Raw genomic sequence first — 72,089 nt, 5'->3', positions numbered from 1 at the left:
ACTCATAGCGTGTGTGTGTGTGTGTGTGTGTATCAGATGATGAGCTTTGACCTGTGTTTCAGGTCAGTCACTGCCAGCTTTGTGCCAGCTGTTCTAGATGAGCAGACACTGGTCCCAGTAAGCTGACCCTCTGTCCCACATGGCCAATGAAACAGTAGCATCTAGGTCAGCTCCAGAAGGATTTATAATTATTCACATCTGGCCTGTGCTTTAAAGCAGAATTCTCAGAGCCCTAACTAACCATTACCCCAGAGCCAAACTGTCTAAGGAGCCTTTGATTCCTGATTCCTAGATGCTCCCTGGCCTCACCCCAATCCTTACTGGAACTAAAGCCCTCCTGATTCCCTTTTGAATCCCTCATCTGGTTCATAGAAGACTCTTTTCAAGGAGAAATACATCTGCTCCAGAATTTGGAAAGGCCTCCTTGATCTAATATTTGCACACCACTTATTGTCTTAAGATGCTAATATCTAGAAACTTTCTCCTATACATCACGCCAGGTGCCCCGGTATAGACCCTTTGCATGCAGACACTCCAAAGTGATCTAACATTAACCTTGTCCCTAAGACTTGAAGATTTTGACCGCTGACCTCTCCCGGATGGAGGCTAGCTCATCTGCTTTAATTCACCTCCACTGCTTTCTCACTCAGCTGGTAAAGAATCCACTTGCAATGTGAGAGACCTGGGTTCAATTCCTGGGTCGGAAAGATCCCCTGGAGAAGAGAAAGGCTACCCACTCCAGTATTCTTGCCTGGAGAATTCCATGGACTGTATCCATGTATCGTTCATGGGATTGCAAAGAGTCAGACACTACTGAGCGCCTTTCACACTTCACCGCTCTCTTAGCCCCAATTTCGCCCTTCTAACAGCTTGAGCCTGCTTCTGCACCAGGAGATGTTAAGTACTTGAGCCTCTGGGAAAGTGCCAAATATGATAACTAAAAAAAATGTGACACTGAGGGTGTGGTCACAAAATGGAGTTTCTTCTCTGACCCAAAGAAGAGAAGGCACCTTGTGTCAGGACTAGATAACAGCTGCCCTTTCATCCTGTCTCTTGTAATGCATGCATTCAAGACCCAACGCAGTCACCCTTAAAGAAGAAGGTCTGAGGTCTCAGACTCTCACTACAGTGTAGGACCCACACTAAAGACATTTGAAGGGCCTACCTGTTTGCTGGGATTTATTTCCGTTTTCCCACAGGTGTCTATAATAGCTCATTGTCAGATTGTATCAACAGCAATAAAGAGAAGATATATTTGTGCTTCTGGCTCACATATTCTGTGTCCCTGAAGAAGAAATGCTGGCTTGAAGAGCAATGGTAAAGCAAAACCATCAGTGATGCTCTCATCACCTTTCTAAACTTGTTTTGTGTGATGCCTTTGTCGTATTATTTTTAGAAGGGGAACCAGATGTTTTCCTAAGGGGAAGTTTTTAACACCTTTCTGAAAAATAAGGCCCTGGAATTGAGGGACCATACACTCAGGATTTTCCAGGTTATGACCACACTAAAGTACTAATGGATGACATCATCTACAGGAGAGAGGTTTTCATCAATCAGCGCAGTAAATAGTGTAGAAGCAGTAATTACTAAAGCTAACAGGAAATTTTCTAATTCCTAGATACTGAAACAATCTTCCTTACCAATCCAAAATTAGTAGATCACAAAATTAAAATATTTTTTCTTTAGATTTGCTAGCCAGTCTAAGATGAGACTGAAAAAACAGAAAAACCAAGCTCTGATGTGTGGGACTTTTTCAGGATGAAGTAGAAAGTACCTGGAAGAGAATCCAAACAGAATCATTTAACAAGAAGTAGCACTGACATATCTGCTGAGGAACTCTTCACCAGAAACTCGACCAGATCCAAGAATGTCAGTCCCCCGGCTCCTATGCTGATTATCTTGGGACAGAACACAAGTTTCAGAAGAAAAAAGTAAAACACGAGATAGCATTCAGAGAAACTCTGCCAACCCTGAGTTTGAAGATATTAGCAAAAGTAGTCAGTATTTTTTTCACCAAAGTACAGCTTTGTGTTTAATACAGACTGTTTAAAGGATTTAAGAGAAATATCATTTATTTCAGAGTAAAAACAATTGAGAATGACAGAGAGTAAGGTCTTGGATGAGGGAAGAAGGGAATAAAATCAAGAATTCATGGGAAAGGATGTAGACTGGCTCTCTTCCTGAGAGAGGAGGGAAGGTAAAAAAGACTTGACTAAGAGGCAGAGAGAGAGAGCACAGAGAAGGGGAAGGTGAGAGGGTTAATGGTTCCCTCAAGGCCTGGATGTTTGCAGTAGAGCAAGGAGGGCGGGAAGCTACCTTTTCCCCTCCCTAGACTAAAATCTGCTCTGCTCCCTCCTGTATTGCCTGCTGCTTAGCACAGTGAATGGCACATTACTGAGTCTCAGTTAGCTTTCGTTGAATAAAATGAATAAAAGAGTGTGGACATTAGGCAGTTAGAAGAGTGGGGCATGCTGGGAAAAGTTATGTTAGGAATCAACCAAAAATGAATAAAGGGGTTGCTAATCTGAGGTTGGGTGGTATGCATTTGAATCGAATCTGCATTTCTCTGAAGTTCAGAAGCAAGAACAGAAAAGCAGACAGGAACTGGTGTGACCAAGAGAGTGAAATGGAGAGAGGATAAGAGGACCCAGTGTGTGTGTGAAGGCTCTGAAGGCCAGGCTGGAAATGGGGTCAAAGGCTGACAGAGAGACCGAAAGCAGCAATAGATTGCCAAGGTCATGAGATTACAAATACTTCTGCATTCTTTAGGCAAAGAGACTCTTCATAACATATAGCTTTGTAACAGGTTAAGGGTCCAACTCAAACTTTTACTTTAAATCCTGTGAATATTCAGAGAAGAATTGTGTCATATAGCCCAAATTCTTGTAGCCCAGTTTGTTAAAGTAAATGAATAAAAAAGGGAGGTGAGAAAGGAGGGCATCATTGGCATCTGTTATGCCTATTAAAATTATGAGCTATTCATATTTCATGTGTCTATCAATGTACATAAAATTTGGATGTGTGTTTAATAATACAAATATTAAACAATATTTTATAGAATATTGTATTTAATAATACAAACAATACAAACAGTAGGGAAGGGGGCAGGGCACCTTTGAAAGAATGACATAGCTTGAGGACATGACATAAACTGATTTAGGATCAAATGAGTCCAAGATGGCAGACAAGTCAACTTATACCAGACCTTGAGCCTCAGTAACACATCAGCAAGCTAAACGACACACCCACAGGCACCATGACAGTTCCAAGGCTAACCATCAAAGACAAAAAAGTGGGCGGTGGCCCAATTCCTGGACATCTCCACCCCTCCCCCAAAATAGTTGGAATAATTCTCTCACTCATCAGCCTATGAAGTTACCCAGCCCATAAAAGCTAACTATACCACATTTCGAGGCCACTCTCATCTTCTGAGATGGTCTACATCCTGTCGGTGGAGTGTGTTTCTCTCTAAATAAATCCACTTCTTACCTGTCACTTTGTCTCTCACTGAATTCTTTCTGAGACAAGACATCAAGAACCTGAGCTTCATTAAGTCCTGAAAGGAGGTGTGTGATCTCAGTTAGAAGGCTGTGGGTTTTGACTGGATTTGAGTCTGGCACGTGGGTTCAAGTCCCACTCTGAGGTGACTGGTTCCACATATAAACATTCCATCATAAACCTTCTGAGATATTTTCTGCAATATTGTGGTTGACAGCTGTAATTGGAAAATCTGTCAGTTCACTGAGTTCTGTTCTATCTTCTGTGTGGTAGGATGGGACCAAGAGCAAGTAAATACTGAAGTTGAAGACCCAAGGGACAGGCTGGATGTGTGAAGCTACTGAGGGCAGAGTACCGGAACAAAATTTCTAGGTATAGGCATTTTGTTCAGAGCCCACTTACTAAAAGGAAAAGGCTTAGAAATGATACTATTTCACCAGGATCAAAGACTGATCAGAGGGACAAATTGTCAGGTACCATATAGAAAGTAAAAATCCAAAATTACTGTGTATTTGCCTCTTTGGAAGGCCCCAGAATCAAACCCTTTGCTCAAACCCATCAGCTGTTTAATTTCTCTGCCTTCAGTATCAAACATATTTTCCTTTCTAGGACTTTCTATTTAAAAGATGAATCTTTGGAATTAATTTTATCATCTCTTCCTTGAAATGTTATGTTTCTTTTAATTTTGTTTGTTTTCAATTTTGTTCATGTCTCTCTCTTTTTTTTTTTTTCAAATATATATACTCATATACTTAGGAATCTCAGGTTGAAAATTCTTCACTTATGGAATATCAATGCAAAGGTACATTAGAAGCCTAATTAAAAGAAACAATGACTCATTGTTAGATAGGAGTGAGGTGGGAGAAGAGAATGAAAGGAACTTCCATTCTCCTCCAGATTTCCTAAGTCTTAAAAATGTAATGTTTCAAGGGAATCCATTGTTCATTTAAAAGGAAAACAAAAACTCTACACTTGTTTTTCTGTTGGGTCTATAAATCAGTAAATATTAAGATGGAGACAAAATAAATACCTCTTTGCAATTGATCATCTACTTTAGTCATACAAGTCCTTAAATTTGATGGTACTGCAAATTTATACTTCCAAAAATAGTATGTCTCGAGTATTCTTTCTAAATTCCAAAGTGCTTGCTATGAAATTATTTCTCTTCTAGTCAATGCTGAATCACAGAGAAGATCATTTAAAAGAGCTTGTGTGAAGTGTGGAACCAACATTGTACAAAATCTGTATTGGGCTCCCTCATGTTCTTGGTAAAAAGCAAATTATAATACAACTTTAGTGTGTGACAATTTTTATTTGAACAAAGCCATCTCAAAATCACAGCACTGTAGCAATTGTTTTCCCTTCACGTCCTTGAGATATATTGTTTAAAATTTTTGCTTTTATCACAGGATATAAAACCCCTTAGAAACAGTTTGAAATTGAATACAGATCTCTGGCCCTGAGACTACAGATATTTTTCTCCCTTGCTTAGTTATCCAACTAGTTTAAAATCTTATTCTCTTTGATCATTGACAGGAATGCTGGCTTGGCACAGTCTCTTTAGCTCCAAACTTGTGATTATTATTTTATTTTTTTGCAAACTCCCAAGTATGAATTTCAGCAAGTTAACAAAGTTTAATTCTCCCCTTTAGCCCTAAATATCAGTTGATGCCTTCAAGGTATGACATGTCATCTCTTTTCCATCTTTTTACATCACATAGATTTTCAATTAGCCATTTTGGAGTCTAGCCACATTTGCTAGGAAATAACTGTTTAAATATGTCCTCTGCTAACATATTTCTGATGGGATTCCCCTGGCAAAGGTGGATGGGATTTTTAAAATTGGAACCATACCAGAAGCAGAATTGTTTTTGGTAATTGCTGACGAGTTTCCTGGCGAGCATACGTGGAGCTGCAGTGACAATCCCACTGAGCAGCATGGATGGCAGAAAAGGGTGCGAGACGGCACCTGCAAAACAGCTGTCCACTCCCAGCGAAGCTGAGTTCAGCCTTGGTTTCCTCTCCCCGGTGCTTTCTCCCTGCATAAATGTTTGGTATCTTCTTACTTTCTGCCAAAAATACTAAGCCCAATTTGAAAGGAAAAGAAAAACTTAAAACTTCCCCAAATGGTGTTACAGGGAGGAATAAAATTTTCTTTCTTCCTTACAAATCTACTTGACTGTGACAAAGACTATCTTCAAATAAAAGCCACTGAATCCAATATCCACTCATCTTAAAATAATTAATAATACTATAAAGACTATAAATAAGACTATAAAGAAAGCTGAGCGCCAAAGAATTGATGCTTTTGAACTGTGGTGTTGAAGAAGACCCTTGGACTACAAGGAAATCTAACCAGTCCATCCTTAAGGAAATCAGTCCTGAATATTCATTGGAAGGACTCATGCTGAAGCTGAAACTCCAATACTTTGGCCACCTGATGCGAAGAACTGACTCACTGGAAAAAACCCTGATGCTGGGAAAGATTGAAGGTGGGAGGAGAAGGGGACGACAGATGATGGGATGGTTGGATGGCATCACCGACTAAATGGACCTGAGTTTGAGTAAGCTCCAGGAGTTGGTGATGGACAGGGAGGCCTGGTGTGCTGCAGTCCATGGGATCGCAAAGAGTCGGACATGACTGAGTGACTGAACTGAATATTTACTGAGCTATTAGTAAGTGCCAGGCACAGTGCTAAATACTCTATATTTATTATTTCATTTAATGCTCCCAGAAACTCTAAGGAGATATTCATTGCCCTGTTTATGAAATGAGGAAACAGATATAATGGAACCTTGATCATGAGCATTTATCTGCCTGTACTAGTAATTTTAGACCTTTTGCTGGAAGGACTCTGAGAATCCAAGTGCACATGTGTATTTTTTCACCCATTAATACCAACAAGTATAATCAAAATGGAGGCGGGGGCCACAAGATGAGTTACAGTACTTTCAAACTTTTAAAAAAGCATCTTCAGTAATTCTGCTTATACTTAATATACCCCAGAGAAACTCTTGCACACATGCAAAAAGAGATATGTATTAGAATGCTCATTTATATAGCAGTTAAAATGAATAAACCAGATTTTCATGTATTAACATGGATAGATCTTAAAAACAATGTTGTTTAGGAAAAGAAAGGCTATAGAATGATATGAATTTACATACCATTTATGTTAAAAATCTGTTTAGTAAAACTGACATTTGGAAGAAAAAACCAAAATAGGTTATTTGGAAGTAAGCATTTTTGTAGTAAAAGGATAAAGAATGTGAACCAGAAAAGTAGAACTTTCAGGATAACAGTTACCTTGGGTGAGGGTTTGGTACAAAGTAGAGTTCAACTCTATAGTGTCTCATTCCTTTTGCTTTAGAAAATGATACAAATGTGAGGAAATGGTAACATTTGTTCTATCAGGAGCTACATGAGTTTGTTACCTTATTTTCTGAAAATTCTTTGTATTTTAAAAATAATTCCAGCAGATAGATAGCTAGTGTGATGCTGCTGTATGACACAGGGAGCTCAGCTCAGTGCTCTGTCATTACCTAGATGGGTAGGTTAGGGGCAGGAGGAACACTCAAGAGGGAGGGGATATATGTATACATATAGCTGTTGTTGCGCAGCAGAAACTAACACAACCCTGTAAGGCAATTATACTCCAATTTTTAAAAATTCAAAAATCTCATCTTAAAAAACATAAATAGGTATATTCACGCTGGAAAAAGGCAGGGATCACCATATAGAACACTACCTCCGTAACACATTTTTCAGAAGCAGATTTAACTAGATGCCCAGTTTATTCAAAAGTGACTCAGTATACCATCCATAGAACAGCTAGCTTTGAGTCATATCAATTCAGCGCAACCTCTAAACTAAACTAGTTATAAAACACATTCTTCAGTCATTTCATTAAGGTGAATTTCTTTATGTGGTTTTATATTAGCTGCAAACCACAAAGAGCCAGCCCCCAAGACCCCTGCAATATTATCAAGGCCAACAAAAAGAACAGTTGTCTGGGGCCTGTTATAAGCCACATGCTTCTGATCACAGACTCCTCCTTATGGTCGTCATTATTACCTGGACTGTACATCCCCAGATCTGATTTCCTGAGCTCCCCTCTTCCTCTGCCTTTCTTCATCTCTCAGAGCGCAGGGTTTCACTGTGCAGGTAAACACTCCTGATTGCTGTCTAATTAGGCCACATGGTTTCCTCAGTGAGAGTTCTTCATTACATTATTTGGTATAAGGTTCTGGGTCATAGCTAAAAATATTTCAGCTTGAAAACTAATCTAGTCTCTTGTTTGCTTTTGTTTGGTATCTTTTCACTTTCTAGATAATAATGTAGTTGAAGAATGCTATACTCAACATTACTTAAAGTGCCATTCACTTGTTAACATTATATTTTGTAAGTGAGAAAAACATTCTTGGTGTACATTTGCAAATAATTCCTTCCAGTTATATAACTAGCAATCAGTACCAGTTTGTGGGCATATGTTCATACACATTTTTTCTTTTTATACCTGCCTTGTTTCAAAAAGGATAAAAGCTGGGTTACAGGTACACATAACACCAGAAAAATTAGATCCAAATTCAGTGAAGAAGTGGAAACAGAGGATTTAAATCAGAAGTGAGTTAAGTATGTAAAGTGTATCCTGTTCAAACACAGACTGGAAGGATGCCACATACATGGCTCCAAGCTTCCTCACAGCCAAGCAAAATACTTTCAGTTCCACAACTGGATATCCAGAAGACATAACAAATGGGTATAATAAACAAGGGAAACATGACTATACCAGGTGCTAAAACTAAAGAAAAACATTTTCCAGAGATTGTCAGTAAGTGTAAATACAGCAACAAATTTCATGGTGCTTTCTTATAAATCCCTTAATGTAGGCCCAAAGCATGATACCAAAGTAAGCTCATTAAGTAATTGGAGGGAAGAAAAGGAACTATGGCATGGGACTGGAGGATGGGAAGGTAGGAAGCTGGTAGTCTAGGCACAATTCAGGGGCTATAGCAATGCAACCGATGGTCTTGACATGAGGCTTATCACCAAGATGACCGTATAATTCATTGCCTAACCCAGAACCCTTTAAGAGTGAAAGGTGGTGCTATTAATTAAGCTCACACACAGGTAGCAGCCAGGAGTGTCCTGAGCCAACTGGGATATACAGTTACACTAAGTCCTCGTCTATCATCCACTGACATCCTGCTCCCATTGCAGCCCACCACTATGGACCTAGTCAGCCAAACTAATTCTGTCCAATAAGAAGTCTAACCAGCTCGAGTCATAGAGGACTCAGGGATTATGGTCCAGGTCACCAGCACGCAGTCAGCTTGCTTAGGAGTCAGCCAAAAGGGGAAGATAATCAAGAAAGACTGAAGTAAGCAATGGTTGATGGTGACCTGAGAATTTAGTCTCCAACAAGTAAAGGTTAAAGGAAATGGCATATTTGGATAATGGGTAGGAGGGAGAATGAATCAGGTTTCAGGTAACTGAATAGATACCACGAAAAGGAAAGAGATACAGTCCTTTCTGAAGGGCCCAACAAGAGATCTAACAGAAGAAAACTGCTTGAAGTTGGAAGGTTGTCATGATGGCTGAAGCATGTAAGCTACAGTTCTCAAACATGTGATATGAATTATCTGGGGAGCTTGTTAAGAAGTAGATTCCAGGACCCCCCAGGAATCTAGCTTAGTAAGCATCCCAGATGATTCTAGCAATGATGGTTCTGACCATCAGAGACTTTGAGAAATACCACCACAGAAACACTGAACAGTCCTTTGGGGAGTCTAGCCTTCCCACAAGGAAGGGTATCTTGGGTGGGATCTGGGGACAATACAGTGCCAGTTCCCCTGTGCAAGGTCAGGCGTAAGAGGCAGAGCAGTGGGACAGGTGGATCACAACCACTCAGCCTTCAGCCACCTGAAGGACTTTCCCAGTGAGAGGCCTAGGTTCTCAGCTTGGAAGAGAAAAGGCCCTCTCTTTCTGGATTCTCTATATGGTCCTAACAATTAAGAGAACCACCCAACCTGGGACACAGATGACCTCAGTTTTAAAATCGTAACTGGAATATCTCCCACTCTAGTGAGTTTCCCCTTACCTGGTAATAGAAGCTAACACTTACTGATGATTTACGTGTGCCAAGCCCAAGTACTGTATCTGCATTTACTCATTTAATCCTGAGAACAACACAGTGGGGTTCAGTTCAGTTCAGTTCGGTTCAGTCACTCAGTCATGTCTGACTCTTTGTGATCCCATGGACTGCAACACGCCAGGCCTCCCTGTCCGTCACCAACTCCCGGAGTTTACTCAAACTCATGTCCATCAAGTTGGTGATGCCATCCAACCATCTCATCCTCTGTCGTCCCCTTCTCCTCCCGCCTTCAATCTTTCCCAGCATCAGGGTGCTTTCCAAGGAGTCAGTTCTTCACATCAGGTGGCTAAAGTATTGGAGTTTCAGCTTCAGCATGAGTCCTTCCAATGAATATTCAGGACTGATTTCCTTTAGGATGGACTGGCTGGATCTCCTTGCAGTCCAAGGGACTCTTAGAGAACAGCATAGTGGAGTAGGTACTATTTTCACCGTTTGATGGTGGGTACGTTAGCAGGGCCGCTGTGAAGCACATCTACAGGGCAGTGTGCACAGTGTGGTCTATGTTCCTGGCACTCTCTTCACAGCCTTAGACACTGGGCCCCACATGGTGGGTCACAGACGTTCGGTAAGCAGCTAGAACCAAGGTTCTAAAACCTCATTGATGAATAAAAGAAGGGAACTGTCTAAGAAGACATTTCTGTGACCCTACCAGGAAGAAACTGAACCAATTTGGGAATCAATATATGTATTCACAAAAGGACAGGCGAGAGTGAGGAGGCAGGAAGTGGCACATTCCAGTGAATCAACTGTGTCAACTAAGACTCTCCAAGTCTTCCTGGGTGAGGTCCCAAGACTGCCTCCCCAAGCCATATTAAATGACGATGGGGAATAAAGCGCCCAGGATCCCCTTCCTGGTTGCATTTTTTTCCCCAGGAAAACGATGCTAAAGCTGAGCTTCTTCCCTCCAATGTCCTGTCCAGTGCTCCTACATACTTTTATCACTCTTTGGGTCCTTGTATTAAGAGCGATTTTCTATGTGTCTGTTTCCTTACCAAGTTTACAAGCTTCCCGAAAGCAGGGACAATGCTTTAACCGTGTTTGTATCTTCCACTGCCCAGGGAAGGCATGCCATGTGTGCATGGCTAGGCATCCTTGATTGCTTCCTTCCTCTCTTCCTTATGTGTCAGGAAATAAGCTACTTCCTGACTTCAGAGTTCAGTGGAAAAGACCTGACTTCAGAGTTTAGTGGAAAAGACCTACAAATAATAATGAGTGCTTTACACAGAAAGTTATAGATGTAAGGGTTGCTGTGGAGCCAGAGAAGATGTGCTTAGCTTAGCCTGTAAGGACCAGTGATGGTTGATATCTTGTGCCAGATGGAGAGAAGGGAGGGGGTGTTCTAGGCAGAATAGATAGCAAGTGCAGAGAAAAGTAGATGCTCAAGTGTCAGAGAGACAGAGAAGGAGCCAAGGGAGAAAGGAGAAAGGTTTTGTACGAGCAGCTTTGTGTGGCTAAAGAAATTTTCACTTTGTGTCACCAATGGAGGGGGCTGGCATAGAGGTTGGGGAAGGTTAGGAGCTCTGGAGCTGGACAGCCTGCATGGTCCAAATTTCAGCTCCGCCATTTATCAGCTATGTAACTTTGTGCTAATGACTTAACCTCTTAAGCCTTAGATCCTCATTTGTTAATGGTATATTAATAGCACCTACCTTTTGGGACTCTTGTAATTAAATGGCCTAATACTTATAAAACACTTAAAACAGTGCCTGTCATGTAATATGTATTCAATATAGAGTAGTTGTTATTGTTACCTCACTGCTCTCTCTCATACCCTACTTTTACTCCATTCCAAGCAAGTCTTACCAATTCTTCCTCTAAAACAAATACCAAAACCATCCTTTTTTGTCTCCACCTTGGTCCAAAGAACTATGACTTCTTTCCTAAATTCTAGTAGTAGCTTCCTAAGAGCTCTCCCTGTTTCCACTCTAGCTCTGTTATAATCTGATCCACAAAAACAAGGACAGTGATCTTTTCCAAAGGTAAATTGGGGGTCACTCCACTTAATCTATTGTTTTTCATCACACACTGCCCCAACTATTTAGAATTCTTATAATGACCTTAAAAGGTCTTAATAATCTGACTCCTTCTTGCTTCTCTAAACCTACATCCTATTCCCTCTCACTATACTTTAGCCTCTGTGTGTGGGTATGTTAGTCTCTTAGTTGTGTCCGACTCTTTGCGACCCCATGGTCCATAGCCCGCCAGGCTCCTGTGTCCATGGGATTCTCCAGGCAAGAATACTGGAGTTGGTAGCCAGTCATTCCCTTCTGTAGGGGATCTTCCTGACCCAGGGATCGAACCCACATCTCCTGCATTGCGGGAGGATTCTATATTGTCTGAGTCACCAGGGAAGCCTGCTTAAGCCTCTAGTTGCCTTGAACTTGGCAAGTTTGTCTTGCTAGAAGCTTTGCATCTGCTGTTCTGCCTTCCCCACCCCTTGTTTTCCTCCTTATCTTGTAGAAACCAGCTCAAATGTCGGAGGAGTGGACTTTAGTTTGATATCCCAAACTGAAGTAACAAGCTCCCTGGTTTCTACATTAGGTAAATTTATTTCCTTTTATGTCTTTTTTGTTATTTATTCTACCTTCCCCAAATCTGCCCCCAGAATATGTGTTCCATGAGAACAGATACAAGACCTTTTTCATTGCTATAGTCCTACTTTCTATAATAGCAAAACCCTCTGCATGATATACTAGGCACCCAGGAAGTATTTACTGAATTAATACTGAATGAATTGGAAGAGAGTAGGTAAAGAAGGGAGAATGCCAAAAATTAATTATTACACTTCTTTAGTAATCCAGTGAGAAATTATGAAGCCCTAGCACTGGATTTCAATCTTGGTTCCTCATTGGAATCACCTGGAGAGTTTTAAAAACTACTGACATCCTCAGTACTCCCGATTTAATTGGTAGATGCATCCTGGACATCAGGATTTTTAAAAACTCTGCAGGAGATTCTAACATGCAGCCAAAGTTGAAACCACTGCTCCAAATGCAGAAAGGGGATATAGAAGAGAGTGTGAGTTCAGGGCTGTTTAGAACACACAATAAGCAGGACTTGGTGGTTAATTATGAATTGCAACTGATCAAAAAGAGGGTGCCTAGAAGAATCCTAGATTTCTGGCACGGTCCTGGGTAAAAGATAGAGGCAAGTTTTGAGAAAAAGATAACAAATTATGTCTTGCACAGGCTAAATTTGAACTGCTTCGGGGGATTTGAGTGGAGCTTTTCAATAGATTGTTTAAAACATTTACACTTTCCTAGTGAAGAAAAGGGCTTCCCTGGTGGCTCAGCAATAAAGAATCCACCTGCAGTGCAGAAGATGCAGGAGACACGGGTTTGCTCCCTGGGTTGGGAAGATCCCCAGAGGAAGAAATGGCAACCCACTCTAATAATCTTGCCCAGCAAATCCCATGGACAGAGGAGCCTGGCAGGCTACAGTCCATGATATCGTAAAAGTCGGAGACTGAGCAACTAAACAGCAAGAAATGTAGGAAAAGGCATCTCCGGAAACTATGACAATTAGAACACAAGACCATTCCCACTCTGCAGAACCTCTATACTCAAAACTCCCTTCCAAGCCAATGCCCCATCTGTTCTGAAATGTTGTTCAATATGTTGACATAACTACAAGAATTATATAATGTGTGGGTACCATTCTGACAGGGACAGAGTAAAAGGACAAAGTAGGTGATTAAATGGTTAATCCCACTTAGGGGACTATAAGTAGAAAAAATATGGGAAACCCTTGTAAGTTAATGATTACTCAAGAAAGCAGGTTTGCTGAACCACAAAACCAAGCAGGCTTGCTTAGCAACAAAACCATGCAGCAGAAACACTAGATAGGCATCCAAACAACCAAACAATGGTGGCATGAGACCCACATACTGCCCAGTGAGCACAGTAAGTTAATGATTCCCGGGACATGTTCTCTATAAACATAAAAACAGTAATTGTGGACCTAGCTTGATCATGTAGGGATAAGAAAACTCTCCCGAATAACAAGGAGGAGTTGATGATGATGGAAGCACAGCATCTACTCAAGAAAGACAAAGAAGCTCTTCTCCTCCCCAGTTTTCCTTTGATTATGAAAAGTAGCCCAGTAAGTTCTCAGGGCACAGCATTTCTCATGTGCCACTTCTAAACCTCATTGGTTTTCTATTCTAATAAATCACTTGTCTATCACTTTGCCTCTCAATTCTTTTCTGCGCTGAGACATAAAGAACTATACAGCACCAGAGCGCTTCGGAGACCCTGAGACACCGCGGTTTCAATTCTATAAATCCATTTAACTTACTTTTCTTGTACTACCTATAGGCTTAAAGTACTCCACTTAATAAATTGCTGGCAGCCTTCAAATAGCACTGAAAGGAATATATAACAGCTTTAAAACATCGGATAAATGAAAACGAACATACCCATGATTACTTCAAGATCTGTGGTCAAAGATACTTAGACCTAAACTGCCTAGATTGCTTAGTTTTGTAATTGGTAAACATTTACTGGGTTACCAAAGATACCAAGTACGCTCTGAAAGACGACTGCTCCTTTGTGTCTAATTAGGCACACTGAAACAAAGATTGATAGGGTGATATATTTAGTTAAGTAACAGATGGCAAAAAGACACACTGTCCAGCATGAACCACATCCCTATTTCTCAGTATTCCAAAGAGTGACTGAATCTTGAAATCAGCTAGGAAGGAAAGGCCTGAATGTTTATTCAACTAAGAAGAACTGATAACCAGTCATGTGGAGGTTAAAAAATTCAAAGAGGGTATGACTGGCTTTTAGGACGGGATGGACAGAAAAAGTGGATTAAAGTCACTTAGAAGGTATCAAACAGGACTGAAATATGGATTCTGAATACTTAAGCGACTTCGTGAGTACAAAGAGGTGGGAAAAAAAAAAAAAAAAGAGGCAAGTGGTATATATTCTCCGAACTCTCACACAGGGTGTTAAATTGTGGCTAAAAAGCGCTGCTTTTAGCAGTGCCTGCGCTCTATTAAAAGAAGGTGATGGGGGGGGGGGGGGGGGCCGGACTCTGAGAAGACGTTTCCTCCAGCAGAGCGAAGCAGCTCGCTGCAGCACCCCCTCCCTGCTCTCCCTGGGATTTGCCACTCTAGCAGGTGAACCGCGAGAAAACAAAAGGACTGAATAACGGCGTGCGGAACCCCGAAAACCGGGAGGTCTCCAAGCCCATCACCTCCCTACACCTCGAGAGCGGCTTCTAGGCACCTCCCACCCCCTCGTCCTGAGACACCTGCCCCACAGCCCGGGAGAAGTCCTACAGGCTGAGGGGCAGGAAGGGCCGCTGACGGCCTCGGGCGGAGGTCAAGCAGGAGGTGGCGGGGGCGCCACACTCCCGGCCACCCTAGCCGCAGCGGGACGCTCCCGTGAGATTAACCGGGAGAACGTGCGACAGCGAACGCCCGCGTCCCCGCGCGTCCAGCGACGGGCCGGGGTGGGCGTGACGCCATGACGCAAGGCACGCGGGCGGCGCTCCGGGGCGGGGCGAGGCGCGGCTGGGCGGGGAGGGGGCGGGAGGAAGGAGTGGGAGGAGGGGGCGGAGACAGCGGGGGCTGAGGGAAACGGGGCCGGGGGGAGAGAATGGCAGTTGCGGCGCTGATTCCCGGGAACCGCCGTCAAGACAGAACTGCGGAGGAGGAGTTCGGGAAAGCGGCCGTCGGGACCCCTCCTCTGCGTTCCCCCCGCCCCAGCTGAGAGGCGCCTGGGCGGCTCTGAGGAACCCTCCTCCGTGTTTCCTCTGGCCGCCGCCGCCGCCGGGAGATGGGCCTGCTCGCCCGCAGCCCTGCGCCCTACCGAGGAGTTGAAGGTACGGGCGGGTCCGGGGTGGGGTGAAGGGGGGAAGGCTGCACCCGGGAGCCGGAGGGCAGGGGCGCGGCTCCCGTTTCCGACGCCGGGCTCTCCGGCCGCTCCCCGGGACGGAAATGGACTCGGAAATCCCACGGGAGAGGCGCCCCTTCTCGCGCTCTGCGCGGCGGGGCTCGGGCGGCGCCGGGGGAGGGTGACGAGCTGGTGGGGGCTCAGGCCTCGCGTTGGATCTTGCGTCCCCCCGGCTCGGCCCCGGCTCTGGCGGCCGCGCCGGGCGGGAGGCGAGGCTTGGGATCCGCCCCGCGAGCCCTGTCCTCCTGGCCCGGGCAGTCTGGGGCGACGGCGGCCGACCCGGCGGTGTTGTGACGGGGGCGGAGGCGGCGCTCCCCTCAGGCACTTCCCCGGCCCCCCGGAGCAGGCGACGCGGAGGGCGGCAGCGGCGGGGGCGGAGCGCATTCCTGATGGGTGAAATCGGCTCTTAACGGGACCGATTTCCGGGCCTCGCTGCAAAATTCGGAGCCGGGGCCAACGCCCCCCACCCCACCCCCCACACCCGGTGCAGCTGGAGGCCTCCCCGGGGAATAGAGAGAGGCATGCCCCGGGGAACGTTCATCCGGGGGACGGCCACCCCCTGCAAAAGCAGAAATTAAACCGACGAAAACTGGTGTGGCCTTGGGGTAAAGTATTTCTTACGAGGGGGTCTTCCAGGATTGTCTCCTTCATGCTAAACCTTGAGAGACTTCTCCGTCTTCATCCAGCAAGTAATGCCACTGTTTTTAATTTCCAGTTTTTCCTATCATTTGAATTCCCCTCTGTCGTTCCCCACCCCCTGTCATTAATAGGGAGGAAAATAAGGGCAGTAAATAAAAGAGTGAAAAGAATGGCTATATATGGGAGAAAAAAAGATCTTATTTTTTTCCCCCCATTAGCTCTTGAAGATAGAAATATACGAACGATGCTTTATTCTGGTTAATATTTACTATTCAAAATGTTGCTGAAAGTCCTGTTGGGTGGACGTTAGAAAGGACAGCGTTTAAATGCTGCTGCAGTTTTCAAACCCAGGTGTTGGCTGCAAATGCTCGTGTTAAATGTTAGTAAACAGTGGAGGAATAAAGCAGTTATTTCCTCTGATCGGTTGCCTTAAAATGTTCCTGATTTTTCCTTTCCATTCCTTTTTTTGGGGGGTCGGGTGGGGTAAGTACATGACTGTGTTTTTATTTATACATATGAATTTTTTATTTTAACTGAATTCCTTGACCCATTTTGTTATGTGAAGTCTGATAGTATGCCTAAGTTTCATTTTCAGTTTTGCCATTAACCATCTTAATAAGCATCTTTCCACTTCGGTTTATAAGTCAAGCCATTTTTACCGTATTTGCCAGTTTATGCTTCCTTAACACCCAGCTGTCAGAACTGAATCAAAATGTAAATATTTCTATTTAGAAAATGGCGATGATCTATTGTTAACATTTCTTTTCAGACGTTCGTTGCCTGCTACTTACAATTCCATAGTAAAGATTTAGAGTCTTGGGACTTAATAAATAAACCAAATTATGCAACAGCAATAACAACAACAACAAAACCCCTTTTTGTTAGCTTTATTTCTCTTTTTATTATTGTATACAATGTAAATGAAATTTAAATTTCATATATCCTCAGGAACTGTTTTAATATCTTAACAAAGGGTCTTTCTGAGGAAAAATTACATTTGGCCAGCTAATGTTAGTGTGTGTGCTTAGTCCCTCAGTCCTGTCGGACTCTTTGTGACCCCATGGACTGTAGCCCACCAGGCACCTCTGTCCATGGGGATTCTCCAGGCAAGAATACGGGAGTGGGTTAGTAGTTTTTCAGTATCTGTGACTTCCAGGAGGATTCCAGTAAGGTTATATTTTAAAACTGTAAGATTATCTTAGGAGTTGAAACACAAATCAATTTTTAGTTTTCGGATAGTAGCTATTTGAAATATTGGTGTTTCTTTTGGATGGTGCTTCACCTGATCATTAGAGTTTATATAAAGAACAGCCCAATTTTACTGTCTTTAGACCAGTATTGGAATTTTTAAAAGTTTAATGGTATTTATAGAATTTTGGGTGCCTTTTTACTATATTAAATGAAACAATGTTTTTCTCCTACTTAGAAAGATGCTAGGTGTCTTTTTATAAAGCTACTTCAGCATTTTAGTGGAAAATAAATGCACATTACAAATTTGAAATAGAGGAAGTTGTAAGGTAATATTTTTGTAGTAGTTGATTAAGACACGTGGGGTCGCCTCTCTTTAGTGGGATCAGATTGAAAGATATTTGCATGGGGTTGTTAGATGGAATTAAATATAGGTAATTTGAGACAAACTTAACATTTGAAAGAATCTCTTGTATATTATGGCAGGTTCTGATTTTAAAGCACTTACACTTATCACAGAAATTCTTTGGTTTCCTCATCATCCCTGCCCACCCCTCCCCCACCCCTCCCCAGTTTGGAGGGCACTGAGGATTGAAAATGTAGTTTCCTGAATTTTCCAAGGAGGAGAAGGAACAAATATTGTGATAACATGTAAAAATCCTTAGTCAGGTGCTAGGCAGAAAGTAAGCTGGGGATAAATTTTGTCGCATTTATATCTGAATTGCCTTCTTCCGTTTCTTCTCTACTCCCGTTATAAAGGAAATCTTAGAGAATTCTTATTTGTTTTTCTGATGTTTCTGACAAGTGACAATTGATTGTCAAACTCAGGCTGGTTTCCTGCTTACTAAGCTTTATGATCTTGTATTATTTAAGGCCCATATAAAAATTAGGCCATTTTGGACTGAAGGCCAAAAAAAAAAGTTGCATTGCTGACTTTATATTTGATTGTATTTGCATTGTACATGGCAAACCAGCACTAGTAGTTTAATGATGGTCTGAAAGGACTCATGATCATGTATGAAGTACTTTAGCTTAAAGGTTTGGGTTTGATCTTTTTTAAAAGCAAAATGTTATTTTACTTATGGAGATCAGCTAAATTTTCCTTAGGTAATTTTTTTTTCTCCAGTCCAGAGTAATTATTATTTTTCTTTGGCCTTTTAGTTTTTAAGTTATGAGGTATCAGTTTGTATATGTAGCTTTGTATCACCTTGAAGCAGCTATATATAACCACACCTGCACAGCTAAAAACTGAGGGATAGTATTCCTTTTCTAAACACATCTGTATTTCAGGTGATGGTAGATTTAAACCAAAAACATCAGTGAAATCATTTTGGGTGTTTCAAACTTGGAAACTTTGTTTCTCAATAGCTATCATATATCTGTAATACTTTTCAGTATTAAGAAAAATTAACACTTTTTGATAAAGTAGTTTTTGCTTGCTCTTTGTAGCTGTCAATAAAACCTGAACAATTATTTTGTTTATTAGTGACATTTTCTTGAAAGTTATTAGCCCAGAAAACATTATACATTTTTGTCCTGTTGATGTTACCTAGTATTTTGTTTTGAAAGTCATGTACTCAAGAAATGCTACTTGTTAATTTTTTAAAAATTTCTATATGATAGTTTTTTATGTGAAACTTTTAGTAGGACAAAACCAATAAAGAGTTGTTTAAGTCCTCAAATAAATTTGTGCATTGAATTTTGACGCAAAATCCTCAGAAATCAGCCTGATCTGTTGAAGCTGAAAGAAAACTTTAAAACTTGGTCTTCGGTCCAAAAATCTGAACTCAGCCTCTTAAAATTATGTACACTTAACATTTTCAACCTCTGTCCTCTCTGGAGACCCCTGAATACTTACATAATAATGTTAAGTAATATATCACAAAAATAGATGACCAGTACTATAAATGCACTGATGATTCATATTTTGTGATTTCTAAGTCAGGTATTGGCATTTGCTCCCCAAATGGTGTTCTGTTATTCTTATGCATTACCATAAGTGAGATAATACATATGACATGTGTAGTGGAAGGTAAGAGATAATGTAAACTCTGATGGCAGGGACCATTATCTTTGTTTATTCTTTAAGTCTCAGCACTTAGCATAAGGCCTGACAGTGATAGATGTTGGATTAAGTATTTGCTAACTGAATAAAGTATGTATAATGTAATTATATCATACCTATAGTAGGACTATCTAATGGAAATATAATGTGAGTCATAAAGATTTTCTTTTAGTCACATTAAAAAAGTAAAAGGAAACAGATGAAATTAATTTTCATAATATGTATTATTTTAAACAACATATACAAAATACCATCTCAGCATGTATTAATGAATGACTTTACATTGTTTTATGCATACTAAGTCTTTGCTCCACTATGTGGTTACACTAGACAGCATAGCTCTAGGAATATTTTGTTTGAAATGTTTATTTCCACAGAAATTCCTTAGTCTTTTTGATAGTCTTTTTTTAACATGTCTTTTGAATCCAAATAAAGAAGCACATGTATCATTGAATTGAAATTACTGAGTTGAACTGAAAAGTCGGAATACCTGACTTCTTTCGTTCGTACAACTTTATCATAGTGACTCTGCCTCACTTTCCCTGTTTATAAAATGAGGGAGAATATGCTATCATCTGTTTGATTTTATTAGTATAAATTATGTCTTTGAAGGTTCCCTGGTAGCTAATTAGTAAAGAATCCTCCTGCCAATGAAAGAGATGTGAGTTCAGTCCCTGGGTTGGGAAGATACCCTGGAGAAGGTAATGGCTACCCACTCCAAAATCCCATGGACAGAGGAGCCTGGCGGGCTACAGGCCATGGGGTTGCAAAGAGCCTGACGTGACTGGGCAGCTGAGCATGTGCCTGCATGCACACACACACACACACACCATGTCTCTGAAACATGTAACTACTCAGACAAGATTGTTACAGAAGAGATTTTTTCATTACTAGTAACTTGTCATAGCAGATCTCAGTGTAAAAACAGAAGGAAGAAGTACCCATGAGGCTACTGTATGTGGAGGTCCTGGTGCCTCCCACACTGGAGTAAGTTACAGTGGATAAATCAATACAAAATGCTCTTATATTGAGTCAAGAGAGGTGACTAGGTCTACTCCAGAACAAAATGTTAAACCTCTTTTCTATTTAAATATTGCCTGAACTAGTTTATCCTTCAGTTTTTGTTTATATGAATAACTAACACTTCTTATATAGGCATCCTTAAAATCATGAAATAAAGTCCTTTGGAGGTAGAAGGTGGGGACTGATTACATGCATATAAATGGGGAAAATAACTCTGTCATCACAGGATATGTACAGTATGGCACAATGACTCATTCTTTTATCTAAACTAGCGATTGCAGTGGTTACCTGGTAAGCAATTATGCATAGCCAAATATAGCTAAATCAAATACATAGCCAAACTGAATAGATATCTCCTGATAGCCATATGCTTTCATTAAAAATAATGATTTATTAAAATTATAGATGAACATCCCTTAACTTTTTGCATAAACATAGCACACTTTACTGATAATTTCTGGAATCATGCAGTCGATTGTGTGGTAGCCCTCAAAAAGATATGTTCACATGTTAACCTCTCAAACCCATGAATGACACCTTATTTGAAAACAGAGTCTTTGCAGATGTAATTAAGGCTCTTGAGATGAGGAGATCGTCCCAAGCTATCCAAGGGGTCCAAAATTCAATGACAAGTTGCCCTTAGAAGGGAAAAGCAGAGGGAAATTACAGACAAGACAGAAGAGAGGGAGATAGTTTGACCGTGGAGGGAGAAATTGGAGTGATGTGGCCCCAAGCCAAGGGATGCTTGTGATTACCAGATGCTGTAAGAGGTGAAGAACAAATTCTCCTGTGCCACCCCAAAAGGGACTATAACCCTGCTGGATTTGAGGCTTTTAGCCTCCAGAACTGTGAGAACATAAATTTCTGTTGTCTTATGTCACCCGCTTTGTGGTAATTTGTCACAGGAAACTGATATACAGTCAAAAATAAAAAGATCTGTGCTTATCTTTATTTTGTATCATTTATTGTGACTATCAGAGATTAGACAGCCTGCCCTTTGGAGTGCTAGTCCATTCTTAGAAATATTAGAGGAAGTGTTTTAATACCCTCAAGTCTGAACAAGCCTTATAAATAGTTTATAGTCTATAAGATACATTGTTATTGTCTCATGTCATTCTTCACTCCTGCCAATTTGCCCCTGTTTGCTTGCTCGTGACTTTTTAAGATGTAGTTTATATTTAGTGGAAGGGTGAAAACATAATACTGATGGAATAGACCAACAGGTTTTGTCTTATGAAGGAGTGATTCCTTCTACCTTCCCCGTGTCCTTTACTGGATCCTCCTGTAAACCCTGTAGCTTAAGGATGGAGTGCCACAGGGCTCAGTCCTTACCCTTCTTTATTTACTGCTTTGGCGAGTTCATCCCTACTTGTGATTTTACACACCATCCAGGTAACAACTTTTCTCAAAATTTTATCTCTAGGCCAAACTTTTTCCTGAATTCTGTGCTTGTCATTTGGGTATTTGGATGCACATTCTCCCCTAAGATTTAAAGGGAACCCCTGCTCTTAGCTTCTCCCTAAAACTTACTCTTTTCACAGCCTTCTCCATTTCAGTGGACAGCAGTTTCAGCCTTCTGGTTAATCAGGCCAGAATCCACTTGGAATCCATGTCAGTTCTATCAGTTCTACTTTCAAGACATGTCCCTTTGCCCATCATCATCTCTCTCCTAGGGTATTGCAGCCGCCTTTAAACTGTCCTGCATGTTACTGTCTTTAACTCTTCTTGTTCTATTCTTTCTGCTTTATTGACTATGCCAAAGCCTTTGACTGTGTGAATCATAATAAACTGTGGAAAATTCTGAAAGAGATGGGAATACCAGACCACTTGACCTGCCTCTTGAGAAACCTATATGCAGGTCAGGAAGCAACAGTTAGAACTGGACATGGAACAACAGACTGGTTGCAGATAGGAAAAGAAGAACGTCAAGGGTGTATATTGTCACCCTGCTTATTTAACTTATATGCAGAGTACATCATGAGAAACGCTGGGCTGGAGGATGCACAAGCTGGATAGCAATAACCTCAGATATGCAGATGACACCACCCTTATGGCAGAAAGTGAAGAAGAACTAAAGAGATTCTTGATGAAAGTGAAAGAGGAGAGTGAAAAAGTTGGCTTAAAGCTCAACATTCAGAAAACAAAGATCATGGCATCCGGTCCCATTACTTCATGGCAAATAGATGAAGAAACAGTGGAAACAGTGGCAGATTTTATTTTGGGGGGCTCCAAAATCACTGCAGATGGTGACTGCAGCCATGAAATTAAAAGACGCTTACTCCTTGGAAGAAAAGTTGTGACCAACCTAGTTCAGTTCATTCACTCAGTTGTGTCCGACTCTTTGCGACCCCATGAATTGCAGCACGCCAGGCCTCCATGTCCATCACCAACTCCCAGAATTCACCCAAACTTATGTGCATCGAGTCAGTGATGCCATCCAGCCATCTTATCCTCTGTCATCCCCTTTTCCTCTTGTCCCCAATCCCTCCCAGAATCAGGGTCTTTTCCAATGAGTCAGCTCTTCACATGAGGTGGCCAAAGTATCGGAGTTTCAGCCTCAGCATCAGTCCGTCCAGTGAACACCCAGGACTGTTCTCCTTTAGGATGGACTGGTTGGATCTCCTTGCAGACCAACCTAGACAGCATATTAAAAAGCAGAGACATTACTTTGCCAACAAAGGTCAATCTAGTCAGGGCCTTGGTTTTTCCAGTAGTCATGTATGGATGTGAGAGTTGGACTATAAAGAAAGCTGAGCACCAAAGAATTGATGCTTTTGAACTTTGGTGTTGGAGAGGACTCTTGAAAATCCCTTGGACTGTAAGGAGATCCAACTAGTCTATCCTAAAGGAAATCAGTCCTGAATGTTCATTGGGAGGACTGATGTTGAAGCTGAAACTCCAATACTTTGGCCATCTGATGCAAAGAGCTGACTCATTTGAAAAGACCCTGATGCTGGGAAAGATTGAAGGCATGTGGAGAAGGGGACGACGGAGGATGAGATGGTTGGATGGCATCACCGACTCGATGGACATGTGTTTGAGTAAACTCCGGGAGTTGGTGATGGACAGGGAGGCCTGGCGTGCTGCAGTCCATGGGGTCGCAAAGAGTCGGACATGACTGAGGAACTGAACTGAATTCTATTCTTAACACTAGAATTATCCTTTTAAATTACTAATATCCAGATTCTAAACTATCTTGTTTAGAAGCCCCTTAAGCCTCCTAAGTTTTCCCATCTCACTTAGAAATAAAATTCAAAGTTCTTAAAGTGGTCTGTGAAGCCCTACACAATCTGAGCTGATAACATTCTGACCTGTCTCTCATATTCCTTGCTCATTTCCCTTAGACCTCATTCTGGCCTCTGGGCTATTCCTTGAACAGATCAGGCACATTCAACCTTCAAGTCTTTGCGGCGGCTGTTGCCTTTCCCTTGGATGCTCTTTTCCTAGATTTCCTCATGGCTGCTGCTGCTAAGTCGCTTCAGTTGTGTCTGACTCTGTGCAACCCCATAGATGGCCTGCCACCAGGCTCCCCTGTCCCTGGGATTCTCCAGGCAAGAACACTGGAGTGGGTTGCCATTTCCTTCTCCAATGCATGAAAGTGAAAAGTGAAAGTGAAGTCGCCCAGTCAAGTCCGACTCTTCGCGACCCCATGGACTGCAGCCCACCAGGCTCCTCCGCCCTTGGATTTTGCGGCAAGGGTACTGGAGTGGGTGCCACTGCTTTCTCCGTCCTCATGGCTGACTCCCCTCAAGTCTTTATTTAAGTGTCATCTTCTCAGTTAGTTCTGATCACCCTTAAAAAAATTGTCATGTGGCACTTCCCAGGTGGTCCAGTGGTTAAGAATCTGCCTGCCAGTGCAGGGGACACAGGTTTGATCTCTGCTCCAGGAAGGTCCTGTGTGCCTCAGGGCAAACCCGTGTGCCACAGCTCCTGAGCCCACACTTCACAACTAGAGAAGCCACTGCAATGAGAACCCTGTATGCTGCAATTAGAGAGTAGCTCCTGCTTACTGCAACTAGAGAAAGCCCAAATGCAGCAACGGAATTTCAGCACAGCCAAAAGTAAAAAAATTTTTTAAATTGTGATCAGCACCCCTCTGACATACACTCCTGATTACCTTTACTCTGCTTAATTTCCCCCCCACATTTCTCACAAAGAATGACAGTAAAATATTTAGGTGACATGTTTAGAAAATTATAAACTTCTATATAAAACTATGAAATAATTTTTAGTAGTTTGTCTATAATTACTGATCTATAATGATTTGTGGACATAAGATAGGAGTTGGGCCTCAAAGAGTAGTAGGAGTTTAAATAGGCAGAGCAGTGCGGTGTGTGTGTGTGTGTGCTCAGTTGTGTCTGATTCTTTGCTGACCCCATGGATAGCCTGCCAAGCTCCTTTGCCCATGGAATTTTCCAGGCAAGAAAATCCCTTGGGTTGCCATTTCCTACCCCAGGAGATCTTCCCAACCCAGGAATTGAACCTGCATCTTTTGCATCAGCAGGGGGCAGGGGGCTTCTTTACCACTGTGCTGCCTGAGAAGCAGAGCACAGAAGGCAGAGGAGCGTATTCAGGCAGAGACAAAGACATAGGAAGTGTCATGGAGGTGAAACTATGTTTTATTAATATATTTAACAAGTAGACCAGTTAGCTGGAGTGTGTTTTTATGTCAGAGAATGGTAAGAAACTAAGGTAAGATTGTGGAAGACTTTGAATTCCATGCAAAGTTTAAAATTCATTTATCTGTGGGAACAAATGGATGTTTGTAAGCAGAACTTAACAAAAGGCCAACGTGATCAGTCAGAAACCAGGTGATTAATGAAGGCCTTGTCAAGGAAGTAAAATAGTAGAAAGAGGGCTAAGAGTTTGTTCTGGCACATTAGCTGTATGGATAAGTCAGGTAATCGCTAGACCAGCACTGTATAATAGAACTTTCTGCAATGATGGAAATATTCTAGATCTGCACTGTCCAGTATGGTAGCCAGTGGCTATATACAGCTATGCGAGCATGCTAAGTCGCTTCAGTCATGTCTGTCTCGCTTCGACCCTATGGACTGCAGCTGGCCAGGCTCCTCTGTCCATGGGATTCTCCAGGAAGGAATACAGGATTGGGTTGCCATGCCCGCCTTCTGGGGATCTTTGCAACCCAGGGACTGAACCCACATCTCTTATGTCTCTGGTAGGTGAGTTCTTTACCACTAGCACAACCTCGGAAGGGCATATATGGCTATAGAGCATTTGAAATGTGACTAGTATAACTGAGGAACAGGAGTTTAATATTTTTTTAAATTAATTTAAACTTAAATAGCCTCATATGGCTAGTGATGATGTATTCAACTGAGTAACTCTAGACTACAGTTTTCTCACTTAATAAAGTTTAACATTAGATTGGAACATTAGTGTCACTAGAAGTATAGGTTCCACAATCAAATGAGGTGGTTCTGAGGAACTCACGTGGGTATCTAGCAGATTCACCTGTGCATGACTAGTATTTGTGGAATAGTTCCAGTTTGTAGCCTTTTCATTTTTTGAATCTCCATGACTTATTTGAGATTCCCTCTGTCTCTTGATTGCTGATTTTTAAATTGGGGTTTGTTGATGTTTCCTATAGCAAAATATTTATAGTTAAAATACCTAATATGTCTAATTAAATACTAGGTTGTATAATTATAGTTAAACCCACTTTGTTCCTTTTGAATTCTTAATGAGAAAGCCTAATAATGATAAACCTTTATGATTGTTTACCTGTTTAATTCTTATCTAGGTTCTCCTGCTTTCTTTGAAAATACTCCCTTAGTTGTTTTCGTCTCCTATAAAATTAATAAATATTTCATTGGTATTTCAGTTCTGATTTTATTTTGAGGGGACATATTTAGAGGGAAGCACTATAAATGTGGTGTATATGGAGCAAAACAGACACATTTTGCTTATTGTGCCTCTTGTTTCCCAAGAGATACTATTGCTTCTGAGAATTACTTTATAATTTGAAGAAAGTTTTAAGGATAGTTTTTAGGACTTCTACCACATAGCTCTTCCAGTCTGTGCTCTACCTCATCATGTACATATGTTGTAAAATTAAATACACACACACACATAATGATTTACCCTAACCAGAGGTCTTTGCTTTCCCCACTCCTCATGTTCTTTAGGAGAAAGAGACAAATCAATTTCCAAAGTTGGAGAGGCAGGATACTGCTGTTATCAATACTTTTTAAAGTAACTTACAGAAAAATTGGTTAGGACAAAATTAGCCCAAATACTTAATATTTTTAATTGTCCAAATTAAGAATTATTTAGATTAATGATGAAACTGGTAAAATGAAGTTTGCAGTTCATTCCACTGGATTTACTAAGACCAAAGAGTATACCAACACTTTAGAGAATTTGGAGATATTTTTAAAAGAACAGAAACAAAAATTATCTTAGAAACTATTAATTGTCCACTTTTAACCCTAGAGTATGTATGTATTGGGCTTCCCAGGTGGCTCAGTGGTAAACAATTCACCTGCCAGTGCAGGAGATGTGGAGATGTGGGTTCAATCCCTGGGTTGGGAAGATCCCCTGGAGAAGGAAATGACAACCCACTCCAGTATTCTTGCCTGGGAAATCGCGTGGCTCAGCGGGCTACAGTCCATAGCATTGCGAAGAGTTGGGGACGACTACGCACGCATGATGTGTGTTACAGCTGTATATGTGTTTGTATATTAGAATCACAGTCTTTTAGAACTAAGAGACCTTAGATATTACCTCATCCAATCACTTTAGCTTTCAAATAAGGAAGTTGAAATTCAAAAGTACACAAACTTGACTAATATCTCAAACTAGGTTAATATCTCCCTTCTGTTGATGTATAGCAGTGAGTATTTTAACCAGTCAAAAAGATTTTTTTTTTTTGGACAGCTTGGTCTTTTTTTAACCTGTTAAAAAATTTTTTTTCATGTCTGTGGGCACTCCATCACACACATCATTTTGCGGTATGCTTTTCCATCCTTTTCCTTATTGCTGTGTTGTTTGCCCTTCTAAATAGTTCCTGGAAGGAGCTAGTCAAAATGTTTTAAGTATTTTTTATTGGAAAATGGAATGAATAATGCCTTTTCTTTCTGCAGTAGTTTAAACTGTCTTTTGGGGGAGGTTTTGTGGCATATGGGAATAGTTTATTCTAAACTTTTAGTTTATGTTTCTAGGAGATCATAGACATTATCTAGAGGTAGAGCTCAAGGTAGTATATTTGAGTCTTGATAAGTATTCACTTTCCAAAAAACTTGCTGGAAACGATGTGCCTATGTTAATCATCTGTTGAGCTTCCTCCACCTCCCCTATGTATACAAGTAGTTAATTTGAATTTACTTATTCCATTTTTAATGTTAGATCACTTATTGTAGGTTTACAGCTATATAAACATAAGGGTGAAAACTATATTCATCTTGGAGAAATTTATGTTCTGTAATGATGTATTCCAAACTTGGAAGTGGCTAAGTATTCTGATGACATTAGACAAGCCATTTCAGAGCCAACAGTTTGTTTCATTTTATTTCTAACCTTAAGCATGATAATCTTTTTTTAAATAGCTTTATCTAGTAAGTGCCTTAGTTACATTTGTATCATCTTCTCAAATATTTATAATGGCTAATATTTGTCAGGTGATTAATATGTCATACTAGTGCTAGATTCTTTACATATTTTATTTAATCCTAGTAATAATTCTGTGGACTGTAGGTTATTTGTTATTCCTATTTTACAGTGTAGTAAACTGTCTTAGTAATTTAATGCAATGTCACACAGCTAGTGTCAGAATCTGAACTTGAACCCAAACTTTGTGACTCCCAAGTCCCATGCTTTACTCTCTGAATAAAAACAAGCTATTATTACCCTATATTTGTTTTCAGAATTTTCCTTCCAAGCTACTCTTAAGTTATTCCCTCATTTTATCTCATCTTGGGTAAGATAGTCGTGTCTGAAACAAAAAAAAAAAAACCCCAAATCTTATGGCGGAATTCTATAGAAGTTAATTTTTCACTCACACAAAGAACCATGTGGGTGACTCAGGTATCCCAGTTCCTTCCATCTTGTGACTCAGATGTCCCCAAAGACCTGTTTGGAGTCAACCACTGGAATCACTACATTCAGTCAGCTTGCGAGGAAAGGGAGATGAGAGCTCAAAGGATGATTGAAAGGATGATTTAGGGACTAGTTCTGGAAGTGGCATGCATCATCATCCTCACGTTGCATTGGCCAGAACTGGACACATGACTGCATCTAGCTGCAAACGGAAGGAAAATGAAACAGGCTAACACTATCTCTACTTAAACACTATCTCTATTTAAAATGGAACAGCACAAAGAAGTAAAATGTTTGATGGCCAGTGAGAAACAGTCAGCAATGGTGCTAGAAAGAAATACAACCTAAAAGCCTTTTAATTACTGGAATGTGTCCTCAGAAACACGAGCATATTATATACAGATCTAAGAAATCTGGGTTCTTAGGATAGAGATAGTGTTATTGACTTACCTTATGAGGATTGATGAACTCAAATTTTCAGTGGTAACTACCATTTTAAGTGAAAATGACATAATAGCTCTGTAATATCTTTATACACATCTGTCTTTTGAATGGAGAAGGCAATGGCACCCCACTCCAGTACTCTTGCCTGGAAAATCCCATGGATGGAGGAGCCTGGTAGGCTGCAGTCCATGGGGTCGCAAAGAGTCAGACACGACTGAGCGACTTCACTTATACTTTTCACTTTGATGCATTGGAGAAGGAAATGGCAACCCACTCCAGTGTTGTTGCCTGGAGAATCCCAGGGACAGGGGAGCCTGATGGCCTGCTGTCTATGGGGTCGCACAGGGTCGGACAAGACTGAAGCGACTTAGCAGCAGCAGCAGCAGCAGTCCTTTGAATGTACAACAGTTAGCCTTTATTTGTTAGATTTTGTTTTTTAAATGTGGGTTACTCTAGGCCATCTACATACCTTATATTTATTCTTGCATTATGAATCCGAGACATTTGTCTTATAGATGAAGGTTGTTTATTTTTTTTAAACTTTTCCCCAAACTTAACTCTTTGGAACTGCAACTTATCTTAAAGGAATAGAAGTGTGTTCTAACTGAGCTAATAATTAGAATAGATATGAATATAGTACTAATAATGTAAATTAGTGAGAGCAGACCCAGTTTACAGAATCTGATGTTAACTTTTACTGGCAAATTAAACTCCACCATCTCAGCAGTAGTGGTTAACCTTTTGTTAAACTTTAGACTCCTTGGAGAATCTGTTGAAATCTATGAATTCTGTCAGTGGAATATACCTTTATTTATAATTTAGTATATAGTTTTAGAGATTTCATGGATTTCTATGAAGCCTGTCCATGGATAAGCTGTGTTTTTAAGCATCTTTATCCTTCACCAAAAATTTATTATTCTGCCTATTATATTTTTACTTTAACAGACTGTATAAAGAGATGTTTAATAAGTCAGAGTTTTTATAAGAGAGTTTGCCTCTTCAATATTATTTGGACAGCAAGAATGATACCCAGAGCCTGCATTACTACTATGGCTAAATTTCCGGCTATATTAGGGAATAAATTTATTAGAGGAAAATATAACATTTCACATTTGACACCTGCAAGATGAATGACATAACTTAAGATAATTTTAAACATTTAAATAACCTTTTTGAGCAATATGAAACTTCATTATAATGAACTTTAGTGATGTATCACCGTAAAGAGAAAACCATATGTGAAAAACCAAAGAATTTAATGAACTTGTTCAGATGTACAAAAACTCTATTTACTTGGGGCCAAAATTAGCTTGTATGCAGATACATCATTACTAGTACAGCTCTTCCAGTTGTGGTCTGATCAAAGGATGGCTTATGATGATTAATTCTGTTTTTTATAGTTAGCTACTACATTAAATTGTACCTAGGCATAGTTAAATTTGATATGTTATTGTTTGCAACTCTGTATAGGAAATGCTACGGAAGATAAATATTTCCTTTTTCCATTGCCTTAGGAACTTTTTAATTCTAGAGGAAGAGCAGGGTCAAAAAATTTAGTCAAGTATAGAGGATATCCCCCACTGTTTATTTACCAATATTGGCTTCTGAAGTCATGCTCAGTTAGCTAAGTTAATTTTCTCTGTATTAGATAATTTGGTCAGATAACTAATGATCCCTCTTTGTACAACTTAAATTGTCTGCTATTTATGATGCTAAAAAACTACTGTCATTGTGAAAAATAGAATGCTGTCAAAAGCACATATATACAGTCTTTTAGAAAGAAAACTTTAAATAGATATTGATAAATATTTAGATTTTGGGACTAAAATGTTTAGATTATGGGACTATCATATATGCTCATATAAAATCATCTTTTCTTTCAAAATCATGCTTATGAAAAAAGGGAAGCACTTTTATTATAATTTATATTCTTGCAAAGTCTAGTATTACTGTTTGGGGAAGACACAGGCTGAAATGTCTTTGTTCAGTGCTTGGTTTGGATGCACTAGAATGAAAGTTCCACAGAACAGGGGCCTTGTCTCTCTTGTTCATTATTCTCTGTCTACCACCTGGAAGAGTATTTGGCACATGATAAACACTGAACATACTTGTTGAAAGAATAAATGAATTAATGCTGATAAAGAATAATGAATTGTATACTTGAGCCAAAATTTCCTATAATAGCATCATATACAGATTCAAGAGTATTGTATCTTAGATCTTTAGGTAAAGGTATCCTTTGGAAAACTGCCAAATGCTTCCCCTCAAATATATACAACTTTGCTCTTGAGGAAAAGATCATGCAACACAGATCAGATCAGATCAGTCGCTCAGTCGTGTCCGACTCTTTGCGACCCCATGAATCGCAGCACGCTAGGCCTCCCTGTCCATCACCAACTCCCGGAGTTCACTCAGACTCACATCCATCGAGTCAGTGATGTTATGCAGCCATCTCATCCTCTGTCGTCCCCTTCTCCTCTTGCCCCCAATCCCTCCCAGCATCAGAGTCTTTTCCAATGAGTCAACTCTTTGCATAAGGTGGCCAAAGTACTGGAGTTTGAGCGTTAGCATCATTCCTTCCAAAGAAATCCCAGGGCTTATCTCCTTCAGAATGGACTGGTTGGATCTCCTTGCAGTCCAAGGGACTCTCAAGAGTCTTCTCCAACACCACAGTTCAAAAGCATCAATTCTTCAGCGCTCAGCCTTCTTCACAGTCCAACTCTCACATCCATACATGACCACAGGAAAAACCATTGCCTTGACTAGACAGACCTTTCTTGGCAAAGTAATGTCTCTGCTTTTGAATATGCTATCTAGGTTGGTCATAACTTTCCTTCCAAGGTGTAAGCGTCTTTTAATTTCATGGCTGCAGTCACCATCTGTAGTGATTTTGGAGCCCAGAAAAATAAAGTCTGACACTGTTTCCACTGTTTCCCCATCTATTTCCCATGAAGTGATGGGACCAGATGCCATGATCTTCGTTTTCTGAATGCAACACAGGACAGCTGAAAATCAAGCAGAAACTGGTCTTACTGGCTCAAGGTATCAAGGGATAGAGTTTGGGACTGCCAGAATGGCTGGAAATTGAGTGGATAAATCCCAGAAAGGAGGGAGTTACAGTTGGATAGCCCTTAAATCTATGAAAAACTCCCCTAAAATATGCTAGTGACCCCTAAACTATGCAGAGAGATTCCATGGAGCTCAGTGGAAAATAATAACAGTTAGACCGGAAAAGCTGGCTAAAGATTTCAGCTGGTACTCGGGTCAGGAGAGACAATTTGGTATTTGATTCCCACCAAATTAACAGAGCTTGGTAAAACATGTGTGCTCAGAGACACATTTTAAAACATAAAACCAAGCCTCCACAAGTTTGACTTTATGAGCCAGAGATTTAACTGCCAGGTATACTAAAAATTTTCACTCTTAGGAGAAGATCTCTCTACCGCATAATATCCACAATACCCAGTTTGTAATAGACAACTGCTAGACATGTGAAGAATTGGGAAAATGGGATGTAACATCACGACCATTGACCCAGAATGATAGTGGGCCCTAAAATTAGCAGAATTAACAGACTTGAAAGCAACTGTAATATATTCAGTGACCTAAAGGGAGATGCATGATCATGATGACTGAATATAGGTGGGCAATTTCAACAGAGAAATAGAAATTATAGAAGAATAGACAATCTAGAACTGAAAAATACAATTGAAGTAAAAATTTTACTGAATGGGTTTAGCAACAGACTGGAGAAGGCAGAGAAAAAAGTTGATGAACTTGAAGGTGGATCAATAAAAATTTGCAAATCCAAAGAATGGATTAAAAGTACAAAAAATGAACAGAGCCTTGGCAGGAAGAGAGAGAGACAGACAGTAGAGTAAAAAAAGTATGTAAAGAAATAATTGCCAAAAAATTAAATCAACTTGAAATTGAAAAAGTTCAATGAACCCCAACTATGATAAATACAGAGAAAATAACATCTAGGTGTATTTTGATCAAACCTGCTGAACATCAGAGATGGAAAGAAAATGTTAATACAGCCAAAGGAGAAAACACACACGTTACTACAGAGGAATTAAAATATCAGTGAATGATGACTTAATCAGAAATGATTGGCGATCAGAAGAAAATGGAATGACCTATTTTAGGTTCTGAAAGGAGAAAGTTATCAACCTGAAATTCTATATTCAGAAAAGAATACTCATGAAAATGAAGGTGAAATAGGACATTTTTCAAATAAACAACTTGAGAGAATTCATTGATAGGAAATCTGCAACATAAAGAAATGTTTAAGGAAGTTCTTCAGGCTGGAGGGAAATAATATCAAGACATCAGATGAAACTTGGATCCACAAGAAGGAATAAAAAGTACCACAAATGGTAAATGTGTCAATAAATAGATTTTATCCCCAGAAAATGTTGTAAGCATATAAAGTAATGAAAGAATTTACAGAAGAACTGGTAGATGTGATTAAATAAACATTTTAAACCTTTTTACTTTAAAAATCACAGAATTAAAGGGCAAATATTAAGAGGAAATAAATATGAAAGTTTTAAAATTGAAGAGGACCATTAATATTCCAGTGTAAAAAATGGTCAAAAGTGTATGAACAGATAATTCATTGAAAAAATAAAGAGGGCTGTAAGTGTGAACAAATGTTCAATTTGTTTAGTAACCAAAGAAATAGAAATGAAAGTAGCTTACTTTCCCCACGACTTAGAAAAAGCTATTGAAATAATATAGAATGTTGATTAGAATCCAGGGAAATAAGCACCTTTCCAATTGGTGGGAGCAAAAATTGGAACAAAACAGTTTGGTTGTTTATTTCAAGAGCGTATTTTGGAATCGCTACCACCTAGATAGCAGCAAGTATTTTGGAAGTCCCTACCACCTAGATAGCAGCAAAAATTGGAACAAAACAGTTTGGTTGTTTACTTGAAGAATGTATTTTGGAAGTCCCTACCACTTAGATAGCAAGAAATTTATACACTAAGAACTAGCTTATCAAATTAGGTCAGAGGTAGGTAGAAAGGAGATAATTATTCAATAACTGGTGTTGAGAAAACTGGCTAGCCATTTAGGAAAAAATCAAACTTTGATCTCTACTTAGTTGTAACATGAAAATAAATGGAAATGGATACATGATGTAAGCAGTAAACAAACAAAATATAGAAGTACCAGAAAGAAATATAAATGTATTTTAAAAATGTGATCTTGGCGTGAGCAGGATTGTTCCAAGAATATAGAATCCAAAAGTCATAAAGAGAAAAATACGTGAATTTGAACACACACACACACACACACACGAAAGTTTCATTTCTACATTGGAAAATTGCCATGCAGGTTTTTTTTTTAATTTTTTAATATATTTGACACATAATAGTAGAGTTCCTTTATATAAAAAAAACCTTATACCAGCAGCAGAATATGAACATGTGGTTAGTTCACAGAAAGTGAAATGTGACTTATAAACATGTGAGAACCATGTTTAATATCAGATAAATATTCATTAAAATTTTTTCTTTTATTCATCATCTTCTCTCAACCTCTCAACATGAATATATATTGCTGAAGAAGTTTAATGGCCTGTTATGCTTTTGTAACATAAAATAGTTTTTTAATAGAATCTAAAATAGAAAGTCTTACTTCTTTATCTCCTTTCTTGACTCTCACTTAAGTATGAAATAGCTTGGGCTTCAGTAGTGACCAGAATTAATGATCAATAGAAACTGTGCTGGGAAATCTCTGTACCTGTTCCCTTCTCACTTCAAACAAACAAAAACTACTTTATACTTAGTCCTCTTTCTATTTTCTTCAACAGTGCTAGTGTTCTGGCATGCTACTTTTATTACCATGTTCTAGAGGTGCTGATGGAGAAGGTGATGGCACCCCACTCCAGTACTCTTGCCTGGAAAATCCCATGGACGGAGGAGCCTGGTGGACTGCAGTCCATGGGGTCGCTAAGAGTCGGACACAACTGAGCGACTTCACTTTCACTTTTCACTTTCATGCATTGGAGAAGGACATGGCAACCCACTCCAGTGTTCTTGCCTGGAGAATCCCAGGGACAGGGGAGCCTGGTGGGCTGCCGTCTCTGGGGTCGCACAGAGTCGGACATGACTGAAGCGACTTAGCAGCAGCAGCAGAGGTGCTGAACTGGGTGTCAGACATCAGTAAAAGAAATTAGAATCAGAAACTGGATACTTTTAGTGTTTATCAATACAAAATTATTGGGTTTTCTCCATTTTTTTACTTTTGTGAGAAGTAATAGAAGAAACCCAATTTTGGCTGAATAATAGGCAAAAACAGATATTCCAGAGTTGAGTGGGATTTTCTCTTGGGAAATAATTTCTTTATTGTCCTTTTTTTTTTTTTTGCCCAGCCTACTTTCTGCAAAATATTGTTTCATCAGTCTTAAATCACTTAGGCATGTGGGTGCTTAGTAGATGCTCCTAAAATGTTGGTGGTTGGAAGATGTTTATTGGTTGAATGTTTTAAATCTGTAATTCTTGAAGTTGTATAATGTCAAGATATTTAACATGATCTTATCTATCCTGTAGCACTTGTGGGGTAAAGATTCTTTTTACAGTTTAAAAAGCTGAATGTAGTAAGGTTGTATCACTTAAAAAGAACCTTACAACAGTAACAAGCCAAAAGCAAAGATATGAACAAATCCTCAGTTCCCTTACTTCCACGTATGTGTGTCGTGCATCATGATTGATTTATCCAGTGTGTCTTAGGTACCTACTATAAGTTACAAGTTGTGTTAGGTACTAGAAACATAAAACTTGTCTTATATTTCATCAGCTAACATTTAGGATAGGCCAAATTTTAGCCTGTTACAGTTTCACTTTCTTGTCATAACATCTATTTGAAATAAGTGGAGATCACATATTTTTTAGCGGAGCTCACAGACTCAGGAATGGACATTATCTAAGATTTTTATAACTAGCAGTGTCTGACAAGGTCTTGACTCCCAAATTCTCTTCTTTATACATCCATACTGAATATTTTTATTTGCTGCTCCAGACCCTCATCCTCCCCTTGCTTGCTCTGTGCCCCATAGAAGGCTGACTTACTCTAAGGACTGCCTCCCTTGGCTTCCTTTGTTGGTTTCTCGTTGGGTTTAGCCAGTGTGAGGCATTGGTGGATATTAGAGATCTCCAAAAGATAGACGCTGTATGTTTATTCTTCTGCCATTGGACTGCCATTGAACAGCTCCCTCCCTGCCCCTTTTTTCCAAAGGGTGGCAGTGGCTTTCTGAGTACTTTGCCATCACTGTTGGTTCCTTAACCCTACCCACACCTTTGCAAATGAGCACTTCACTTACCTCTTTGAAAATGCTTCGCGTTTTGGCCAGGATCCTGAATAATATATACAGCTTTTCAAACATAGGCTGCTCTTTGTATGGATTTGAACTTTCTAATTGCTCATTATCTATCCTGTGTTTATAAGTTGAGCATTTAAAATCTACAATACATTTTCACTTAAAACAATATTGTAATTATTGATTAGATACTTCACCTGGAATGTTTAACTTCCATAATTTTTATGAAGTATAAAAAATAGCATTCTGCCAAATTAGATTATTTTTGATGTGTCAGTACATAGTTATCAGCACTTATACTACATCTTTGGTCCACAAGGCTTTGGCATACGTGGTAGAAATACCAGTTGTAGACCATTCCTATTTCTCATTGGTGTTCAGTTGCCAAGTCGTGTCCGACTCTATGGACTGCAGCACGCCTAGCTCCCCTGTACTCCACTATTTGCTGGAGTTTGTTCAAATGCATGTTCATTGAGTCAGTGATGCTATCTAACCATCTCATCCTCTGTTGCCCCCTTCTCCTTTTGCCTTCAGTCTTTCCCTGCATTAGGATCTTTTGCAGTGAGTTGGCTCTTTGCATCAGGTGGCCAAAGTATTGGAGCTTCAGCTTCAGCATCAGTCCTTCCAATGAATATTCAGGGTTGATTTCCTTTAGGATTGACTGGTTTTTTTGATCTTGCTGTCCAAGGGACTTTGCAGGGTCTTCCTCAGCAGCATAATTCAAAAGCATCAATTCTTTGGTGCTCAGTTTTCTTTATCATCTGACTCTCACATCCATACATGACTGCTGCAAAAACTATAGCTTTGACTATACAGACCTTTGTCAGTAAAATAATGTCTCTAGTTTTTATATGCTGTCTAGGTTTGTCATAACTTTTCTTTCAAGGAGCAAGCATCTTTTAATTTCATGGCTGCAGTCACCATCTGTAGTGATTTTGGAGCCCAGGTAAATAAAATCTGTCACTGTTTCCATTGTTTCCCCATCTATTTGCCATGAAGTGATGGGACAAGATGCCATGATCTTAGTTTTTAGAATGTTGAGTTTTTCAATAACTTTCTGAAAGTTATTGATAAATAAGTTAGCTATCAATAACTCTGACTATATTATTTTTAAAAAGCTAATCCTGCAACTATTAATCTGGTATTTGTCTTGTTCCAGATCTTAGAGGAAGTGTTTTCAGTTTTTCATTGTTGAAAATGTTTGCTGTGTGTTTGTCATATATGGTCTTTATTTATTATGTTGAGGTAGGTTCCTTCTGTGACCATTTTCTGAAGAGTTTTTATCAGAAATGGGTGCTGAGCTTTGTCGAACATTTCTGCATCTATTGAGATTATCGTATTTTTATCTTTCAATTTGTTAATATGTTACATCACATTGATTGATTTGTATATGTTGAAGAATCCTTGCATCCCTGAAATAAACCTCACTTGTTCATGGTGTATGATCCTTTTAATGTGTTGTTGGGTTCTATTGGCAAGAATTTTGTTGAGGATTTTTGTATCTATGTTCATCAGTGATATTGCCCTGTACTTTTCTTTTTTTTGTGATGTCTTTGTCTGGTTTTGGTATCAGGGTGATGGTGGCCTCGTAGAATGGGTTTGGAAGTGTTCCTTCATGAATTTTTTTTGTCTATTTTTTTAATGGAACTTTTATTTTTAGTACCTAAAGTAATGAAAAACAAGAAGCCTTGTTTTGGAGACCAAGCATACAGAATTCTGTTTTTAAGTGCAAGAGTTTAGCAGACATTTTAGTGTTAATGGTTCTTGATCAGTGTGTACAACTAAATTACTGAGAACATTTGTAAAATATACAAGTTCTGGACCACATTCTCAATTTGATTGGTTAATTCTAGAGTGGAATATGTTTTTTTGTTGTTGTTTGTGGGGTTAAATTAAGGTTTTTTTTTTTTAACCTGTAAGTAGTAGATGCTCATGATACAATTGTAATTTACACAGAAGGCAGAAAGTAAATACTAAAGATTATTCTCCCCATCGTAGCTGCTATTAATGGTTTAATATTTTTCCAGAAATTCTGTAGGTACCTGTAAACCTCTGTGGGTGCATTTTTTTTTCCACAAATAGTTTCATATTATACATACTACTGTTTTGCAGTTATTATTGCTCATTCAGTGTTATATAGAGAGATCTATTCCTTATTATTACCTGTAAATTGTGGTTGATTCTTTTATTTTTACCAGTTCCCCGTTGGACACTTATTTCCAAGTTTTGTATGGGGTTTGTTTGCCTTGTTGTATTTCCTTCTGTCACCTAGGCTGCAGTGAGTTTCCTAGTACACTTTCTTTGCACACTTGTGTCCTTATAATTTCTGAAGGATAGATTTTACACGTAGGATTGCTGGTCAGAGAACAGTTCCATTTCGAGTTCAGTTCAGTTCAGTTGCTCAGTCGTGTCCGACTCTTTGCGACTGCATGAGCTGCCTGCAGCACACCAGGCCTCCCTGTCCATCACCACCTCCCGGAGTTCACCCAAACTCATGTCCATCGAGTTGGTGATGCCATCCAGCCATCTCATCCTCTGTCGTCCCCTTTTCCTCCTGCCCTTAATCTTTCCCAGCATCAGGGTCTTTCCCAATGAGTCAGCTAAATTGGTTCCCCAGAGTTGTGCTGCCTGCTCTCCTCTGAACAGTTTGTGAGGTGCTTCTTTCAGTACACGCTCACCCACCCTTTCGACCTTTGTTAGCCTGTTGTGTACAGAGATGGTGTCTGCTGTTTGAATTTTCATTTCCAGTGTGTTGAACACTGTTTCCTGTCTCCCTAATTTTTTTATTTTTTTTCTCCAAACTCTTCCTCCTATATCCTTGCTCATTTTACCACTGAGTTGTACATCTTTTTCTTACTAATGTGTAAAAGCTGTTTGTATACTAATGAAAGTTGTTCATTGTTATATGTAAAATATTGTTATATTTTACTAATTTATCGTGTCTTCCTATTTTATTATACTTTTTACCATATAAAAATATTAAATTTTTTAGTATTCATTTGTTTATTTTCCTTTAAGGCATATTTGTTTATTTGCACACTGTTTTGGGAAGGCTTCCTAAGTGGGATCACCATATGTTCTAGTTTATCCCCATTATTCTATTTTAAGGGCTTCCCTGGTGGCTCAGATGGTAAAGAATCTGTGCACGATGCAGGAGACCTGGGTTTGATCAGGAAGATTCCCTGGAGAAGGGAATGGCCACCCACTCCACTATTCTTGTCTGGAGAATTCCATGGACAGAAGAGCCTGGCGAGCTACAGTCCGTGAGGTCCCAAAGAGATGGACACAGCTTAACACACACACATCCTATTTTAAATATTAATCAGATCAGATCAGATCAGTCGCTCAGTCGTGTCCGACTCTTTGCGACCCCATGAATCGCAGCACGCCAGACCTCCCTGTCCATCACCAACTCCCGGAGTTCACTCAAACTCACGTCCATCGAGTCAGTGATGCTATGCAGCCATCTCATCCTCTGTCGTCCCCTTCTCCTCTTGCCCCCAGTCCCTCCCAGCATCAGAGTCTTTTCCAGTGAGTCAACTCTTCGCGTGAGGTGGCCAAAGTACTGGAGTTTGAGCGTTAGCATCATTCCTTCCAAAGAAATCCCAGGGCTGATCTCCTTCAGAATGGACTGGTTGGATCTCCTTGCAGTCCAAGGGACTCTCAAGATCTCCAACACCACAGTTCAAAAGCATCAATTCTTCGGTGCTCAGCCATCTTCACAGTCCAACTCTCACATCCATACATGACCACAGGAAAAACCATAGCCTTGACTAGACGAACCTTTGTTGGCAAAGTAATGTCTCTGCTTTTGAATATGCTATCTAGGTTGGTCATAACTTTCCTTCCAAGGAGTAGGCGTCTTAATAGCACCTTCATTCACTCTTACTAGATTCTGACGTGGATAATAAATTATGTGGGTATCAAATTTATAAAAGTGTGTTTGAAAAATTCTCCAGGTGACCACTGGTTTAATGTTTTAAGTGATAAATTCTTAGGATCCCCAAGATAGTCTGTTCTTTGATACGTATATTGAACCCTGGAGTACAGAAAGCATTTTGAGATGCAAGAGAAATTAATAACTGTAGAGAAGAAAATAAGCAGAAAATTTTAGTTGAGTCTACCATTACACTGTATTTCCCTCAGAATTAAGGGAATATGCAGCAGATGATGGGAAGGTATAAACTGTTGGACATGAATAAAGTTTTCCTGAGTGAAATGGTTTTCTAGATTTTGTGTTAGAAAAGTAAATGTGACTTTCTTAAGAATGTGCGTGACTGTCACCTCAGGGAGCTTTTTTTTTTTTTTTTAACCTTTAATTCTGATATAAAGATCACCCAGAAAAACACATTAACCATGAGTGTAGGTCAGTGATTTATCACAAAGTGAATATACCTTTGTAACCACTGTACATGTGCCATTTCTCAAAAGGTAGCTGTAGTTCTGACTTCTGACATGTATTAGAGATTAACTCTACCTGTTTTTGAACTTTATTTAAATGGAATTATACAACACACAGGCTTCCCTGGTAGCTCAGCTGGTAAAGAATCTGCCTGCAATGCAGGAGACCCCGGTTTGATTCCTGGTTCAGGAAGATCCCCTGGAGGAGGGCATGGCAACCCACTCCAGTATTCTTGCCTGGAGAGTCCCCATGGACCGAGGAGCCTGGTGGGCTATGGCGCATGGGGTTGCAAAGGGTTGGCAGAACTGAGCAACTAAGCACAGCACATACACGCACATCCTTTTATGAGAGATTCATATTTGTTTTATGAGTAGCAGTATTTTGTTCATTTCCATTGCTTTCTGGTATACTAGAGTGGAATGAATATACCACAATTTATCCATTCTACTGTTGATAGAAATATGGGTTGTGTCCAGTGTTTGTGCTTGTTATAACTAGTGTTGCCAGAAATATTGTTATGTGAGTGTTTTGATGCATGTATGCATTCATTTCTCTTGTGCATTCATATCTAGGAGTATCAGTATGTAATAGATACTGTTACATATTGTAGTAATAGAATTTCCATATGTCCAAATTTGGTAGATACTGTTGAACAGTTTTCCAAAGTAGTTATGCCGTTCTACACTCCTATCAGCAGTCCACATCTTTGCTAACATTTGGAAATGTCTTTTGAAATTTTAGCCATCCTGCTGGGTGTGCAGTGTCTTTCAGTATGGCTTTGATGTCTACAACAAGTGAGGTTGAACACTGTCTCACATTCTTTTGTGAAGAGCCTGTGAGCATCCCTCATGCGCATTTCTATTTTTCTGCTTTGTCTTGATTTCTGTATTCTTTATATATTCCGGTTACTGGTCCTTTATTAGTTTTATGTGGCAAATGTCTTCTCGCACTCCCTTAATACTATCTTGTGATTTTATTGTAGTGCAATTAACAGTCTTTTATGGAAGGTACTTTAGTATGTTTCATTTAAGAAATCTTTTCATTGAAATAGTCTCTTCTACCGACTGCTAGAAGTGTTATGATTTTACTTCTCACATTTAGATCTATTAACCATCTGAATTGATTTTTAGGCAGAGGGTTACCTATAGGTTAAGTTCCTTTCCTCAGATGGTAACCAGTAAAACAGTACTATGTTGTTTTTGTTTTTGACAAGGCCATTCTCAATGCTCAGCAGGGTCACCTTTGACAGTAAGTCAGGGATTCATGTGTATAAATGGGACTTTTTTCCTGGATTGTGTTTTGTTCCGCATTGGTCTTTATATCCATCTTTGTGTTGTACCACACTGTCTTCTTCATTACTGTAACTTTATAATGAGTCATTATTTCTGCCAGTGTAAGAGAATCTGCTCCCTCTCCACATACACACTGTTCTTCAAAGTTGTATAAGCTCTTCTTAGCCCTTTGTATTTGCGTGTACATTTTATAGTCAGTTTTTTAAAAACTCCTTAAAGGCAGTGGGAATCACTGAGGTTTGAGTATGATAAAAATCAGAAGTTTTATACAAGATTTTAATAATAAGGTCAACTCAAATTAGATTCTTAGGATTAAATAATGTCTTTGTTATATCAGCATTGGTTTTATATCTCTTGTAGACGGATCACTGCTAACGTGCTACGTGCTAAGTCTGACTCTTTGCGACCCTATGGACTGTGGCCCGCCAGGCTCCTCTGTCCATAGGATTCTCTAGGCAAAAATACTGGCGTGGGTTGCCATGCCCTCTCCAGGGGATCTTCCCGACCCAGGGTTTGAACTAGCATATCATTATCTGTCCTGCATTGGCAGGCAGGTTCTTTACCACTAGCACTACCATAAACTGGCCTTATTTTAAAAAATCAAAACCAAAAACCGTTGATTAAAGTACATACTTGTTTGACGTTTCATAAAGAGTTTGTAAGATTATTAAAAAGACATGCACATGGTGAATACAATTAAATAATCTTGCTGTTTTGTTTTCTTCTGTTTTTCAGAACATCCGTGATAAGTCTTCTATAAATTGAACTCTTTCAAGAATTCTCGAAGGAACCAAGTAGGATTTTCTAACATCATGACTTAATCTGAATGCAAGAACAAGAAATAGATTTTATCTTTAAATATAATGAAGGGCTGTGTGTAAACACAGACCCTGACTCAATTCTAATGAGCATTTTAGACATGAGTTTACATCGGCAGATGGGTTCAGATCGAGATCTTCAGTCTTCTGCTTCATCTGTGAGCTTGCCTTCGGTCAAAAAGGCACCCAAAAAAAGAAGAATTTCAATAGGCTCTTTGTTTCGGAGGAAAAAGGATAACAAACGTAAATCAAGGGAGCTGAATGGCGGGGTGGATGGAATTGCAAGTATTGAGAGTATACATTCTGAAATGTGTACTGATAAGAACTCCATTTTCTCTACAAATACCTCCTCTGACAATGGGCTAACTTCCATCAGCAAACAAGTTGGAGACTTTATAGAGTGCCCCTTGTGCCTTTTGCGGCATTCTAAAGACAGATTTCCCGAGATAATGACTTGTCATCATAGATCTTGTGTGGATTGCTTACGACAATATCTAAGGATAGAAATTTCTGAAAGTAGAGTTAATATCAGTTGCCCAGAATGTACTGAACGGTTTAATCCCCATGATATCCGCTTGATATTAAGTGATGATGTCTTGATGGAAAAATATGAAGAATTTATGCTTAGACGGTGGCTCGTTGCAGATCCTGATTGTAGGTGGTGTCCAGCTCCAGACTGTGGGTAAGAAGGTTTTGTTTGATTTTTCTTGAGTTAATTTTTTTCTCTGTGGATAAAATATGAGTTTTCTGTTACTTAAAAGAAAAGTCTTAACATGCCAAGTAGTTAATTCACTCAATAGGCAAAAATAGACTGAGTATATACTGTGTGTCAGGTACAGTGTTAGATGTTCATTTTTATATTGTCTTTCCATCATATATTCACATAGGCTATTTTCAGAAGAAAAGAATAAGATGGTAGGGCACAGGATCTAGTCATATTGATTTTCCCCATCCACTTGGAGAATTTTTACTTTGGTATAATAAATGGTCAGACGTTTTGTTGGTTTGCTTTTGGTGGGGGAGTTATTTGTATAAACTTAACTGACTCTTTCTAAAGGCCTCTTAATGTGTGCCGCAGTATGATGTCTTCCTATAGGAATATGTAAGTACTTACTAGTCTCAAGATCTGGAGGTTATATAATATTTCATTTGCCTCAAGTTTGTGAACTACAAATATTTTCCCAATATTTAAAATAATTTTGCTTGTATCTTTGGTTATTATGTTAACAGCAGCCCCTGTTAATAGCATTTACCAAGTATGGCTGTCAGGACTAGGAAGAAATAGTCATAGGCTTTGCAAGAATAATGAAAGCCGTGAAGACTAGGTGAGATTTAGCATTCCATTAGTAAGCCAGAGATTATAGTTAGGAGTTTGGGAAAACCCAGAACTTCCAAGATTATCTGGGTATCATCAGAGACAAGACTGGAATGTGATTTATCAAATCACTTTATCAAATGACAATTTGATGACTCTGACTAATCAAATTCATTATAAAGCTTACTGAGCAGCAAATTTCATGTTGTATTTAGTCTATGAATCCTGTAATTTTAAATAAGAAAGTGATAATATGTTTATAGCCTGTGCAAATTCCAACCAGTTTTCCCAGGTCTCACTAGCACTTGACTTACCCACCAAGGATTTCTGGGTAACGTAAGGCATTAAAAATATTATCTAATTATTTAACATTTTATGAATTCATTAGCTGTGTGAAAGACTCAGAGGTACTATTCAGTATCAGATCTGTATTATGATCTCCTATACTGCAGGATGCTCATACTGTAACATAAATCACAAAATTATATATTAAAAATACTATCTAAACTGGGCCAAAGTTGCTCTACTTCCAGGTCTATGGTAGAAGCAAACTCTGGGACCTGTGAAGGGTTAAATTCTCAAGAAAAAGATGGGAAGAAAATAGAGATAATGAACAGTGCCTTTAAAGAATTTGAACAAGCAGAGAACAGTTTAGGTGCGGTTATATCACTCTTGATCCTATGGACCCCTGTAGAATAGTTTTCACTATGCAGGTGTGCACATTCAGTAGAGTAAATTTCAAGTCAGTTGCAAATTTTAGGTTAAAAAAAAGGCTTATCCAAGTCATTATAGCAAATATCCCTATAGCAGGAGTTCAGATAGGGAGAAGTATATTGCATTTCATCTGGAGAAGTTGTGATTTTCTAACTGTCTTTCATCGAACCCCAGGATAAGTTGTGCTTCACAAGTTCCTTTAAGCATTTAATACTTGAAAAGAAAATGATGTAACAAATTAAAAGGATGCTTATCTGTAACAACCTGTGACCAGGAGAGATTGAGAGAATTAATTCAAGAGCGTAAACTTTCTGGTCACTAAATAGGTGTGTTCCCTTGTGCTGGGTTGATGGATCATGTCATCATAGAAGATAATATCAACACTGTCAGCCTGAAAGAACACAGTAAGTAGGGCTGACATAGATTTTTGCTTGTGTAAGAACTTATTTGGGGGGAAGCATGCCAAACCAACAGGAAAGGATTGATATTCACTATATAGAATTGTGAAAATTAGCTATTTGAGGGGAAAAAATTAGATTGTCACAACATATAATAAATCAAAGTCAAAATATTATAGAGGTAAGTTATATAAATAAAAGGAAAAAAATTAAACTATAGGAAAACATGGGTGATTGGTTAGCTCACCTACTATTATATTAATAAAGTTGAACACAGATTTACCCTATAACTTAGAACATCCATTCCTAGTTAAAGACCATAGGGAAACTCTAACTTTTGTGCCAGGAGACATCTATTTAGGAGACATCTTTAAGAATGTTCTTAATAGCAAAGAAACAAACAAAAAATATTCATTAACAGTAAAGTGGATAAAATACATTTAGTTTCATGGTTACCTCTTGTGAGGAAAAAGAAGGGATATGAACTTCAAGGGATAATCAAGGAACTTCTCAAGCCACAGCTAAGTAAGGTAACAATAGATTCTGGTTTGCCCAAGGTAGTTCCAATTCATGATTATGGTACTGGTGTACATTTTAATAGCATTACCTTTCTTTTTCAGGTGTTCCAGTTAGTTTGCAAATTAAATGATCACCCTATTGATACTGTTCTGAACTTGTGTGGTAGATGCAGGGGGTATTCATTTTATTATTCTTTATAAATCCTTTGATAGGTATGACATTTCTCCATAAATTTAAATTTTTTTCATAATCTTATACTTTTAAGTATTTTGCACATTTTCTTGTTGAGACTTCATTGGTAAAAAGTAAAATGGCTTAGTATTTTAAGTATTTTGGAGAAGACATGAATGTTAACTCAAATATAAACTAACAAAATAATAGAAAAGCTTTAATAGATTGTTTTATTATGAAAACTACTTGATTTGTTATATAGGTTGAACAAGAATTAGCCTTGATTAATTTGGCTATAAATTAATTTTTGGTTTTGGTGGTTGTCAGTCTTACCCACAAAAGACAAAGAAAATGCCTCAGAGATTATTTTCATTTGTTTTTGATTTATGCTGATACACTAGATTGTTGAGAGCATATTTTGTATACTTTATTATGTTGTAGATTTTCTGGTTGTGTTATGTGGAAAATGTCACCTTGTGACAAAATTTATATGTATGCTTTGATAACATGGAATACTGCATGAGATCGTGCAGTATTAAAAGTTATAGTTGTACTTAGCATGAGTGTGGACAGACTTGATTTTGAATCTCATACCACATTGTTTTAAGAATTGAGAAGGGTTTTAATACTATTGCTGGAGTAATCCCGAGCACACAGTAAGCTTTTTATAACTCTTACTTATCATTCTTCATCTCCATTTCTGAAGTTTTATTTTTATTTTTATTTTAAATCAGATAGTTATTCAACTATTTAATGTACCTATGTGCCAGGAACTGAGCATTTTTAATAATGAACAAAAGGTGAAAATCTCTTCGCTCTTGGAACTTACTAAAATCTTTGGATTTGCAGAGGGGAATTTTTTTATTTAAACTACATTTATTGCTGAAATCTGGCACAAGAGATACTGATAAATATCTGGCTGTTGGCAGTTATTCATAGCAATGCTTAACCCACAGTATATGTTAGGACTACAGGCATGCTTAGGCATGTAGTATTTTAATCCCTTTCATTGTATTCAATACATATACTTAAAAGACTCTTTCCAGAAATGCTAGATGTAAAATTTTGTCTTTTCTCTTGCATTTGATACTTATCAAAATGACCATTTTCTGTATCTGACACCAATTTTACTTCACCCTGTGATTTATTTAACACACTGAGAAATAATTCTTCTTAGCTCAGAGTGAAAAGAAAACCTGATCTGGTTTCTGTTTGAGATCTCTGAGGGTTTCTGACTTAAAATTCTTTCTACTCTTCTGAGGGCCAGAGAAGATTAAGCTTGTTTAAAGGACAGTATGTATTTCTGAAAACCTCTGTTGAGAAGGGATCTGGGAGGCCAAACCTCTGTGGTGATTTAATCAGGGTAAAGTTAGCTGGACTGTTTCTTGAAGGTGCCAGTCTGTACAAGCTCAGAGAAAAATCTGGTCATGGCCATGGCTGAGGAAAAGGATTGTGGCGAGCGACATGTAGGAGGAGAAGCATAAAATCTGTCTTGGATAAAAATATTGATTACCTTCTGCCTAGGAGACTGTACATTGTCTAGGTAAATGGCAAAAAAACGGGCATTTTGGTGTCTGTCATCACTCGTTTCAGTTGGCTAAGTCTACCCTGCTATTAGCACACATTATCCATGTCATCTCCTGTGACTGCTTCTGACTTTACTGGGAAGCTTTGAATATGCAGGAACATTTGTTATACTAGAATATAAAAAGTGATTTAATATTTGTGAGCAGGAAGACAAATACAAAAATAAAAGTATTTTTTTCTTTATAACCACAGGTTCACCCCATGATCGATAAAAAGAGTTATTGAATGAACAAATCTGACTACATGCATTAATATAAATTGTATATCTTAGGAACAGTTAATAAACCATTTTAAAGTAATGTGCTCAACTGTAATCAGGTTTGTGAAGCTTTGAGTGGATTTTCTGACATTTAAATGGCTCTAAATACCAACTTACTCTGGTGGAAGAAGCTGTTAATGATGGATAAAAAAGAATTGCACCATAGGCTTAGGAACTAAAGAATATGTATTTTTAGAATTTTATGCTGTCTGTATGACTCTCATTCCCATCCTCTTCGGGTTTTAGCCATAACTTGCCCAACTTTCAACATGCTGGAAATGCTTTTGTAAGCTAACCTTTTAGAAATTTTATAACAGAACAGATCCAACTTTGATTTTCTCTTGAGGAAACAAATACATGTGCCTTAGAAACAAGAACTGAGTTGATATATAAGACACAGGAGACATATCAACTTTCTCTTACTAATTAGTCAGCTAAAGAAGTTAGCTTTAGATAAGCATACTAAATGGCTTGGTAACACTCCATCCTGAAATTAGACAGACTTCTGCAAATAGTCAGGGCAGTTCTCGACAACTGTAGATCTTCCCTGCAGCTTGTACAGGAAAGCAGAACAGAAAGCATCCTATCTAGGAAAGCAGATCCTGAAAGGAGGAACCAGGAAATGAGCCTCGCTTTGTCTAGACTCTCTCTCAAATACATAAATTAAGTCACTCCTTTTCCACGGAATAATAACTTCTTGCTAGTGGAATCATGAGCCTTTTGATTTGAATGTAAAACCTGATTTTTCCCCTTAACTGGACTAACTGATTTCAGTGTTTCTCATTATATTTTTTTGTTCTTTAAAGATTTTGTTAATTAAGGCTTTGTGCTTACCTTGGACTCCTGGATAAGAATTTCTTTCCCCTCATTTTTTAATTAAAACACTTATTAAGATTATTATATCTTTCTTAGGATTACATTTCATGTTAGGTGTAGTTTGTTCTTCTTGTTCCTTCATAAAGAATTTGCTCTAGGTGGAATATACAACCCCAGTTGGTATTCCTGCTTCCTCGGTGCTTTTTTATGGAACCTCTAGTATTGTCAAACACTCCCAGGAAATAGATGTCTTGGTCAAATAAATTTAGAAAATAACATTTACTATTTATGTACACGATTGGTATGTTAGTAGCATCAACACATATACATTATGGTGTGTAAAGGGGATAGTTGGGGAGAAATTGCTGTATAACACTGGAAGCCCAGTCGGGTGCTCTGTGATGACCTAGAGGATGGGGTGGAGGTGAGGTAGGGAGGCTTAAGAAGGAGGGTGTATATGTATCATTATGGCTAATTCCCATTGTTGCATGACAGAATCCAACACACGTTGTGAAAATTAAAATAACAAAAAATAAATAAATAAATTATCTTAGCAAATCCTATAGTTAAAAAAAAAAAGTAATTTTGCTTGCTGCTGCTACTGCTGCTAAGTCACTTCAGTCGTGTCCGACTCTGTGCAACCCCAAAGTTGGCAGCCCACCAGGCTCCCCCGTCCCTGGGATTCTCCAGGCAAGAACACTGGAGTGGGTTGCCATTTCCTTCTCCAATGCATCAAAGTGAAAAGTTAAAGTGAAGTTGCTCAGTCGTGTCTGACTCTTCGTGACCCCATGGACTGCAGCCTACCAGGCTCCTCTGTCCATGGGATTTTCCAGGCAAGGGTACTGGAGTGGGGTGCCATATGTCCTAACTTACCACTGAGTTCTTTCTTAGTATGGATCACCTTTAGTAATCCAACAAATAGAAAATATTTCTGAAAAAACTCTTCTGTTTCAGTTCCTTTCTCTCTTCCCCACTTTCTTCCTATCCCTCCACCCTTGCTAAGTAGAAAGGTTTAAGCATTTCAAGTAACTGGAGACCTTTAGCTGAAAAATAGAGATGGAAAGTTAAGACTTGAGTTAAATAAGGAATCATAAAAGGAGATAGAACTGTCTTCTGAACCATGGTTTGGGTACTGTTTAAGCTAGAGATCTTTTAGTTGGTTAACTAATATTATTCAGTTATTTCTATGAACTGTGGAGCATGTTATTTTCACAAATAATACCTAATGCACTAGAGCATTGGAAATTTTCTTTAAAGCAAATACTTTACCATTTGCTTCCATTATAATTTGAGAGTTATTTTCTAGTGGAAAAAAAGCGTGGCTCCCACACAATGAAAATCATCTTCAGGAGTCCTATCATTCTGTTTTCAAAATATGTGAATGCTCGGTTAAATGTATTCTTTGATGTATTATACAATAAAATGATAAAATGTGCTTAACAGTTACTATTAGGATTGAATATGTATGAAGATGGAACACTTACATAGTAAACACTCAGTAATTATTAGCATAAGAAAAACTTTCTAGACAAAATACCCTAACTTTTATAGTTATCAGAATTCACAGTCATGAAAATATTTGGTTAGTATTATTAAAGGTAATCCCATTTTTCTTTGTAATTTGTTTAGATTGAATGGGACTTAAATGTTTAGCTATGCACTAGGAATATCTTAGCTTTTCTATTTAAAAGAATACTGCAGAGTAGCATGAAACAAGTTTGATGTACTTTAATTCTAACATTTGAGTACATATGATCTGCTGTGACTATTCCTTTCTTTTCCTCCCCTGCCACCTCTCTCTTCTCTCTTTCTTACCCTCCCTCCCTCCACACACACGTTGTTTTATATAAATACCGTAACTCTTTCTTGTTATTATGTCCTAATTTTTGAAATACATCAAAACCTGCGTTTTCACAAAAGTCAAGTGGCCAGATGTTTAATCAATGCTCGTCTCGGTCAAAGTGTAATATCACCAGGGATGAACTTCTGGGATACAAGAATAAATATAAAATTCTAAGAAATAATTTTTTTAAATTAGCAATCAGATATTAAATGTTTGACATCATAATGCTAGGACTGATTATTACTCTAACATGTCAGCTGTTAGTTTTCTCCTGATAATTACTGCATATTTTTAAATGTTCTAAATAGATAAGCACTATCTACGAGCAGTCATTTCAACAGACTTAAGTCTCTAGACTCAAAACTATAAGAAATTTTCATCTTAAAGAAATTTATAAAGCTGTTTGGAAATTTGATTATTGAGAAGAAACTATGTTTTTGAGTCCTCACTTTTCTTGCTATAGCATGTTTTTATGGATATTTTGCTAGATTTTGGAACTTGTGAAATTTTGAAATGGCAAAATTGACATTCTGCTTTTAATTCTCCTCATCATGATGTGAAGAATTCCCCAAAAAGGCTTTTTCTTGAAAGGCTGTCTCTAGATAGCCTACATCACTAATTAGAAATTGTCAGTTCTTAAAAGTTCTGCTTAGTGATACACTAGTATACTGAATGGCCTCTACAAAGGTTAGAATTATGATTTAGCCCAATTTCTGCTAAACTGCTTCATATATTTTATATATGTTTGCTCAGAAAGAATATTTTCTTCCTAAATTTACCTAGTTAAAGCAATCTTGATGTTCATATTTACTATAAATCTGTTCCCTGTTTAATAATTTGAAAGCTCTTAAGTTTGTATCTAAATTTGGCTTTCACAATCATCACTAAATATTTTACATTTTCTTCTTGCCGCATAGTGTACATTTATATACTTAAGTTGTCCAGTAAAATTTCATCATTTAAAGCAATTAGATTTCTACTGTGTTGTCTTAGAAAGGCTTTCAGCATTTATTTAAAGATGAATATTCACATATTAATGTTTAAATGACATACATTATTTATATTGATATAGAAATAATAGTGGTCATTCAGTTCAGTTGCTCAGTCGTGTCTGACTCTCTGTGATCCTGTGGACTGCAGCACGCCAGGCTTCCCTGTCCATCACCAGTTCCCGAAGCTTGCTCAAACTTATGTCCATCAAGTTGGTGATGCCACCCCGCCATCTCATCCTCTAAATGCAGAGATACTAGAAATGTCACTGAAGCAGTCATTTGCTTATTTGGCCTTCTAAAAGGTCAGGCCAAAGCTGAAGCTGTTTTTGGCTGAATACTGAGGCTAAGCCAGACTTTTGTTGTTGTTGAGTCACTAAGTCGTGTCTGACTCTTTTGTGACCCGATGGCCTATAGCCCACCAGGCTCCTCTGTCCATGGGAATTTCCCAGAATACTGGTGTGGGTTGACATATCCTTCTCTAGAGGAATCTTCCTAACCCAAGGATCGAACTGCTGTCTCCTGCATGTGCAGGCGGATTCTTTACCATTTAGCCACCAGGGAGGCCAAACTTCAGTGAATCCCTACTAGATGCTTAAGAACTTCCCTGGTGGCTCAGACAGTAAAACGTCTGCCTACAGTGCAGGCAGGAGACCTGGGTTCAGTCCCTGGGTTGGGAAACCCTTCTCCTGGAGAAGGAAATGGCAACCCACTCCAGTATTCTTGCCTGGAAAATCCCATGGACGGAGGAATCTGGTAGGCTGTATACTCCATGGGATCGCAAAGAGTGGGACACGACTGAGTGATTTCACTTCATTAGATGTTTGGGAAAACTTAGTTGTAGGCAGTTTATGTGCAACTTTAATTCAAGTAATAAGTGGCAGAAGTGGAGTCTGATAGTCTAAAATTTTGTTCTGCTTTTGTAAATTGTGATTGACTTAAAAAAACAGTTGGTCTTACCATTGTGCCACACACATACAGGTCTCCCCATTCTGTCCCTCCTCTTCTCTTCTTTTTTCAAGAAGAATTAGGGTAGAGAAGAGATTCAGAAGAGAATACCATTTTCTTTTCACCAAAATTACTACTGTTACAAAGACTGATTAAGGTTATAACTTGGGAGAAAAGAGAGAGTCTTTGAAGAATTGTTTTCTTTTTATTGAGACTGCAATGAATAAGTCCTCAGGGAAATCTTAGAGCTCAGGGAAACAAAATTTTCCTAGATTACCCTGTGTTGATTTAAACTGCCTTAATTCATTCATGTTTGAACATGTTTATGATAGATGATGGTAATTAGAAAATGGCCTATCAGAAATAAATTAGAATTTAATATATAAAATTTAAGTTTAAAGGTGAGATTCTAAGGGGGCAAGAGGTCCAAAATTAGAGAAGCTTCCTTACTCTTAATATTTGGCATAATTTAATAGATTATCTTGAAATTCAACAAAAATCTCTGTTATAGCTAGTATTTAAATTTTATTGCCAGTAACAAGAGATGCCCTGAAAACTCCCCTAAATTTCTAGGCTAAAATGTTTGATATTTACAAAAGCCTCTTATGCATAGATGACTTGTTTTCTTTCAAAGAGAACCACAAACTCTACACTTTTTAATTGAAAGGTCTATGTAGATAATTGATTGTACTTATGTGTAGTTGTAAGAAATAATACAGAGATATTCTGTATATCCTTTGAACAGTTTTCCTCAGTGTATAATTTTACAAAGCTATAAAGCAACATCATGACCAGAATATCAATATTGATACACTCTTCTTGTTTAGATTTCCTTAGTTTTACTTGTATTCATTTTTGTGTATGTATTTGGTTATATATCATTATATCACCTGTAGGTTTGTGTATCCACCACCATAGTCAAAGTATTGAACAATTCCATCACAAAAGGATCGCTCATATTGAAAGATCTTGCTTTTTAAATACATCCACCTTGCTTTTGCCCACTCCTTGCCCCCACCCCATTTCTAACTTCTGGCCACCACAGATCTGTTTTCCATTTCTAAAATTTTGTCATTTCAAAAATGTTACATAAATGGAATCATAAGTATATAAGTTTTTGAGATTGACTCTTTTGACTCAACATAATACCCCAGAGATTGATCCAAGTTGTTAAGTGTATCAGCACTTTTGTTTTTGAGTACTATCCCATTATATATATGTATCATAGATTGTTGAACCATCATCTGTTGAAGACATCTGGGCTGTTTCCAGTTTGGAGCTATACAGTTTGGAGTTTACAGAGCTGTTGTAAACATTTGTGTATAGGCTTTTGTATAAATATAACTTTTCACTTCTCTGGGATAAATATCTAAAGAGTGCCCAGAATTTAAGTCAGAAATTCTTAAAGTGCCAAAAATTGTAACTCAGAGATATTAGTCACAAATCTGCTGTTCTCAGTCTTTTATCTGCAGCAAAAAATAAATAAATAAATAAAAATACACATTTCCTGATTGAGAATTGAGAAAGGAATTGGTACCAAAGACTATTTCTGCCATGCATCTTAAAAACAAAAATATGAGAATTTATGCGTAAATACAAGATAACGCACAAAGTGTATGAATTGGCCTCATAAGTATATAAAGACGAAAAAACCCTAATACCAGGGAAACTACTGTTGAGATTTTTGATGTATTTTTAGTCTTTTCTATGTGCAAACAATGCTAATTTAATAGAATTTTTATAAAATTAGGAATAGGCTATATATACAGTTTGGTGTCTTAGTTAAAAGTTGAAAATTAAACTTGAGCAATATTTTTTAGCCTTTCTATGTCTTTTGTGAACTGTTTATTTTTCCCCATTTTTATATTGATGGGAAGATAGGTTTCATGAGTTTATGACTGTTAGCTCATGCATAAATATAAAACTTTTTCAATAGCATTTGAATTGGATAATTTTTTTACTTAATGAACATCTCTTATTTTGCATTACATTTTGAATCATTTTTCTTATTCTTAACAGGTATGCTGTGATAGCATTTGGATGCGCTAGCTGTCCAAAATTAACTTGTGGGCGAGAAGGCTGTGGAACAGAGTTTTGCTACCACTGTAAGCAGATTTGGCACCCCAATCAGACCTGTGATGCTGCTCGACAGGAGAGGGCTCAGAGTTTACGTCTGAGAACTATACGTTCTTCATCCATTAGTTACAGTCAAGAGTCTGGAGCAGCAGGTATTTACAGCTAACTTCTAGTAAAATATTTGGCACATACAGAACATCTGTTATTTTAATTCAAAAATGCAATAAATATTCAGTCCCTGGTCTCTTTTGAATTGTGTTTTACGTGTTAGCATTTCTGTCCCAGAAGCACTCGTTTTTTTCTGTAGAAGAAAGTGGTATTGAGTTGGAAAGATTTTATTGTCCAAAAATAGAAAGGAAAAAAGAAGGGTCACAGATGATTTATATGACTGATAGCTGAAGATGGTCCGAAACTGCTGTTTAAAATAAAGGTGTTTTATGCAAAGCTGAGCAATTATTTTAAATACTAATATTCCTTAGAGATTATTTCTTTTTGTACTAATATCACACAGTTACAGATTTTAAATAGTATTTTTTGGATCCTTTTCATTTACATGTATTACAAAATACAGTGTTTATTTCTCGATATTAACAATTCCAGGATCAGGGATTCAAAATCATACCTTGGTGGGGAGTACACTAAGAAACTTTGTCTTTGGCTAGAAATTTAAAGTTGCCTGAAAATCTATACATGAGCAAACATACATCATAAATCTCAAAAATTAGAAAAAGTCTGACCATCATACATTCATAGAATTTTCACTTTTTATTGGAACTTCAGTCATTTTTAGAAAAATATTTACTGTTTTCATTGATTATTAAAGGAAAAAACTTGGAAAATACAGAAATTTATTAACGAAATAATTTATATTCCTACCAGCAGCATATTTTAAAAGAGTCATGTACTTTATGCTACTAGAAAAAGAAGTGTTGCTCAATATTTAAAGTTGAATTTAAAATTAAATAAACTTTAAATTCAACACTTGATATTTTATATAATGGACATAGATTTTCTTGCTCGTTCACTGATTCACTTGTTTTATTTCCTTTCTTGAAGATTTTAGGGTAGAACTCCAAAGGTATTATTAATAATAATTTGTAGGTGGTGTTTCAGAAGCAGTTCCGGGAAGAGCCAAATATACCTAAACTGTCCTCTGTAGAATCAGCTAAAGCTATCCTGGCATGCCTTACTGTTGTAGCCTTTAGCTACTTACGTGTGTGCTCAGTTGCTCAGTCATGTCTGATCTTTGCGACCGCATAGCCAGGCTCCTCTTTCCATGGAATTTCCCAGGCAAGAAATTCCCACTGGAGTTTCTAGTTTGCCTAGAGCTGCCTTTGGTTCTCATTTCTTTTTTTATTATTTTACTATTCTTTGTTCTCATTGTTCTCCTGCTGTTTGAAAAATGTTTACAACTTGAAAATTTAATGTAAAAGTGTTCCTTTTCTTGAAAGGCAGAAAAAAAGTGCTTTATATACTGAAAATAGCAGGCTAAAGCTATCAGTTAACAAACTATACACATAAAGATTTTTTGGCAATGCTATAGTTGATTATCTACTAGAAATTGTTATTTTTAGACGTTTTATATACTAAACTTGTCTGTTTTCCTAATAGCTGATGATATAAAACCATGTCCACGATGTGCTGCTTATATAATAAAGATGAATGATGGGAGCTGTAATCACATGACATGTGCTGTCTGTGGTTGTGAGTTTTGTTGGTTGTGTATGAAAGAAATCTCAGATTTACATTATCTAAGGTAAGCTTATAGAAGGGGCTACTTATATTTAAATATAATTTTATATTATAAGACAAAAGGACTTTTTTTTTGAAAAAGCATTATCCTTAGTATTACTTAAAGAGATCTATTTTATTCTAGCTATTTAAATTCAACAGGAAGCCAATTATTATGCCAGTCATTTGAGATTAATAGCTAATCAAAAATAGGAAACGGGAATTTATTATTTTTCTTTTTTTTGTTTGGCTTTGTGTTTTGTTTTGTTTTGGCCATGCCACACAGCCTGTGGAATCTAGTTCCCTGACCAGGAATTGAACCTGGGTCAGTGAACTCACCAAGTCCTAACCATTGGACCTCCAGGAAATTCCTGGCTTTGTTTCTGTTAAACTAGAAAGTTAGCATTTAATATCTAATTAGCTAGGTCACAAATATTTCCATTTGATTTTCTCATATATAAATTTCCTCATTTAGGTCACAGAGTGAGTTTATGATATGTTCAGATAATTTTGTGTCTTAAAACAGGGATAAAACAAACATATTTTGCATTAATTTACTCTTCAAAGACAAACCTAAGGTTTTAAGGCCAACGGAAGACAAGGAATGAATGTTTAACCTGAATCCCAGCTATTAGTATCCTTTTAATATAATTTATGGTGGTTCTTACCTTGATTTTTTAGCTTTTAATAAACCCAGAATTCAAAGGAAGGGGAAAAACCCCTCATTCCTAAATTTGAGAATTTTTATAGTCATTGCTGAATGTACTGTAGTCAGTTGTTACTGTGATGTTTTGCAGCAGTTACTTTACATTGTAATTTTTTCCTTTAGTCCATCAGGATGTACTTTTTGGGGGAAGAAACCCTGGAGCCGAAAGAAGAAAATATTGTGGCAGCTGGGCACACTTGTTGGTGCTCCGGTAGGAATTGCCTTAATAGCTGGCATTGCTATCCCTGCCATGATCATTGGCATTCCTGTGTATGTGGGCCGGAAGGTAAAATGTTTGACTCCTTGTTAATTCATTATCTCAGTTTTAATCTTTAGATTTAAGATTAATGGTTTTGCTTTGTGTTTGTTTTGCTTTTTGTTTGTTTTGAAAGACAGGTCATTTTTAGCATCTTAAATATCAAATAATTACTATTTTTTCATAAGATAATACATTTTCAGTGTTTGACAAGCTTGTATGTCTGCATGAAAGTAGACTTACTTGAAAATTATCTGAATCTGAACACTTCAGCACATTTGCATTATAAACTTTACATATAAAATTTTAAAGTCTACACATCTGACATTTTTCTCATCCGTGTGTCCTTGTACACTCAGGTCTATGAAGTTAATAGATAAATAATCTATGCCTTCAAGGCAAAAGAATAATCAGTTCCCGAGTTATTTCCAACTTCAAAGTTTTTTTTCTTATTGCTATTAGTAAATACGCAGTTCTGTAGATTACAGTAATTTTGTGAAAGTCTGAATGCCCAGTATTTGCCACTGTCCTGAGTGATGAATTATACTTCATTAGCTAAGCAAATGATTTTTTATTGAAAGGTTAAAAGGATAATGTATGAAGTGGTTAAGAAGTCTTCTGCTCCCTAAATTAGTAGAATCTCAGAATTGAGAACTAACTTCAGAAATTATCTAATCCCAACCCTGCACCAAGCAGAACAAAGTACAGGAATTTTTAAAAAGGGAACTAACATTTGTTGAGTTTTAACTGTGTGGTAGATGTTTTATATACTTTGACTCATTTTGACCTCAATTTATGTTAGAATATTGAAGTTTTGAAAAATTTATGTAATTTATCTTAAGTTACACAGGAAAAAGCAGACCTAGGATTTAAACCCAAATGCCCAAATTCTTTATGTAAGATCCCTGATAAATTTCAAGCTAGCCATTTGGGCACCTCAGTAGTGGGGAAAACACCAACAGCCCATCATGCTGTCAGGGAGCGGTACTGAAAATTCTTACGTTGAGTCAGAATCCATTTTCCTTTAAATTGTTTCATTTGATTCTAGTTCTGACTTTTGGAACAAAACTCAAGACAAGGCTGATCCTCTTTCATAGAACAACCAGATTTTTTTTTTTTTTTTTAATGTTCAACGTTTATAGTCAGAAATAATAGTACATGTTATTTTTTAATTAGCTTGAAACTGAGGCCAAACAGAGATATTTATGGACCAAATGTTTATTTCAGAAGGTTTTAAGTAACTAAACTTAATTGTTAAAGTCCCAAACATAATAACAGATTTTAATTTTTTTATAGAGTTGTCCAAAGCAAGGTTTTGGTAAAAACAAAACTATTCAGATACTTTGAAGTAGAAGGGGAAGAGAGACTGTTGTACTGTACATACCTACAAATAATTTATAGAGGAGAGATTATTTACCTCATTGTTCAGTCTCAGGTGCAGTAACAAGTCTCCTTTTTTCAAACGTGTCCTTAAATGGTTGCAAGTTGATGCATTAGTTTTCCATTGAAATCATGTTCTCTGTGGTGTTTAGGGATACAAACCAGCCCAGGAAAACCTATAAAATTGATAAAGTACTTAAAAGTGAGCTTTTTTTTTTTTTTACAATAACAAATAGAAAATGTGACACAAAATAGTAAAACAGAAAAAATTGAGCCAGAAGTTAGTAGGATGATATGATCACTGTAATTGAACATTAGTGCTTGAGGATGCAGAATTTTCTGGAAGACTCAGCTGCCTGCTTTTGCAAATCTGTTCATCAGTTTTTAGCTTTGGCTTTTTTCTGCTTCAGTGCTAAGTTTTCTAGGGATGGGAGTGGCAAGGAATACTGGAGAATAATGAAAGGTGCCTTGGGAAACTGCCATCTCTGCCTGTATGGACTGTTCGGGAAGTGTAGAGGCCCATTCCTTGAAACATACAATCCGTTCTGGAAAACAGGATTCTGACTAGAATATAGAAGTGTTCCTTGTTCATGCCTGCTTTGCCTGTCTCCCCACCCCAGCCTTCTCACTGTTTAAAACATCCCACAAGATTCATTGTACTTTACAGCCTTCAAAATAACCACATGATAATGATAGATTATGTTGTTTTGCTTCATCTGTAAAACTGTTTTTAAGTCAGGTATTTTACTTTAGAGACTGCCTGTACACTTTTGAGGCTATTTTGAATCTGTCTTGAAACAGGGGGGAATGTACTTTATTAGTTTTAGCCCTTGGAAATCACAAGAACAAAGATACTGAGCTATTTTCTGAAGTTCCTATATCTCACAAGCAGCTTTCATGGTGATATTAAGTTCTGTTTATTAGTAATACCTATACTCTGTAGAGATGCCAAATAGATCGGACTGCTGTCCTCTGGCAGGATTATTTGTTCTTTTTGTCTCTGTGAACTCCGGGAGTTGGTGATGGACAGGAAGGCCTGGCGTGCTGCGATTCATGGGGTCACAAAGAGTCGGACACGACTGAGCGACTGATCTGATCTGATCTGATCTGACCCCTTATTTTGAGCTATAAATAAGAGTCCAGGATCTCAAGTCATTTGATAATATTTTTCTTCATAAAAAGGAATCTGAGAAAAAATTCATTCTTTTTAGTGATATTTACTTATTAGTACTGCTTTTTAAGTCATGTTTTTTTTTTCTTTTTTCCAAAGACTGTGTAAACCTCTTGCAGGAACCAGTTTTTACTTAGGGATGCTTATTTAGAAGGCTGTGGAATGATACATTTGTTAGAAGTAATCCTATTGGTCAAATATCCAGCTCCTAACTATGTTGAAAATAATGTTCTTAATGTTGTCTTTGTTCAAAACATGATTTATCCTGTTCCTGAATAAGATTATAAGGGCTACTTTTACTCAAGACTGTTTAAAAATAAACACAAAGTAAAACCTATTAAATCACTGTCTTATGTAAACAAATTATTAATAAAGCAAATGATAAGAATATTATTTAAGAACAATAATATATTTACCTTGAATTTGGACACTTAACTATGAAGTTATAAGATAAATCACTTTACACTTCCAGCAAATGTAGGTCTATTTCATTTAAATTAAATACGTAACATGGTTTTTCTTTAATCCATCATCCCCATTTTTATTTTTAATTCAAGATTCACAATCGATATGAAGGCAAGGATGTTTCAAAGCACAAACGGAATTTGGCCATAGCAGGTGGTGTAACATTGTCCGTAATCGTGTCTCCCGTTGTAGCTGCAGTAACTGTAGGTAAGAAATACTTAAAAATAGTTATTACCTCACATTTTATTTAAAATTTTGTGGAAGAAATTTGAAAACCAGGGCATCTTATTGTTAAAGATAAGAGAGTTACTTTTATTTAGGGACAGTAAGCTGAACCTATAGAAAGCCTCTCATTTAGTAACCAAATTGGTTACAAGTAATATAAACTTAAGAGGCTAGCCGTAGGGATAGTTGGTAAATTACTAATGGTTCCCCACCAAGAGAAAGTTTAGAGCCCTGGCACATGAAAGATTATATATATATAACCTCATATGTGTCACCTGATGGGCTAGAAGCTTTGAATCTGCTTGCATCCTTTAATAGTTGGGTGAATCTGCTTTGGTCAAAAGTTATAGAACCCTAACACTTTTCTCCTGTACACTTTCTCTTGAGAAAACTTTCTAAAATGTGTGTTTCTGTGATTTATTTTTTGGTTTGTAATGACCAATTTAATTCCTCTTTAGGTATTGGTGTTCCTATTATGTTAGCTTATGTCTATGGTGTTGTTCCAATTTCTCTCTGTCGAAGTGGAGGTTGTGGAGTCTCAGCAGGCAATGGAAAAGGAGTCAGAATTGAGTTTGATGATGAAAATGATATAAATGTTGGTGGAACAAATACAGCTGTAGGTAAGTCCTTTCAGCAAAGGAAGAAAATGTACTTACTAGTGGTAATAGTGTAAGTGGGAGGCTGTAGGTAACATGCTTTGCTCTCTTACTAGTCCTAATAGTATTCACCCAGAAGCATATCACAGAAGAGCTGCTGAGGAGAGATTCACAGATGAAAGAGGGTGGAATGGTTCTGGGTACCTGTAACCTCCAACAGAAATCTAGTATCTTAGAAAGTCTAGACTTTGAATCTTTAATTTTGTGTAAAGCATTACAAATCAGTAATAAAAGGATAGAAGAGAACTGCAGTTCATAAAAGAATAAATGCAGATACCCAATGAGTAGAAAATACCTTCAACCTAATGTTATTCAAAGAAACAGGCATTATTTTTTAAAAAATGGATCATATAAAGGCCATCGTAGACTACCAGTAGGAGTATAAGTTACACTTTTTAAAGTGTGGAAGTTTTTCTTAAAGAAATTCCAACAGTTCTTATTAAAGAAGTTGTTTCATGGAAGTACAAGCATACCTTGGAGGTGTTACACGTTCTGATCCAGACCACTGCAATAAAGCAAACATCACAGTAAAGCAAGACATGAATTTTGGGGTTTCCCACTGCATATAGAAGTTATGTTTATACTATACTATAGTCTGTTAAATGTGCAATAGCATTATGTCTAAAAATAAGTGTATATATCTTAATTTAAATATACTTTATTGCTAAAAAAATTTCAGTCATCATGGGAGCCTTCAGCAAGTCATACTTTTTGCCCGTTTAGGGTCCTGCCTTGATGTTGCTGGTTGCTGACTAATCAGGGTGGTGGTTGCTGGAGATTGGGGTAGCTGAGGCAATTTCTTAAAATAAGATAACAATAAACTTTGTAGCGATTGCCTCTTCCTCTTCCCTTCCCAAATGATTTCACATGCAGTGCAGTTTGATAGCATTTTACCCACAGAAAAACTTCTTTCGGAATTGGAATCAGTCCTCTCAAATCCTGCCACTGCTTCATCAGCTAAGTTTATGTAATAATTTACATCCTTTATTGTCATTTCAGCAATTTTCATAGCACCTTCACCATGAGTAGATTCCATCTCAGGAAACCACTTTCTTTGCTTATCCATAGGAAGCAACTACTCATTCATGAAAGTTTTATCATAAGATTGCAGCAATTCAGACATCTTCAGGCCCATAGTTCTCTTGCAGTTTCCACCACATCTGCAGTTACTTTCTCCACTGAAGTCTGACCCCTAAGGGTTGGAATCAACTTTTTTGTTATTTCTTTACAACTCCACTTAATGTTGATACTTTGATCACTTGCCACGGATTGTGAAAGTTCTTAATGGCATCTAGAATGGTGAATCCTTTCCAGAAGGTTTTCAATTTACTTTATTCAGATTCATCAGAGTAATCGTTTCTGATGAATGGCATCTATAGCCTTAGAGAATGTATTTCTTAAATCATAAAGTGTTAAAAGTTGAAATGAACCCTTATGAGCTGCAGAATGGATGTTGAGTTGGCAGGCATGAAAACATTAATCTTATCATACATCTCCATCAGAGCTTTGGGTCACCAGATGCATTGCCAGTGAGCTAGTAATATTTTGAAAGGAATCCTTTTCTTTCTGAGCAGTAGGACTCAATAGAGGGCTTAAAATATTCATTAAATTATACTGTAAATAGATGTGCTGTCATTTAGGCTTTATTGTTTCATTTATAAAGCACAAGCAGAGTAGATTTAGCCTAATTCCTAAGGGCCCTAGGATTTTTGGAATGGTAGATGAGCACTGACTAGCTTCAGCTTCAAGTCACCAGCTGCATTAGCCCCTAATAAGAGAGTCAACCTGTTCTGTGAAGCTTTGAAGCCAGGCATTGACTTCTCTCTAGCTATGAGAGTCCTAGATCGCATTTTCTTGCAATAGGAGGTGTTTCCTCTGTATTAAAAATCTATTATTTAGTATAGCCACCTTCCTTAAGTATCTTAGCTAAATCTTCTGGATAACTTGTTGCAGCTTCTACATCAGAACTTTTGCTTCACCTTGCACTTTTATGTTACAGAGACAGCTTCTTTCCTTAAACCTCATGAACCAACACTGCTAGCTTCAAACTTTTCTTCTGCAGCTTCCTCACCTCGCTCAGTCTTTGTAGAATTAGAGGCTGGGCCTTGCTCTGGATTAGACTTTGGCTTAAGGGAATGTGGTGGCTGGTTTGATCTTCTATCCGAACTACTACAACTTCCTCCATGTCGGCGATGAGGCTGTTTTGCTTTCTTATCATTCATGTGTTCACTGGAGTAGGACTTTTAATTTCCTTCAAGACTGTTTCCTTTGTGTTCAAAGCTTAGCTAAATGGCACAAGAGGCCTAGCCTTTCAGCCTGCTCTGACGTTCAAAGAACGTTCCTCACTAAGTTTAATCACTTCTAGCTTTTGATTTAAAGTAAAAGATGTGCAGTTCTTTTCACTTAAAAACTTAGGGGCCATTGTAAGGTTTTTAATTGACCTAATTTCAATATTGTTGTGTCTTAGGGAATAGGGAGGCCAAGGAGAAGGGAGAGAGAAGGGGCAACAGCCCATCGTCAGTGGAGCTATCAGAACACACACACATTTATCAGTTGTTAGTATATATGTGTCATGTATGGGCACAGTTCATGGCACTCCAGAATAATGACAGTAGTAACATCAGAGATTATTGATCACTGATCACCATAACAAATACAATAATAATGAAAAAGTTTGAAATGTGACAAGAGACACCAGGTGAGCAAATGATGTTGGGAAATGGCACTGATCGACTTGCTCACAGCAGAGTTGCCACAAACCTTTTAGTTTTTGACTTCCCTGGTGGCTCAGACGGTGAAGCGTCTGCCTGCAATGTGGGAGACCAGGGTTCAGTGCCTCGGTTGGGAAGATCCCCTGGAGAAGGCAACGGCACCCCACTCCAGTGTGCTTGCCTGGAGAATCCCATGGACGGAGGAACCTGGTAGGCTACAGTCCATGGGGTCGCAAAGAGTCTGACACAACTGAGCAACTTCACTTTCTTTATTTTCCTTGTAAGTATATCTATATATATCTTTGAGGTGCAGTAAGCTGAGGTTTATCTGTAATCTGCATGTGTGTGAAGATAATGTTCTATTTCCTACCTCCCATTTTCTCTTGGACTCACTCCAATTAGATTTTGGTCCCTACCAGTCCAAAATTTCCTCTCTACCACTCCACCAAAGCAGAGTCACCAGGCACCTCCATGAAGCAAATATAGTGGCCCCTTCTTGATTTCCATCTTACTATGACAGTATACTTGACATGGTAGAGCATGCCCTCCTTAAAACATTTTCTCTACTTGTCTTCTCTTCTCTTGTGGCCACTTCTCAGTCTTTTTTGCTGATTCATTTTCCTCTGCTAACCTCTGAATTTTGGAGTTTCCCAGGGCTCATTCTCAGATTTATCTATACTCACTCCCTAGGTAATCTCTATTAAATAATATATATAGACAGATGACTCTTAAATTTATATCTAGGCTAGAACTGTCTTCTGAACTTCAGTTTTTACATGTAACTCTTCTCTTTAATCTGCACTTGAATGTCTTAACAAGAATTGCAAGCTTGACTTCTCTATAACCAAACTCTTCACTCTAAAACTTGTTGGCCTCTCAGTCATCCTTACCTCATTAAGTAGTCTCTTTATTCTTGCTATTGCTGTGCTAAAACCTTTACTTAAGATTACTCTCCCCTTTTCATCAGCAGATTCTGCTGGTTCCTCCAGTGTTTAGCCATAATTCAACCATTTCTCACCATCTCTGTTCCACTAGTACAAACTACTCTCTTCTTGCCTGTGTTATAGTAGTAGCATCTTATGTGATCCATTAGTTAGATCTAACTTATGTTCAGAATTCTCTCAGTGCTTCTGACTGTACCAGGGGTGAGGGAATGGAATCCACAGCCCCTACCATGGCCCCTAAGTCCAGCTGTGGTCTTTCCTGAGCTACATCTTTGAACTCTTCCCTTGTCACTCTTTTATACCTCCTGTCCTTGATCCTGAGATGCCAAACATACTTCTACCGCTAGGCTTTTAAACTTGAAGTTTCCTCTGCCTGGATTACCCTTCCCCCAGATAATTTCATGGCTCACTCCTTCACTTCCTTTTCAGAGAGGGCTTCTCTCATTACACTATATAAAACAGCAAACAGGCATGCAGGCTCACACACAGAGATGCATGCACTCCTCATCACTCTGCCTTTTACTGACTCCTCTTTATTCTGATTTATTTTTTCTCATAGCATTTGTCACCATATAATTGTATTTATTGCTCTCCCCAATTGGAGCATAAGTCTTTTGAGGGCAAGATGTTTGTCTCTGATTCACTGTCTCCCAGCACTTAGAAACAGAGTTGGGTTATATAATAGGAGCTCAAATATTAGAGCAAATAAGTAAATTCTCCAGTATAAAGCATGTGAAAAAGTACTGAAAGATTGGAATATAATGGTATCAGACCTTATAATAACTTACAGACAATCGGAACTATGGAATATATTCAGAAGTCAACTTTTGACCCATTCTTACTGACCTCAAGACACCCTTACTGAAAACCATCACATAGTTTTCCTCCAAAGTCAGCTAAATTTTTCAACAATTATGTTCTTTATAGAAATCGTAAATCTTCTAGATTTTCTTCTAAATTGCAGGTGTACTTCATTTTATTGCACTTTGTAGCTCATTACGTATTTTTACAAATTGAAGAAAGTTTGTGGCAATCCTGACTTGTCAGATGATGGTTAGCAATTTTTAGCCATAAAGAATTTTTTAAATCAATGGTATACACAATTTTTAGACATAATGCTATTGCACAGTTGACTGTAGTATAGTATAAACATAACTTGTATATGCTCTAGGAAGACCAAAACTTCATGATTCACTTTATTGTGATATTTGCTTTATTACCATGGTCTGCAACCAAACCCACAGTTCCTCCAAGATATGCCTGTAGTGACCATTTGGCAAATCTAATACAGTTATGTTAAGTTTAAAAAAAAAAAAAAAAAACTGAGGCCCAGTCCTTAATCCAGCTTCGCTGTGAGGTGTTTCCCTTTACTATTATCCCATAGTTATATGTCCCTGACTCCAGACATCTTTACTATTCCTGTGTATGTTTTACACTTTATATGAAAATGGATCCTATCTGAAAATCACGACAGACTCTTAAGGAGAGGGAAATTAATAATCACACTAATTTCTTTGAAATACTTGCATTTAGACACAACTTCAGTAGCAGAAGCAAGACACAACCCCAGCATAGGGGAGGGAAGTGTTGGTGGTTTGACTGGCAGTTTGAGTGCAAGCGGGAGCCACATGGATCGAATAGGAGCCATCCGGGACAACCTGAGTGAGACGGCCAGCACCATGGCGCTCGCCGGAGCCAGTATCACAGGGAGTCTGTCAGGAAGTGCCATGGTAAACTGTTTCAACAGGTAAGAAAACTGCATTGTTTTGCTTTAACTGTAAACTAATTAGATGAGAATTTTGAACACAAAGCACGATGATTACATATAAACCTACTGTGTCAGGGTTGAAAACAATAAGGTTTCAAGTAAGTTTTAAGGTTTCAGAAAATGAAATTTAGTGGTAAACGGTGAATGAGGAGATCTGATGAGGTAAAAACCAAATCTTAGGGATAACATTATGCCATTTTTTTGTTCACTACGCTTGTCAGATTTTATGAGTCAGGGCTGGAGCTTCTCTGGTGAACACTGTAAAGGCAGTGATTAAGCCTGTACTTACATCTCTCGGGAGGCAGCCACGGCTGGATGTTGGGAAATGAGACACTGGCTGAAGCCTGAGGAGACAGGTGGTGTCAGGATGTCGGGAGTGCATGGGCTGAGGCCAAGAGTCTGCCTGGGCCCTTTTCTGTATTAATGGTTATTTAATTCTCACAAAGTCTTTTACCAAAAGCTATGTAGATAATAGGTAGGATAAGTTAAGCATTTTTATCTTCTCTTGTTTCCTCTTTAATTCACTTTTATTAGCTTTAGGGGTTTTTTAAATGTAGGGGGAAATACATGAATTAAAAGATAAATCAGTTATAGTTATTTTTAGGTAGTGTGGTTTTAAACACAAACTCTTAAGTTACAGTGGTGTATATTATTATTTTTTTAAGAGTCAGGTGTTAAATTTAGAACCATTTTTAATATACAGATGCCCAGAATTTTTTGATTCATTGATCTTAGAATGGTTTTTAATGTATTCAGATTTGGTGTTTTGCTGGTAGGCTGCAGTCCATGGGGTCGCTAGGAGTCGGACACAATTGAGCGACTTCACTTTCACTTTTCACTGTCATGCATTGGAGAAGGACATGGCAACCCACTCCAGTGTTCTTGCCTGGAGAATCCCAGGCCCGGGCGAGCCTGGCGGGCTGCCGTCTGGGGTCGCACAGAGTCGGACATGACTGAAGTGACTTAGCAGCAGCAGCAGCAGCAGCAGCAGGGGAAGCAGAGTGCCACACCCTAAGTGAGAATGATGGAGCATGTTTAAGCACCCATTCTAAAATCATTTCTATTCTATTTGTGTTACTCTGTAACTACCTTACCTGGCAGACAGCTAATTTTCCCATTTTATTCAGATGACTGGTACTATTCAGTATACTGCAGTAGAATTTGAATAATCAAATAAAAGGAAGCTGAAATGTTTATAGTTGTCTCTAAATTAGCTTCTTGTTACTCAGTTACTTGAAGATAAGCATTCTCATAGTAGTACTGATACTATGTATAATTTTTGTCTTTTTCTGATACCCCTCTCTTTAAGGTTGGAAGTACAAGCAGATGTACAGAAAGAAAGGTACAGCCTAAGTGGAGAGTCCGGCACAGTCAGCTTGGGGACAGTTAGTGATAATGCCAGCACCAAGGCAATGGCAGGATCCATTCTGAATTCCTATATCCCACTGGACAAGTAAGGAAAAAGTTGTTGTAAAGTCAAAAGCATTTTTGATTAATTTGTATCCCTATCATTAAGCAGAATTATGGTAAATAATTGTTATCTGTTCTGTTAGGTTCTCTGCAAAATGTAAGTAGTAAGAGATGTCCAAAACAGGCAGATCCATAGAGACAGAAAGGAGATTAGTGGTTGCTCGGGGTTGAGGGGCGGGGAGAAGGGGAACTGGCTGCTAATGGTACAGGGCTCCTTTGGCGGACAATGAAAATGTTCTTGAGTTCGGTCATGGTGATGACTGGACAACTGTGAATATACTACAAACCACTGAATTGTGTACTTTAAACAGGTGGATTTATGATATGCAAATTCTCTCTCAATACAACTGTTCTGGAAAAAAAATGGAGAAGGTAGCGTAGTACCTGGAACAGTGTAAGAAGTGAGCGTGGTTGCTTTTGGTTTTTTCTTTTTTCCTCTATCTGAAGCATTGTTATAAAGACAGTTCTCTTATTTCAAGCAGCTTTTTTCCATTAGTAGAATGTATCCTGCATTAATTTGTTCTGATGCTTTTATACAGTCTTTAACATTTCACCCAGAAACTCTCCCCCTTTGATACATTTGTATTTAATAAAAAATAAAAAAAGAGGAAGTCGGAAATTTATATTTGTTTCACTTCTGTTCCAGAGAGGGCAACAGTATGGAGGTTCAAGTAGATATTGAATCAAAGCCATCCAAGTTCAGGCACAACAGTGGAAGCAGCAGTGTGGACGATGGCAGTGCCACCCGAAGCCATCCTGGGGGTTTGTCCGGGGGCTTGCCTGAAGGTAAATCCAGCACCACCAAGTGGTCCAAAGAAGCAACAGCAGGAAAGAAATCAAAAAGTGGTAAACTGAGGAAAAAGAGTAACATGAAGATAAACGAGACCCGAGAGGACATGGATGCACAGTTGTTAGAACAACAAAGCACGAACTCAAGTGAATTTGAGGCTCCATCCCTCAGTGACAGTATGCCATCCGTAGCAGATTCCCACTCTAGTCACTTTTCTGAGTTTAGTTGTTCTGACCTAGAAAGCATGAAAACTTCTTGTAGTCATGGTTCCACTGATTATCACGCCCGCTTTGCTACTGTTAACGTTCTTCCTGAGGTAGAAAATGACCGACTGGAAAACTCCCCCCATCAGTGTAGCATTTCTGTGCTTACCCAAACTGCTTCATGTTCAGAAGTTCCACAGTTGAATCATATTGCAGAAGAACATGGTAACAGTGGAATAAAACCCAGTGTTGATTTATATTATGGCAGTGCACTAAAAGAAACAAATAACAACCACTCACATCAGACAATGGAATTAAAAGTTGCAATTCAGACTGATATATAGACCTATAAATGCTGCAAAATAATTACCACTTGAAAAACCTTGTTTGGAGCTGGTTGAACTACAGATGGCTGTTTTTTAAGTTTCAAGTTGCCAGCAAAGGCCGGGTTACATAATCATAATACAGATACGTTTTCTATGTTCAGCAAAGCATTGTGTTTCATGTGGATCTTAATTACCAAACTATGAAATGAAAGCTTTAAAAGTGCATTATCGTAAGGACAATAATTCTTAAGAGAATTATGTTTTGTGTGTTTGCCACAAATCAGTGCTTGAAGCACATACTTGTGTATTTAGATAGAAATTTGGCTTAATTTATAATCAATATAAAGTACTAATGCAGTTCTACAGCATTCTTACGAAGAGAACTTGAGGCTTAGGGATAAGTGGTTAGTGACATTTTATTGAAACCACTAAGGGATACTATTTAAAGAACCTTGCAGGTTATTCTCAGTATATGATATTCTTTGTAACATTTCTGTTCATAACTGGGCATAAATTTCATTTCTTCTTCACATGCAATGTGGATATATACAGCTTAATGCAGCCCATTTGCTACCATGTGGATACTTAGACACCTTGAGCAAGATTGTGGCAGTTTTGCACAACTTTGAAATAGAAATACCTGGTACTCTATTTAGCTTGTATATTGTTGCCATCTTAGAAGACAAGTGTAAAAGTAGGTAATTAAGTATACTGACAGCACCAAATAAGATATACAAAGCTGCAAAATAAAATTCCATTAGTTTATAAGTATTACAAAAAGTCACCTTTCCCAAAGGGGAACTTTGCACCCCGTTGATCCTTGGTGCCTTGGGAATAGACTGGATTTTAAGGGCCTACATGTTTTGAGAGTTTTGCTGTATTGTTTTCCATAATGTCCTCCTTAGTCACCTTGGATTATGTAGAAAAATACAGGATAGAGAAACATCAGTATAATTACAGTAACAATGCTGAAAAAGTATTAGCCTACCAAAGACACACTCAGGCTTTAGTGAACAACTTTACATAATAACCTCAGTTTTTAGCACATATCTTCTCCAATCATGAAATCAAAGCATGGCGCAGAGTTTGTACCAAGTACTAAGGAGGGGTCCATGTATGGCTGGCTTTATTTTCCTTTGCTTTTGTTTATGGAACATGTTCAACTGACATAAACAAAAGTCGGCCAAAATATTGCCTATACTGTTAACTTCCAGTATAATTCACTTAAATAAAACAGGCTCACCTCAGTGATTAGCAGTTAAAATATTCCATCTTACATGTTTCTATTAAGTATTACCATTATGGTGCTACTAAGCGTTTTCTTTTGATAAAAGGAAAAATGCCATGGGCTGCAGTCTTCTTTCATCACTTTTCTCACCAGGCCCATTAATATGCTTATAACACTAGTGCCAGTTATTTTATTTGATCATATGCTTATTATGGTATTTGTATATTTGTCTGCATTCCAATTTTGTTCAGTAGTGTGTAAACTGCATACATGAAATAAATGTAAATACTAATGTATCGCTGCTGTATGGTTTGTGCGCAGGCGTTTTTATAAGAACAGAAACATTCATTTGCTGTGTGGTAAATTCATAAATATTGCAAGCCACTGAGAGGATTCAACATTCTAGTCTCAGCCCAGAGGGAGGCATCTGCTGAAGTTCTCAACAAACACTGTTTGAAAGTATCCTTTCTTCATGTCAAAGACCCGCCTTCCTTCAGAAAGAAGCTGCTTTCTTCACTACAGAATTTAATTTTTTTTTTTTAAGTAGATTGGTTGGAAAGTAAATAGGTCTGTTACTAAATTATGAAGAGAGAAGCATTATAAATCCTCATCTGAAAAGTAAAAAGATCTTAACTTGTAAGAGATCCTACTCTGGCAACATTAGGTTATGAAATTACAGTCAGTTAAATTCAAGCTAATAATTGTAGCAAAACACTTTGTATTACAACCTCTATAATATACATAGATGGTTTTTGTTTTCCTGTTACATAGTTAATACGTCATGAAAGTAACATGTATGAATACGTTGACTGCCTTCTTGACATTTCATAAAAAACTAAAGATTAAATGGAAAGCTAAAGGATCTCAGGAGGGATACGGCAACAGCAGTGCTGCGTCAGGAGGCCTGTGTGTGCCGCTCGCCCCGTCCCCTCCTGGTTGTACCCAACCAGTACCACCTCAGTTTCACTTTAAAAATGGTCTAAACCTTTCAATTGACTTCAGAAGTTCCTTCAAACTTGGGTTAATTAAGGACCAAATCAGATTCCTGTGGAGCTCAACCTTGGGCTACCATAGCATGAGAGAATACTCCAGAATTAAGACAGGCCTTAACTCATCACCTCCAGTATTCTTGCCTGGAGAATTCCATGGATAGAGGACCCTGGTGGGCTACAGTCAATGGGGTCATAAAGAGTGGGACACGACTGAGTGACTAATACTTTCAGTTTTTCACTTAATTCATTAGACTCTTTTAAAGACCCTTTATACTTCACTTTCTTTAAAGTCTGTGGGGAAGATCACATCGTAGTGAGAATACCCTGATTATGATCATAAACCCTACTGGTCATTGTCTGTGCTACCAGTTTACCTGAATTCTCTTACATGTACAAATTAGCTTTTTATATTAAATTTACACAATTCATTCTTTTGCTAGAAATGAGGTTAATTTGTAAATATGAAAGATTTTCCATAGCATATTCTCTAGTTAAATATAAATTTTGGAAAGGTTCGTCATGGTGATGGAGAAGATAGACTCCGAGCTCACCTCCTCCCACAGGTACCCCACAATTACAATTGTTTACAGAGTAACTATCTATGGCAACCACCCAAAGAC

At 38.2% G+C, this 72,089-nt stretch overlaps 1 protein-coding gene across 3 annotated transcripts; it reads left to right on the top strand.

Moving 5' to 3' along the window:
* Positions 1-15,352: 15,352 nt before the first annotated feature.
* Positions 15,353-70,773, top strand: RNF19A (ring finger protein 19A, RBR E3 ubiquitin protein ligase). 3 transcript variants are annotated; one of them, XM_006055231.4, is made up of 10 exons: positions 15,353-15,485; positions 42,730-43,494; positions 54,391-54,599; positions 56,059-56,203; positions 57,008-57,170; positions 60,249-60,363; positions 60,840-61,001; positions 66,226-66,439; positions 67,770-67,913; positions 68,577-70,773. In XM_006055231.4, the coding sequence occupies exons 2-10, from the start codon at positions 42,821-42,823 to the stop codon at positions 69,265-69,267; spliced, it is 2,517 nt and encodes an 838-aa protein (XP_006055293.4). In that variant the 5' UTR covers positions 15,353-15,485; positions 42,730-42,820; the 3' UTR covers positions 69,268-70,773. The 3 variants fall into 3 exon arrangements, with proteins under 3 accessions (XP_006055293.4, XP_044784507.2, XP_044784506.2); XM_044928571.2 differs by lacking the exon at positions 15,353-15,485 and adding an exon at positions 15,996-16,245; XM_044928572.2 differs by lacking the exon at positions 60,840-61,001.
* Positions 70,774-72,089: the final 1,316 nt, after the last annotated feature.

This window comes from Bubalus bubalis, chromosome 15 (genome assembly GCF_019923935.1).
Source record: "Bubalus bubalis isolate 160015118507 breed Murrah chromosome 15, NDDB_SH_1, whole genome shotgun sequence".
NCBI lineage: Eukaryota > Metazoa > Chordata > Mammalia > Artiodactyla > Bovidae > Bubalus > Bubalus bubalis.
The sequence above is the reverse complement of the archived record's forward strand: the minus strand, read 5'-3'. Positions and strand labels throughout refer to the sequence as shown.

Coding starts and splice junctions, on each gene's coding strand:
- RNF19A (XM_006055231.4), top strand. CDS start 42,821: ATGCAAGAACAAGAAATAGATTTTATCTTTAAATATAATGAAGGGCTG. Junction 57,171..60,248: donor CTGTGTATGTGGGCCGGAAG/GTAAAATGTTTG, acceptor TTTTAATTCAAG/ATTCACAATCGATATGAAGG. Junction 60,364..60,839: donor TGTAGCTGCAGTAACTGTAG/GTAAGAAATACT, acceptor ATTCCTCTTTAG/GTATTGGTGTTCCTATTATG.